Source organism: Myotis nattereri (genome assembly GCF_964212035.1).
Source record: "Myotis nattereri genome assembly, chromosome: 7".
Taxonomy (NCBI): domain Eukaryota; kingdom Metazoa; phylum Chordata; class Mammalia; order Chiroptera; family Vespertilionidae; genus Myotis; species Myotis nattereri.
Window position 1 is genome coordinate 8,461,257 of NC_138082.1, and position 71,727 is coordinate 8,532,983.

Sequence of the window (71,727 nt, forward strand, 5' to 3'; positions counted from 1 at the left end):
TCCTATGACTTACCATAAGTCAACTGATGAATTGAAAGCTGTTAATTTCTCTGAAAGTGGCTCCTGTAGGGTTGCATAAATCCTTGCCAGTGGGCGAAAAACTTGTGCTTACTTCAGTCTGTATCTCCACTCTGCCCTTTAAATCTTTATTTGTATTTCTTAATGACCTCAATATTATTAGAGATACTGAGATAACTTTGTAGTATTTATCTTTACTATGATTAATTTTCTTTTGAAAATTCAAGAACTCCCCATCTGATTCAATAGTGATAGATTCGGTTAAAAGGTCAACCTAAAAACAAGACTACAAAAATCAAAAGCTGCATTTGAAATACTTGTACATATTTGGGCTTTTGGATTACGTTTCAGCAATTCTGTACTAACAAGAGAGAAAGTAACATGTATGGGATGTGCAAAATAGAGTAAAGGCTGGTTGCCTGCATATGGTTATGGATCCATTACCGTATAATTAGCCTCTGCTTCTTTTTAACCAGCCATTTTTAGAAAGCAGATCTACTTTAGTAATATCAATTAAATAATTTCTGTTTGGTTACACTATTATGATGGCAGCTGGAATTCAATAATTTAGACCAGAATAGGATGGCATATTATGCCTCTATGATGTCACTAAGTATATACACTGAGTGGCCAGATTATTATGACCACCTGACGTTTGTAGGCAAATTAGCTATAATTTCACGCTGAAGTTGCTAGAGGGCCAGACCATTATAAATAGGGAAGCAGGTTGTTTACCACGACAGTAGAAGTGATTTTTTTCTGAAGATATGGGTAAACAATGCGATTCAACAGCCTTTGAATGTGGGATATATATATATGTATATATATATATACACACACATATATATATACATGTAAGTATATATCTAAATTTCATTTTATTATTTGTGCTCTTACTTCAAAGCTACTGTTAATATTTGATATGTGGAGCAAAGAAACGGTACGAGTGCTTAAACGCACACATATATAGACTCATTACAGTTAATATATGAAACTAGAGGCCGGATGCACGAAATTTGTGCAAGAGAAGGCCTTCGCAGCCCTGGCTTCACCCGGACGGTTCTGCTGTTCAGCCGTTAGGTCGATTTGCATGTTAAGCTTTTATTATTATAGATGCTTAGTTTGACTCCTGGCCTATAGTAAGGCCTCAATAAGTGTTGGCCACAATTTTTATAATTCTCCCTAATATTCTCTCCCACAAGGTTCTTCACAGTGTCTTGCCTCCCAAGCACTTGAGTTTAGAACAGTGGTTCTCAACCTTGGCTGCACATGAGAATCACCTGGGAATCTTTTTAAAATACTGATTTCTGGGCCTCATCCTCCGGAAATTCTGTCTCTTTGTTACTCATGTTGTGGCCCCACCCCATCACAAAGAAACAGAATTTCCGGAGGATGAGGCCCGGAAATCAGGATTTTAACAAGAGTCCCAGGTGATTCTCATGTGCAGCCAAGGTTGAGAACCACTGGGTTAGAACCTTCCCGCTTCCGTCTGCGGGGAGCCTCGCCCTGCACACCTGGCCTCCGGGCGCTGCAGGGCACCTGATTTTCCCACTGTGCAAACTGGCTTGTGCAAGCCCGAAAACAGCACAGGACAGACAATGTAGAATAAGTAACGTCTTGCCCCCATTGTTCCCGTCCCAATCCATGTGCCCGGCTCCCTGCTGCCAATAAGAGATGCATTAGACTCCACCTCAAACTCTAAATTCTTATGTACTTAGAAATCTTCGTGTATCTACGAACAACACTCCAGGATGCGAGAAGAGGGAGACCCCATTTCCCAGGGCACCAAGAGGCCTTAGCACAGATTTCTCTACAGGGCAGAATTATTCCCCTTACACCTTTGGGGCCGTGTCCCTTTGAAAGCTCAAAGGTCTAGAAACCCTCACCTGACAGGCGAGCCTATGGAACCCGCCCAGCGTGTGCTCAACACCCCGTTCCGGTCACTGGACTGCGGCCGCGCATGCGCCACACCTGCCGCGCTCCTGCGCAGTGTCTGGGGCTCATTCTTTCTTCGCGGTCCCGGCTCTGTCCCAGACTTCCGTTCGAACTTCCCGGCTGTGGCAGAAGCCACCAATCAAAAACGTCCTGCCGCAGGCCACGCCCCTCCACCGTCTCCTCCGGGAACCGGAGTCGGGTTTCACGCACACCCCGCCTTCCGGACGCACGCTGCGCGCAGACGTAAGCTTCGGACGCCGTCATCGCCCCCGCGCCGGCTCTCGCCGGGCGCCCCTGCAGACCGTTGGGCGGCCGGTCGAAGCCCCTCCCGCCAACCGTCCCTGCGGCGGCGACTCATGTGGGGGTTCGGGCTCCTGCGGTCGCCGCCGCCGCTGCTGCTCCTGCTGCCGCAGCTCGGGCTCGGGCTCGCCGCCTCCCGCTCTCAGGCCGGAACCATGGACTTGGGCGGCTGCGGCTCTGCGCGGAGCTGCCCCGCGGCCGAGGGGCGCCCCGGGTGCCTGCGGCTGTCCGCGGTGCCGGGCTCCGACCCGCAGCGCAGCAACGAGCTGCTCCTGCTGGCGGCGGAGGGGCCGGAACGGCGGGATCTCTCGGGGGACCGGGCGCAGGAGGAGCCGCCGCCGCCGCCCCAGCATCACGTCGTCTACTTCCCCGGGGATGTGCAGGTAACCGGGCCCGCTGGCACCTGCCCTTCCCCTGGGCTCCCTCCTCGCGGCCGGTTCCGGCTCCTCCGCCGCCTGAACGCGGGGTGGCTCTGCATTTGCCCCACGAAGTCCCCGACCCCCTCCTCTTGCAGCCCCGGGGGAAGGTGTCCTTGGAGAGCTTCGGCCTCCGGAGAGCCGGCAGTCAGTCCAGGCGTCAAGGGAGCGGAATGTGAAACAGAAGGAATGAGACATAAATTATATATATACACACACACATACACACACACACATACATACACTCATTATTCATTCTATGACTTGGTTTCTCAGCGGAGTGTGTGCGCGTGTGCGTGTGCTGAGCAGGAGACAGGGGTGGCTTTTGCATGAACTGAGCCAGAGGGTGCCGCTGGCCGTTACTAAAAAGCAGACAAGTCAACAGCAAGAATAAACGTCAAGCGTGTGACACTCAGTAACCATGAAAGGGGGGTGGGGGTGGGGGTGGAGGAAAGGGACGGTCCCTGCTAGCGTGTCAGTATTTTGATGCTCACCTACACCCTATGCTTTCCTTTTGTGTGTGATTGTATCTTTATTACTAATTTTATAGCTGCAGGCAGATAACCGTGGATAAGTTGTCCTGGAAAGCTGGCTGTCAAAACCTAGACCGTAATCTAGCACTGTGTTGTCTAATGCGGCAGCCGTTAGCTGTATGTGGCCATTTAAGTTCATTTAAACAGGTGTCAGGCACCCCTTTCCGCGGTCACCCCAGCAGCATTTCAGGTGCTGGGGTGCAGATAAGGTTGTGTGCGCCGCACAGTGAGTAAGGCAAACAGAAGGGCCCCATCATCACAGAGAGTTCTGGATGCTGTCGGGGTGGACAGGTAAAGCTGGAATATGCCTCGGTGTGTTTCTCATACCATGGAAACAGTATTATTGCATTGTTTTTGAAATTGATGCTTTAAAATGATAGAGTAGCAAACTTTATGCCCCCAGTCAGAGGGTGATGAAGGTGTCTGTTGTGTTTTTCTCTTGTCCTCAAAGTAATCAACTGATCTAGTTGACTGCTAATAAACACTATGAAAAAAAACTAATATTTAGATTGAAGAGAAGTTTAACTTTATCAGTCAGTGCTCTATTGCTCAGTTTAGGAACACAGCATGGCATTGCTAACAGACCTCCAGATTGTGGACCAGCGGTAGTGGGCCTCTCTGATGATGATGATGATCATATAACCTTTATTGAACACCTACGAAGTGTTTTTAAAGTGTGCCAGCCAGAGTATAGTACACATCTTCAGGTGAGGTCTAAAAAATGCTAAATAAAGGTGGAGTAAGACCTCCTTTGCTTTGACACCATTTGAGCAGACAGGCGTGTCATGATTTTACTTAACTTTTTTTTTTTTTTTTTTTTTTTTATGTAGCCTGAGATTCCATTAGATTTTTGGACGGGGGTATACTGTTGATTTATTCCGAGTATGAAGTGCTCTGAAAATCCAGGTCTTTTAGAGAAGAAATAGAGGATAAAGCATCAAAAGACTTTAGGCCAGATTTCCTAGATTTGAACCCTGATTCTGCAATCTTTAGCTATTAAATCTCTGACCAATTGCAGCGACCTTAACCATAAAATAGGAATACTAATTTATAGGATATGAATGAGAATTAAATGTGAATACATAGTGAATTACAGTGTCTTCTCATCTTGCTGATGACCTCTGTAATCATGGGGGTACCCTTGTACTCAGTTCTTGGGCTTTTTCTCTGTGTACCTTTATCCCTTGGTGATCTCTTTCGGACCTGTGGCTTTACATACTACCTGTACTTTGACAACCTTCAACATTTGTGTATATAACCTGGACATATACCACAAACTTTAGACTTAACAATTGCATACATAATTTCATTCCGGGTATTAATAGATATTTCAAACCTAAAAATCTCTGGATCTTTGCCCCTAAGCCTGTTCTTCCTACTGTCTTCCTCATCTCAGTTAATGAAAACTTCATTTTTAGTTGCTCAAGTTAGGTATCTTGAAGTTACCCTTTAGTCCCCTTTCACACCTCCTATCTTAATCCATCAACAAAGTGACTTCACGTTCATGTATCTAAAAGTGATCAGAATAATCATTGAAGAATGTAAGCCAAATCATGACACACCTGTCTGCTCAGAACTCCAGTGGTTTCCCATCTCACTCAGCGTAAAGCCAGAGGGCCTCAGGCCCCGCACTGTCTTCACCTTTTCCACCTTGTTGCTTTTCTGCCTAGCTCCTTTTTCTCCTTTACTCTGCTCCAGCCACACCAGCCTTCTTCAAATTGCTCATGGTAGGCAACTTCACCTCAAAAGCTTTGCAGGTACTGCCTTGGAGGAAGTCTTCATGCAGATATCTGTAGGATTTATTACCTCACCTGTTTCAAGTCTTTGCTCAAAAGTTGCCTTTACAATGAAGCCTTTTCTGACCATCTTGTTTAATAATCAAACATATTAGTTATTCATTTTGGTTTTTATCTGTCTTCCACCACTTCAGGTCCTTCTCAACTATCACCTTATTAAATAACTAAAGCAGCCGTGGGCAAACTACGGCCCCTGGCCCGTTTGAAATGAATAAAACTAAAAAAAAAAAAAGACCGTACCCTTTTATGTAATGATGTTTACTTTGAATTTATATTAGTTCACACAAACACTCCATCCGTGCTTTTGTTCCAGCCCTCCGGTCCAGTTTAAGAACCCATTGTGGCCCTCGAGTCAAAAAGTTTGCCCACCCCTGGGCTAGAGGCTCAGTGAACAAAATTCATGCACAAGTAGGGTTCCTAGCCGCTGCCAGTGGGGCCTTACTTCGTTCCGTGCCATGCCGCCCCCCTGGTGGTCAGCACATGACATAGTGAGCGATCGAACTCCCAGTCCATCAAATTCACGAGGGGACACTTTGCACATTAGGCTTTTATATATATGGATAATAATAATCAGCTTTTTAAAAAATAATCTTCCACTCTCTCCAAAACCTTATATTCCTTTTTACCTGCTTCATTTATTATACTCCTTTGCACTTATCACTAATTTTTGTTTTGCTTTTTAAATGTTTTTATTGATTACTTTGAGAGAGAGAAGAAAGGAGAGGGAGAGGTAGAAACATCGATGAGAGAGAAACATCGATCAGCTGCCTCCTGCACACCCCCCACTGCACTGGGGATCCAACCTGCAACCCAGACATATGCCCTGTCTGGGAATTGAACCGGCCACCTCTTGGGGCATGGGACAGTGCTCAATCACTGAGCCACACCTGCTGGGCCCATCTAATGTTTTGTGCTGTCCAGCCAGCCACTAAAAACTTGTATCTGTTGACTGCTTGAAATGTTGTCTAATCAAGGAAAATGATTTTTAATTGCATTTAACTTTAAATCTAAAAACTGATACTCAAGTCAGTTCCTGGAAAATATTTAAGTATATTTGAACAACTGGGTATGTGAATCTACTTTTTCACCTGTAAATTTTATGAAATCTAAATTCAGATTAAGTATTTCCAATGAAAATTTAGCATCCAAATTGAGATGTGCTGTAAGTGTATAAAATACACACTGGACTGCAAAGACTTAGTAAGAAAAATGTAATAATATCAGTAGTTTTTTTATATGAATTACATGTTGAAACTAATATTTTGGCTATATCATGCTGAAAATGTATTATTAAAAATAACTTTCCCCTGTTAACTTTTTAATGTAGTTACCAGAAAATTTTGTGTAGCTCATATTACATTTTTGTTGGGCAATGTTGCTCTACTTACTAATGGAGTTGTGTGTTGTGTATCTCAGTACTTAGAATGGGAGCTCCATGTGGACAGGGGTCTGTTCCGACCCATACCCAATCATTAGCTATCCAATATATTTTATAGAATAAATGAATACATTTGAATGAATTTCCCTTTAAAAACTACGAATGAAAATTATGAGGAAAATAAAATTTACCTGCATGTCCTAGAACCTAAACAAATGGTTATTAATACATATTGAATGCTTATAAAGAAACAAGATCCAATTTTAAAAGGGCAAAAGATACAAACTTGCAGAAGTAGAAATCCAGATGCCTAATAAATATGAACAAAATTTCAACTTTCCAATAAACCCAAACTAGAATGTCATTCTTGTGCCTATGAAATTTAACAAAGATAAAAGGAAAGTTAAGCTCTGGAAAATAGTATTGTAATCTAAACAAACCTTAAATTATGAATATTCTTTAGTTTTTTATAGCTAGGAATTTATTTTTAAGGATGTAATCACAGATCTTTAAAAAGATTTTTCTATAATGTTCATTGCAGCTTTATAAAACAAAAATTAAAATCAAACATATAGCATTCAGGTTGCTAGAGTAATCCAAATAGGAAGGGGTTCAGGATAGTAGCTTTAATAGGAAAATATTTTTAAATTCTGTGGTCAAAAACTGTTTAATAAACCAAATTTTTATTTTCAGTTAATGTGTTACAAATAATAGATTGTATATATATGAAATAAAATTTACTAAAGATATCTATAATCCTTCTGAAGTTTTTTATTAAACTCCTACCCTGCTATTTAGCTATTATGTCTTATAAACTTGTCTTCTCAGGGATTTGAGGCTTAAACTGAAGAAGTAATTTGTTCAAAATTTTATGACCAGAAAGTAATGACAGATTTATAGATTTCATTTATAGTATATTAACCATAGGTCATAACATCTCAACTTCTTCTACAATAAAAATAGGGAACTATTGTGTGGAAATAGTTTTGTATAAATGTGTATTTAATGCTTGTTTCATCTCTCTTACTTTTCAGAATTATCATGAAATTATGACTCACCATCCTGAGAATTATCAGTGGGAAAACTGGAGTCTAGAAAATGTTGCCACCATTTTAGCCCACCGATTCCCCAATAGTTATATTTGGGTGATAAAATGTTCCCGAATGCATTTGCACAAATTCAGCTGCTATGACAATTTTGTGAAAAGTAATATGTTTGGTGCTCCAGAACACAGTACTGACTTTGGAGCTTTTAAGCACCTTTATACATTATTAGTTAATGCTTTTAACTTATGTCGGAACAGTTTGCTATCAAAGAAGAATGTGAAAGACTTGAATAAGGATTCCAAAGCATCTCATTGTAGATCCAGTTCTTCTCATACTAATGGTTGCCAGGGAGAAAAAGAGAAGCCCTGTGAAAACTTTGATGAGTCTGCCCTGAGTTTTTATCCACCATCATTAAATGGTGCTTCTTTTACTTTGATTGGATTCAGCAAAGGTTGCGTTGTTTTGAATCAGTTGCTTTTTGAATTGAAAGAAGCTAAGAAAGACAAGAACATAGAAGCTTTTATCAACAGCATAAGAACAATGTACTGGCTGGATGGTGGACATTCTGGAGGAAGTAATACTTGGATTACTTACCCAGAAGTCTTGAAAGAATTTGCACAAACAGGGATTATTGTTCACACCCATGTAACACCTTACCAAGTACGTGATCCAATGAGATCTTGGATTGGAAAGGAGCACAAGAAATTTGTTCAGATACTTGGAGATTTTGGTATGCAGGTGACTAGCCAAATTCATTTTGTAAAGGAAGCTCCTTCCATAGAGAATCACTTCAGGGTTCATGAAGTATTTTGAGACTACGAGAATATTAATGTAATACGAGCTCAGTGGAAGAGAAAAAGCACTTTGAGTTTTAGAAATTCAGATAATGAGATGTAATTCATAGATAATACATCCATTTTTAGGGAGGGGACATACATTCCTAAAATAGGAGTATAATGTGCAATAGTATTTCTTGCCTCTGAATGTGAAGTTTTTAATTTGGACTGGATCAGAATTAGTTTGAAATTTAAAAGATGGTTTGTGATAATCCTAAGAGGAGATATATAAAACCCTTAATGATGAAAGTTACAATACAGTCCTTATAAAAGGTAATTAAAATTGTTGTTGGAAATAGTTTGTTTTCTGGGTAATGTTTAAAACTGATTTTGGTGGCATTTTAACAGTAGCTGGCGATTTTGGCATTGAGCACTTTTGAGTAGAAACACTCCATTTCTCTTCAAACAAAGCCAAAGTACATGGATATTTTCCATCATTTTGGAGTAACTACCCTGCCTTTTTGTTTTGTCAATTCATGGAATCATTCTTCAGTGTGCCACCAAGTGTTCTTTCTCGACTCAAAATATATTTGTTTCCAAATAACCAAGAATGTGCAGTAGTATAAAGTTTGGTTTTTAAAAACATTACACTTAAGCATTGTGGCTAAATTTTTAATTGACAACTTTTGGCTAAAACATTTTGCAGTTTTTTAAATCTTGGCTGCAAACTAGTTCTTCGGGGAAAATTGTTTTAAAATGAACATAATTCTGTATATTGGGTAAAAATATGTTACAGATTGAAATTTTTTTCACATCAGTCTTTTGAGAGAGATCAACTTAGGTAAAATAAATATATAACACTATTTGTTAGTGTTCGGTTGACAAGGGGATGGATTCTGTGGATCTAAGTCAGTGTTTTCTCCAGAAGCATGATTTTGCCTGCCAAAAGAAAGCAGCTCTCTTTGGCCAGAATGCAAAAATTATATTGCTATAAGAAAAGTTACAAGGGAAAGTTTGAAGACACAATTTAATTTTGGCTCAAAAAGTGAATTTGCTTAACACTGCTACATAATTTGGTGAGGTTTCCTTCTTCCTGTTTCTCTTGACCTAGATAAATACATTTTGAGAAACCAAGATCTAATTAATATCAACCAACATTAAAACATAGCTGTGTGATTAAAATAAAAGGTGAGTGGTCACTTTATTTATAATTAGCATTTCAGGGAATGAAATAAAGCAGGGAAGTAACACTGCTTTTAGACTGGAAAAAAAAGACTGAAGCTTAATATCTTAATTTATAAAACAATATAGTGAAAATGTTAATATTTTGTGTTTTCCCCCCAGAATTGTATTTTAATGATTATAAACACATTCCAAATATTCAGGGACTTATTTATGAGAAAGGGTTCTTAACCAAATGTGTAAAAATAACATCCTTTAATTCTATAAATTACAAAATGGTATCAAGGTGGTTTTTTGTTTTTTAAGGACAAAATAGTTTTATATTGCTTCAATTTCTTTAAATACCTGCTGTTTCTTTTGAGACCAAAAATTTATAACAAGGAAATGAGTCAGCCTGATTCCAGCATTGTATTACCTTAAAGCACCATAATTGGCTTCTTTTAATGTGTCCTAATCCTTGGTTAAGTTAATGTGTATCTGATGTAAACTAGCTAAGTTACTGAATGCTCTAATGAGGGGAAAGAAAGGAATTTCTATGATTAAAGTGGAAAAAGTAGGACTTTCAGCAGGATTCATTACAAAAAGCTGAGATATTTAAAAATATGGGTTCTTTAGCTATCCAGTCATGTGAATGTTTAGTTGTTACATGTTCAATGGACATTAAAAATAAGTCACTGGACACCTGGAACTACCATCACATCAAAATGAAAGTGTTGAAAAGTAGAGTATTTTTTGAATTAAAATATATTCAAGTTGATCCATATTCAAGTATTTTAATACTTCAAATTTGTTCTTTCCACATCTGTTTAAAACTATTGTTAAATGTTAGTATATTCTTTTGGATTGTGCCTTTGTGTTTGTGTCATGAGTCAACTGAGAAAAGTAGTCATACAAATAATGTGAAAGTTACTGCCACAGCATGAATGTACAATTATATTAAATTTAATCCACAGAAGTCTGTTTCGATGTGCTTTATGTTATTAGATTTGTTCAAACTTCAGATCATTATTTCTCTCCACTTTGCCAGTTTGGGTTTGTACATATTTTCATTAACCCCCATGGTTTTTTGAATATTTCCTATAAAAGTATTTCTTCTTTATATTGCTCTATAAAAAGTTGCATAATTTCCATTTCTTCTGTTGGATTTCCTAGAGAACAAAATCTCTCAAAAATAAGTTCTTCCTTTTCTGTACTAATTGTCTCAGATATCTGTATTCCTTTTACTGTCAAGAGACTTGATTAGAATATTGTATTTTTTTTCATTTAATTCATGTATTATCCAAGCACCCACACGAAGACAAGGAAAGTCTAAGCACTAAGGATACAGTACAGACAAAACAGTCCTAGCATGTGAGTACAGCAATGTATAAGGTCTAAGAGGTAAAATATGAAGCAAAAGGTAGTATTCTTAAAATAACCATTGTGTTACATTATACTTTAAGAGCCTTTAAGAGAAACATACTGTAGACAGGTTAAGATACACATGTAGATTGACCTCATATGTAAATTTAGATTGCTTTTTAAAAAGGCAAGAGATCTAGTAGCTTTAATAGAGTCAGGCATAATTTAGGTGGTCATTTTAGTATCACTGAATGGAACTTTAAAAAATAGAATACAACTTAGGTGCATTTAAGACATCCAAACACTTCATGGCCTGTATGCTTAAAATAAGACTTGAAGGTAACACCATATCTGGGGCTGACTGCCAATCTATGTTAGTTCCTCCTGACTACATCTGTTTTCAGCAGAGGAGTCAGAACAGTACAGTTCCAATTCCATCCAGACCTGCATTCCAGCTTCCTGCTTTTTATTTTATTTTTTTTGTCAAATTCAGCTCAGATATCTCTTGGCAACTTTAGATAGGTGAGAGAGAAGCCTTGTTAGTAAAGTTCTTTCCAAACGTTCGCGTAACTGCTATTCAAAAGAACAGAAAGGTACAAAATAAGCCTGGTTGATTTTGTTTCCCTTGTTTTGTCCATGGAAGTGACCAAGTTTGAAACCAATTATTGAATACATAGAATTCCAGTGTAATTACGTACCAAGACAAATACAGTTAATATTCATGAAAAGCTAATAATTACAATCTAAATAACTTCATCTCAAAGATGCCTAGGAAGTTCCGGTAATTCTTTATATACTTTTTCCTATTATAATTTGCTTTTTATACCTGAAATGAATCCAACTCTAAACACAGGATAGGAGTAGATGAATTATTTTTCAATAGTGAAAATTATTTTCTCCATAATTAAGATGCACCAAATTTATATACTCAGATTGCTTTAGATGCGCACATTTGTGTTCAGTAAGTATATTGTCAATGACAGTGCAAATAATTACTAGGTCCAAAACAAAGACTGGCACAGATCTACATACAATGGCTCATTGTCTCTAATGGGACATTATTGGGATTTCTCATGTATTCTTAAAAATTCTTTTTTAAAATAAGGATAGGTGGAAAAGCATTTAGTGGGGAAAATTTTAGGTGAAACTTTAGCCTAAATTAAAACTCATTTATGACATTTAAAAACTGAGAAAAGGGGCAGGCCTGACTTATACTGGGTGCTAAGAAAAACCAGGATCAGATTAAACATTTGTTTGGGGTGAATCACAAAACTATTCATCCAAATTATTATTTAATATCTTGTTCCCAATCCTGATTATGCATCAAACCTCAAACACACTGATTCCAAGTCTATAAAGTTGGGATCTGGGCTTCTGTTTTTAAAAGCTCAAAAGATTAATGTAGTAGACATTGTTGGCTGCCCACCTTTTTCTCTTTCTTACCAGAATCCTGATTTAAACAATTATCCATTCTGCCCACATGTGCCTCAGAGGACGAGAATTCTACTTCCAGCACCAGAAAACTAGGCTGGCTTATGGGTCCTTTCAGGATAGGTCTAAGCTATTTTAGATCAATAAGACCCAAGGATTTGGTGGCAAATTTGGGGAAAGCTTTTTTATATTAAGAAAGGGCTGCTGGAATACAGCCTGACTTCTCTACTGCATGTAAATGAAGGTGTCATACACGGCCTGAGCTGCTATTGGCAACCCTTCCATGAAGGTAGCCAGCCTTAGGAGGATGCCAATGCTGCAGCTGAAAACAGGAGGAAAAACCCAAGAGGTTCCTAATGACACTACTGAATCACTGGATCAAAAATACTGAAGCCCGCCCTAGCTGGTTTGGCTCAGTAGACAGAGCACTGGCCTGTGGACTGAAGGATCCTGGGTTCAATTCCAGTCAAGAGCATATACCGTATTTTTCCGTGTATAAGACGCCCCTCACTTTTCTAACCCAAAATTAAGAAAATATTTTAAACATTTTGCTGGTTTTCCTCTAAAGGCCTTCTTTTTTGGATCTGAAGGAGTTGTTCCTGTTTTCTCCACTGTCTGATCACATACTCAGTGGGAGGAGGTCCAAATTGTGTCTCTGCAGCTCTATTTCCATGCTCTCTTGCATAGCTGATTACATCCAGTTTGAATTTTGCAGAGTAAGACAATCGCTTACTGGTATTTATCTTATTTTTTGACACCTTTATGGGCTCAGAAAGCTCCAGTTCTTGTTGCACCTGTGCACTCTCCACTTCCACCTCCAATTAGGGCATCAGTTGATGTAACAATAAGCTTGATTGGAGGAAGCCTGTTTGACAGGTACGGGCAGCTACGCACCCGCACAGCTCCCTCCTCAGTTGACTTCCGTGTATAAGATGCCCCTCGTTTTTCAGTCTAATGATTTTAGGGAAAAACAGCATCTTATGGACGGAAAAATACGGTACCTAGGTTGCAGGCTGGGTCCCTGGCCCTGGTCAGGGAGCATGCAAGAGGCAACCAATCCCTGTGTCTCTCACATTGGTAGTTTTTTCTCTCTCTGCCTCTCCCCCTCCCTTCTCTCTCTAAAAATCAATGGTTAGCAGAGGCCGGTTTGGTTCAGTGGATGGAGCGTCGGCCTGCGGACTGAAGGGTCCCAGGTTCGATTCCGGCCAAGGGCATGCATGTACCTGGGTTGCGGGCGCATCCCCAGTGGGAGATGTGCAGGAGGCAGCTGATTGATGTTTCTCTCTTATCGATGTTTCTACTCTCTATCTCTCTCCCTTCCTCTCTGTGGAAAATCAATAAAATATATTTTAAAAAAAAAAAGAATAAATAAAATAAAATAAAAATCAATGGTTAATTTCCTCGGGTGAGGATTAACAACAAAAAATACCGAAGCCCAATGTATCAATACCAATACATTTTGTCATTTTAAGTTAAAATTTTAGTTATTTGAATCTGAAAGCAAGAGGGATTCCAGAATAACATTCTTTGAACCATAATAATCTGTATAAAAACCACACAAACACTCCTTTGTACTTATTTAATATGCAAATCTGAAATTGATTTACCTTTCCTCTTTTAACAAAAAATCTAAATATAATTTGTTATATTTTTCTAATATTTGAGCTGAACCGTATTTGAAAGTTTATATTCATTGCATTCACTTCATTATTTACTCAAAGTTTTTGCTATAGGCTTTGTCTTGAATGTGTAAGACCATTCGCCGTGCATAGAAGTCCCTGTATTCCTCTGGTAATTCAGCCAGTGTTTTTAAGGCTCTGTCCAAAATTTGTGCAGCTCTTGATGCTGCTGTGAGATCTTTGTTTCCATAGGTATCTGTTTTATCATAGCATTCAGATGGAAGGTGTTTCCAAAAGACATTCACTCCCACTCCAAACTCTTCAGAAATTACATTATGGAACCATAAAGCTGAAGAAAAATTTTTAAAAAGTTAAAAATAAAACCTACAGTTAAAAAAAAAAACACCCACCAAAATGTCAGTGAAATATCACAAATTGCATATAACCAATGTAAGAAATAATTCTTGTAACTAGACCCCTTCGTTAGCACGCTCCCAGCTTTTAACAGAATCATTTTAACTTTTATGAATTGCCAACCAATTTAAAGTGTCAATAGCACAAACCTACATTTAAAACCTTTTCAATAGCAATTTTTCCTTTTTAACTTGAAAGACATAATAAAGTTATATTTGTTTTACAGATATGTAATTTGAAGCTGTATTTTGTGTTACTTGTTTACACTTCCTGAGTCACACAACCACATCAAAAGTATGTTTTGTACACAGAACATTTCAATTACTTGAGGAGTATACAGTAGGGCCTTGACTATGAGTGTCCCGACTAACGAGTTTTTTGAGATAGCAGCTGTCTCTCAGCTGATTTTTTGCATTGAGTTGATAGAGTAATTTAAGTTAACGAGCTCCTTAACGAGCTCGGTCTCGAAACAAATTAAACTCGTAAGTCAAGGCCCCACTGTATTTGACCTTTTCTGACTTAGCACAATACCTTTGTTCTCAAAGACTTCTTGTTCAAGCTGCATTTGCTAACTTGCTTAAATTTGCATTCAACTTCAGTTTTATATTTCTAATGCAATCATAATCATATTTTTAAGTTCCTTTACAATCCATTATATATATATATATATATATATATATACACACATATATGCGCCTAAGTGATTGTTATGACCAGTCAACCGAACAACCAGTTGCTATGACCTGCACTGACCACCAGAGGTTGGCTGTGCATATATTTCAAAATATATGCAAATGTTTAGTATTTCTGGGCATTTTTTTCCTTTTTAAAAAGGTTGTACACAGAATAAGGGAAAACTACACAGCCCTTAATCATGCTCTAAAGATAAAAAAAAATTAAAGGCAATAGACTTATAGACTACTGTGCTGGTTGTTCAATAAATACAAGAATCAGAAGTCAATGTATCAAACTTTATAGACAATCAATTATGTGAAGGACATTGTATCAAGCCACTTGGGGAATACAAAGATTAACAAAACATGGTTCCCTCTCTTCAAGGAATTTATAATCTATCTGCAAATGAGATCAGCATATTTTTAGTAATACTTTACTTAATTCTATCATTAGAGAGGTATTAATGATTTTAAAAATATTAACTTAAAAATGGGAAAATTATATAGAGAATTTATTAATACAACCATTTAATCTGAATTATGATTTTTATAAATTTCAGGTATTTACTTCAGAATAATCCTATATAATAAAAGGCTAATATGCAAATTGTCCCCTCAGGTGTTCTACCAACTGGGAGTTTAACTGCTCGCTATGACATGTGCTGACCACTGGGGGAGAGGTGCAGAACAAAGGAAGGCGCTGGCTGGCAGCTAGGGGAAAGAAGGCCCCGGCTGGCGGCTGGCAGCTGGGGGAATGAAGGCCCCGATAGGCCCTGATCGCCAGCCAGACCTAGGGACCCTAACCGTGCATGAATTTCATGCACAGGGCCTCTAATAATTATAGATGTTAATTATATCACTGGTTAGCAGCAACAACTAATGCCTATTTACAAAGAAATTAAGTAATACATTAAAACTGTAGAAAATAATGAACACAAGATATCACAGGTGTTAAAGATTATAACATTTTGATATTTAATAAAATCTCTAATCTATATTGGCTATGAAATACATTTAACATTTCTTGGTAAATACTGAAATGACAGTTCTAAAATACATAAATATTTTAAAAATAAAATGATTAAAAAGAACCAGATAGAATCTTTTCCCAGATATAAATCATCTTCCTTGATGTCATTTAATAGAATAAAGTGTAATAATATATTTATAGGTTGCCTTCAAAAAATAAGATTTAATTTTATAAGAATTTGTCAAAGCATACTTTAAAATACATACACACAATTGTATATAAAAATCATTTTTTATAGGCCAGCATACATATAACAAATATATTTTGGACTAAAAAATCATATAATGGGTAAGCGATAGAGTACAGCTTTTATAAATAGCAAATTACAGAGGTCCAGAAATCTTACCAGGAATGAATAATACATCTCCGGCATTAAGGGAACATTCATACCTTCTAGCCTTGGAAAACAGTGGATATTTAGCTAAGTCTGGGTCATCTATATTCAGTACTTCTGATTTAGTACCTGAAATGTCCCAAAAAAGAATAATACATATTGAGCAAAGTTAGCCTTTTTATAAAAGTAATTACAAATATAAATTTGAAAATTTATTCTTTTCTGTATGACTTTCTATACCCACACTGTGAAAACAATTACCATTCTCCTGAAACCTAATACATTTTCCAATGACTCATCCTTTATGTATGACCACTGCCATTCATGTAATACAATTAAGAAAATCTATAAATCTCATTCTTCATTTAGCCTAACATTACATGTGTACACATACACAATGGAACACAATACATTTTAATTAGGAAGAAGCCCTAACATGTTTTTCTATGAGAACAGAGAGATGTCTCAAAAAAGAGTACTAAATAAATCAACCTTTAAAAACAAAAACTTAAAAAAAGAAGAAAATACCTGATAAATATAAATACTGGGCATCTCGAGGACTGAACAGTACAACACGCTTTTTTCCTGTCACTTGTATTAGGAAATTATCCATTACCTGGAAAGCAGTAAGAACTTATGAATAAACAGTATCTAAAATTCACATAAACAAAACCAAAGGTATTCCAAATAGTGAACTGTAAATCCTATCCTTTAATAAGACTTGGCTCACATTATGTAAAATCTTAAGAGTAATGTTCTAATGCAGGGGTGGGCAAACTTTTTGACTTGAGGGCCACAATGGGTTCTTAAACTGGACCGGAGGGCCAGAACAAAAGCATGGATGGAGTGTTTGTGTGAACTAATATAAATTCAAAGTAAACATCATTACATAAAAGGGTACGGTCTTTTTTTTTTTTTTAGTTTTATTCATTTCAAACGGGCCTGATCCGGCCTGCGGGCCGTAGTTTGCCCACGGCTGTTCTAATGTAACAATGAAAATATTTGTATTAAAAACACCACTGTTCATTTATGGAAGATATTTCTGTAGCACTACCTTAACATGGAAAGGGTGGGCAAGCCATTAGGAAATCTGTAGTTGCCTCACCATTATGACAGGGAGGGTAGTGACACTTATTTGAGGCTCCCCGCTTTGGTTTTATTACTTATCTGTCCAGGAATGCTAGAAGGCCAGTACTCAACAACAAATTAAAAGCACCTAGAAATATTAGATGTTGGAAAAATACAAGGTCCTGTGGCAACCACTGCTCTTTCAATGACTTAATATATGGCCATAATTTGTTTATAGCAGCGGTCGCCAACCGGTGGTCCGCAGACCACTGATGGTCCATGAGGTCTGAAAGGTTGGCAACCACTGGTTTAAGGAAACCTTTGAAGCAGCGGTCACCAACCGGTGGTCCGTGAGGTCCAAAAGGTTGGCAACTGCTGGTTTATAGGCATCTTAATTTTAAATTATTTCTATAGGACTATAACCTTGCAAATTTTCTTGACATTACTGGAGCAATCATGACTCTTCCTGTGTATGCAAGGGTGCACTTTGTTGGTAGACTGTGAATAACGTTAAAAGCCAGAGTGACATAATTCTCAACGAAACAATTAAAATAATACAAACAAGATATATTCATGATTATTTACACACTAGAGGCCCAGTGCACGAATTCGTGCACAGGTGGGGTTTCTCAGTCTGGCTGGCAATTGGGACCCATTGGCTGGCTCAGGGGAGGGAGGGAGCACGGGAGGTTGGCTGTGGGAGCGCACTGACCACCAGGGGGCAGTTCCTGCGTTGAGCGTCTGCCCCCTGGTGGTCAGTGTGCATCATAGTGACCGGCTTTTATATATATAAATAGATCATTTCTACCTAAGCATTTTTCCTTTTACCCACCTTATAAACTTTAACTATATAATAACCAAAGGGCATTCCAAAAATTGTATACACACTTTAACAGTTGATAATTTTCAAAATTAACTGTATGTTAATAAATATTGACTTTATAATCATTCAAAGCCTGTATACCAGTTAAGTAGCTCACTTAATTTTGAAAATAATCTGTATGTTAATAAACACTGACTTTATAACCATTCAAAGTGTGTATAATTTTGGGGGGGACACCCTGTATACTACTACTATTCCTTTGACTTATTTTTAATTTAAGAAAAGCTTTATGATATTCCATAACTCAATATAAAAAGGATACTACTTAAAATTAAAAATATAACCTGAGAATTCAGTTAAAATGTATTTGAGTTATCACATCATTTTCTCACCATATCATTTACATGAGACCTTTAAAAAACAATATGCTAGGATTTTGTCTATCTCACTTAATTATAAAGTTACTATGTTAAAATCCTCTCAAGAGATCGTCAGCTGAATTATAAAACATACTTATAAAAATTAATATAGTTGGACTCAGAACTTTTTAAAAAAAGAATTCCTTTATCTTTATAAACATATTAGGTATTAGCTTTAGCTTCCTAAATTTCTCCACCCAACACCAAACCATACACAATACTAGATTTTTAAAGTTTGTAAAACATTTCTATCCATTAAGCAAATAAAATTATAACACCATAGAATATATTATCAAGATCAATAATCTACACATCTTGCTACTCAACACATAGATATCTGACACTCTCAGGGTATATATACCTAAGACTTTCTGATGAGTGAAAATGGCTGTCCACAAGCTTCTGACTCATACCACAACCTTATCACTTTTTCTACTTCCACCATTTTCCTCCTCATCTGGTGGCCATTTCTGACATGTTAACAAAACAAAAACACCTAATAAAACGTTATATATGACTAGAGGCCCGGTGCATGGATTTGTGAACATTGAAAGGACATTAACTAGAAGGTGGCTGGTGGGGAGGGACGGGGCGAGATGGGCGGGACACGCCCTGGAGCCAACCTCCCACGGTCTCTCCCTGGCCAGCTGCACCTGGGGCAGTGCTGGGGCTCGAAGGGCATCTAGTGAGTGGGGTCCCTCTGGCAAGTGGGGTCCCTCGGCCTGGACTGTGGGGATTGGGCTGAAACTGGCTGTCTGACATCCCCCAAGGAGTCCCGGAGTGCGAGGGCACTCTGCAAAGTTGCTGTCACTCCACAGCTCCTGCATTGTCTGCCCCCTGGTGGTCAGTATGCATCATAGCCACTGTCCGGCCATTTGACTAGTCACTTAGCCTTTTATATATATAGTTGATGAATCAAGAACAAGACCACTGAGAATGCAAATGTGATAAACTAGGCCTTGGTGTTAGCTAACAATTCATTTCCATATCACCGCCTTGCAGAGCATCTGTTTTCAACCTCATGTTTTAGTAAATTACATGTTGAAGATATTTAAGGTAGCCCACAGAGCTGAAACTGTGACTGTTAAATCTATCAATGCTAAACATCTACAGTAGCTTAGGTTTCTCATCTGTGTAGCATACATCATAGTGGGTCCAAAGTTGTAATCCCGGTGAGCTAATTCGAAAAACACTGGAAAAGAACTGCTCCTCTTTGAAGAATTTTGGAAACTTAATATCTTCTTCCAATAAAGGAAACTGCTTTCTGATATCTGCAACATCCTGCATTGAGAGGAACACAATAAGAATTTTAACAAAACAACACTGGCACAATGCTTATTTTACCTAAGACTGCCATCAGAATCCATGATACAAAAGAGAAATGGAGTGAAACTCTGTTCACTGCTTTAAAATACTAGGACATGACCACAGCCACCAATGAAGTAATACACACTGTGTAACAAGACTGCAGATTTAACACTGGTTAGCTTAATATGCTTCATTTATAGAAAGGTTCTTCCTACTTTAAGCAAGATTCATACAGTTGTTATCTAATATTAAGTATCTTAAATTTAAGAGTCATCAACTTGAATGTTATCAACTATGTAAACCTATGGTCTGAGGAAGGAGAATGAAGGCAAAGAACTAATGTAATCTTACTTAATTATATTAGGGATACTCTTTAGCACTACAGCCATATAAATTAGACTCTGGATGCATGCCAAAGCTTATATAATGAGTTATTCAGAATTTTTATAATTATTTAAATTTATATGTTATTAGGTGAATTGCAATCTGTAAAACGTAAAGAATTTCTTAATTACATACAGATTACCAGTAGATAACTTTAAACACTAAGATTCTATGGCCCTACTTGAAAAACTAAGTTATCAACTTTTAATAATCATACTTATTCGAATCATTAAGGAAAGAATGAAAAATGATAAAACGGATCATATGACAGGCAGCAAGTATAAAAATTATAGTGCCAGTTTATATATATATATAGACATCCATTTAAGCTTGAAGCCATTGTTTCATATTCAGAATTCTTACCTTTCTAGGGTCTTCCCCAAGTGACCGTAAGTAGTACTTTTCATCCTTAAATGTCCCAGAGAAAAATAACATCAATACTCACTTAGAAATATTAGAAAGTAAAGATGAAAGGAAGTAAGTATTAAAATCTAACCCAGTGAAGTCGTTTTCCAAAAAGTTACATCTTCTTACCCTTTCTACTCATGCTTTCTGGTGGCCGTATGAAGAAAAGTCTTTACATGCTGCTTGTAATAATGACTGAATCCATAAAATATAAGTAAAATAAGTTCTAAAAGCAATACACACATACCACATCTAAAGCCACATTGTTCAATTTAGACTTTATACTCCAAATTATTTAGACTCAACAATGTCTTAAGACTTCAAAGAATTCCCATATGTACAACACACATGATCTCAAAGTATTGTGAATGCCAACAAAAAAGTTCTTATTTAATGTAATACAAATGTACAATAGGGGATAAATAAAATATACTTTTAATTATTTTTTAAAATTCTGAATTGTATTTTATCAAGCTAAGCCTATCCCTGATTATATAAATTCTCAAGCCAAATTCTTAAGAGTCAGCTCATGTATGTGAATTAGAAATGTCGTTTTATAGCAGTAAGTTTGCTACAATACAAAAAATCACCAATTGTACTGCACTGAGTAGCTATAATAAGGAATTGTTTGAATTAGAAAACATTTCTGTTGCCTGCATTTCCTATGAGAATTAGACAACTGAGATATACTGGGTCAAGCACAGGGGCATTCTCCCGTTTTTATACCTACATTGACTGTTAACACGAACTTCATTTACGTTATTAAACTTTATTTGCTTTTATAAATCTGCTAGAGGCCTGATGCACAAAATTCATGCAAGGGGCTCGGCCCTCGCAGCCCCAGCCTCATCCAGAAGGACATCTGTCTAATTAGCATATTATGCTTTTATTATTATAGATGATCAGAAATGTAAACTTTCAGATTAATTGTTTTTATATTATTAGATAGTACCATATCAAGTAAATTCTATGAATTTATTACTGGCTAGACAGGTTTCAAAATATGTTCTCAAAATTCTAAGAGTTTTTTACCAGTTCTATTTCAAGATTTAAATAAATTCATGTGGCAGATACAGAGACTCACTTCTCAGACCCCCTTCAAGAGTGTGATTGACTTCCAGCTGCCAGCTGTTAGCTCCCTCAGGTCCATCTCACTTTTTGAACCAATGTCCTGCTCTTTTTGGAGTTCCCCCAACTAATAACTGAGCAAAACGGTAAAAGCCTAGACACTGCTACCCCACAAGGACTCCTCTACAGGCAGGGTTGCTCAGGAGTTCCATGATATTTAAAGTGAATTAAAGGTGGATTATAATGTAAATAAGTAGACTTCTTCTGAATAAATGTTAAAGCAAATTAAAAAAGTAATCACACTGATAGTAACTAATAATAAAATAAAGAAATAGTTCTCCATTAGCATTTGACCTTGGTATATCAAACCAAAGCATTTTCAATGGAAGTAATACTAATAGCTAACATTTAGTGAGTAGTTTCTAGTCAGGCACTGTGCTAATAATTACTCTACAGATTAGATTTAGTGAATTGTACTGTTATGATTCATATTTTATAGCTGAGTACACTGAGGCACAGAGAAATAATCTGGCCAAGATTTACAACCTAATAAATAGTAGAATTAATATCTATGGTATATACAACCAAGCCGTAAGAGTGGCTATTAGAGAAGGATACAGCTCTTGTATATAAAATATTCTCTTATAAGAAATCCATTTAGTATATAGATATTAATGTTTTCTAAAAAAAATGTTAGAACCAATTACCTCTGAAATAAAGAATTCTTTATGCTTTTCTTCAGCTGCCCTCTGAACCAACTTGTCAAAAGGTAAAGTTCTGAAATAAACACAAGAGAATCCTCGGACTTAATAATAAATCAATTAATAATACTCTAATCATTATATATTATAGGGGTTTGTTTAAGTTGGATATGACCTCTTTTACAATAACCATAATTTCTATTATAACCTATTATGTGGAATTCTAAATTTTCAAAATTCATTTAGCACTGTCCTTACTTGACCTAGGTTGTCTGATATTCCTATTTCAAAAATTAAAGATTTTTAAATCTATGGTACAGATGGATCCTTCTCATATGCCAATATCCTCTTATTCCACGTTTTTGTTAGAAAAACGTTCCTATGATGTTTGGTTACCTTTGGAAATACACACTTTCAAGCACTTGTGATGATGGGGCAACTACTAATAATGCTCCTTTGGAAGAGACAGTAAGCAAAGGGTCAATGAAGGTCAAGTCCCCCCACCCCCAACTGGTCTTCCTGCCTTTTGGCGTCAGCAGAGAACACAAGCTTGTAACACTACTCTCATCCTCCTGAACCACGCTCTGTCATTTTAAGGCTTCTGAGGAATATCTCGAGAATTCCAGTGAAGTGACAATGTTTTATTCTTCAATATTTCTACCCAAATGCCTGACTCCTTCCACCTGGTTGAAAAGGCTGAACATTGTAAAAGCAAACTGTGTTTCCTTCACCTCACATTCCTGAGCCTTGAAAGTTATTTTTTCTCCTGGTCCCATCCTATCCCTTCAAGAATCAAAAGTACTGCCCCTACATAAAGACAATCCCTTATCAGTAACAGTAAGACAATCAAGTCCTCAAAAGCATCAAGGTCAAAAGCCTTTCCCCTCCTCCAGCAATGAACTGCAGCCTCCAAACCTCTGATTAAAAGTTATCATCTTTTCACTTTTACTTCCCCCTGAAATCTGTACTGGGAAGATGGGGAGAAAGGGTTGGCCCTACTTTCTCCTAGCAATGTTTTCCTACAAACATATTGGTTAAGATAAATGTGGAATTCAACTGTGACATCAGGTAATACTGTTTATTGGTGAACTATGGCTGGCTAGAGAGCTGGTGGTGGACTATAAATATTGTTAGGAAGCAGGGGATTTGGCATCCTTATGGGTAGCGTAACTCTTGCAACTGAGTATGCCCTTAGAGAAACCTGCGTCAGTTCATGGGTTGTTTGTGCTACTGGTGTCTAAGCTAGGGTTCACTTTTATAGTCTTGTTCCCTTACAACAAAGCTGTTATACTTGGTGAGCCAAAGATGGCTCCCGGATTGGCATAAGAACTCCTACTGATACTATCCTGCTAGAATGCTTTTTTCAGCAAATCCAAGTGAATCTGATGCCAGATTATAGACTAGTGGATCCTGTGAGCATGAATGTCAACTGAACTCGAGGACACTGCTGGTACTGTAGAATGAGCACTGTGAGGGGAAAGGAGCCTGACATCTACTCAGACCAATCTTCTACTATAGTTTCTGCCTAATAATATAAACAAATTTACTTACTATCCCCCTATTCAGTTTTTCCATCTCTGACCTCACCATATACCCTTCATTCCTACCAAAGCATCTTTGAAGAGTCTGGGAGCAATGGGGAAGCCTCTCTGTCCCAGAGCCACCTCTGTAATTAGTGCAGCTGCCCAGGCTTAGATTGTTACTAAAGAGAACCCAGAAGTGTTTCGAGGCCTTTATAAGAACAGGGCAGACAGAGTGGTTCAGTCCAGAGAAGTAGAACAGGGCTGCCCCAGCACCTTTCTCCCTTAGGTACTGGTACCTGTCAGAGGTTCTGCAGAAGCAAAGCTGAGAGAGGGGGATATGAAGTATATGAACTGGCAAGTTCCTTGGCCTTGAGATCTTATCTACCTCATGCAAGTTTCAAAACAAACAAAAAAACCCCACAAAACACCTGCTACTAAAGTTCCATTTGTCTGGACTAACATATAGACTAGTAAGGGAGGTAGTATCAAAAAGGGGGTAGGATCAGGGCTCTGTGGAGTCAAGCACATCTGGTATAAGTCCTGGTTCCATCATTTCAAGCTACATGATCTTGGGTAAGTTACTTAACATTTTTAAACCTCCATTAGCTCATCTGTATTATTATTATTAAATTGAAGTGATAATACTGATAAATGGATGAGAATTTCTTCCTCTCTAGTCTGTCTGTGGCTGAGATGCCTTCCTTCTTTCCTACTCCCAATTAACTGCCAAAAATAATCTATTTTTTTCCTGCACTAAGAAAATATTCTTGTAGCTTTTTAGTAGCCCTAGTGAAAGGTTTGGAGGAAGCTGGGATAATAACTATTACATAATGTATGTGCTTCAAAAACAAGTTTTGAAAAGCTTAGAGGACATGACAAAACATCAAGGCAATTCAAGAAGTTTCAATAACCACTTGCTATGGCATTGGACTCTCTGGAAAATAAACATTAACTGCAGGCTGAAAAATGCTTATCATTCCAGCACTTTCTTCCACTTTCTTTATTTAATAAAAAATGAAAGTTCTTAACTTGGGAAAACTCATGGCAATTAAATTCAATTCATGGTCTACTAAAAACCAAAACTATAATAGTGAATATTCAAAGGATAAAAAAACTGAGAAATGCTTTGGCAAGCTGTAATATGAGCTTGGAAAACTGAGAAAGGGATGGCCCTGGACATTAGAAGCTGTTTAACTCATCTCTACTCTGGAAGAAACAGCTAACTCCCTTTAAAAGTCAGGCTATTGTGAACTACACATGTTTTTAATAGACTGAATTTGTTGGGAACTGGACATGCTCAGAATGTGAAAGTTGTTTGTTTTTTAATGTAACATTTTTAACAAAACTCGTGGGAATAAACAGTATATTAAAACTATGAGATTACAGTAAAGCTTTCAAATTTAGAAACCCAGCAGCTTTTAACGATCTCTTATTTGCTTTTAAGAGATCGTAAAACATAAAATTACAACCGTGAGGGGGAAAAAAAGTATTAAGGTTATTTTTTAAAAAGAGAAAATTAAGTATGATTTTTTTAGTTACCTGAGTTGATGGAAGTTTATGCCAAACATAGCAACTACTTGCCCTACATTTCTGGAGAGGGCAGAAAAACAATGGACTTATACTTACCAAAAAAAAAAATCTGATTTAGAAAAATTTCCAAAACTAGGGCATTAAAAATCAAAATAGATCATGAAAGGAAACTTAAGAATTTATTACTCTGGATAATAATTGCTAATGTGGTAGGATCAGTTAATTAACGAAGCATTCAGACGTAACCCCTCTAGTTATGACAATTCTCTGTTCCTTCCGTGATTCCAGAAGGCATCAGGTATACACCCTATGTAAAAAATGGTGTTTGGAAATGTCCTTGTATAATTATGTAAACTCAGAATTCTTGTCTTTTAAAAGCCATTCTTTAAAAATTAGTAAGCTATTCCATGATTATAGCAAACTCGCCAAAAGATGATGTGCCATATGGATTTTGTATAAATATCTTAAAGGTTTAAAACAAGTTATTTGTATCCCAAGAGTAAACCTGAGAAGAAAATACCTATATACAAAGTTCTTACTAATGAAGTCCATCTGGGGAACTGCAGCAACATGAATCTTCACTTCTTTCCTCCCTCCAACTTGACTTAGGTACTCCACCGTCCATTTGCTTGTGCATGTCCCCAAATCAATTCCTTCCAACACTACAGGTTTCCTCTACAAAAGGGAATAGTACAAAAACAGGACCCAACAATATATCAGCTGTTGTATTTGACAATAGAGGGATAAAAAGAAATTTATTCCAAGATGCTCAAACTCAAACCTTTTGACAATTCATACTGTAACTAAAATAGGAAAAGGACCCATCCAATATACTTAGAACAAAATCTTAACATTAGGAAAACAAAACCAAACAGAATAGTGACATCATGAATAGCTAAGAGATAAAAAAAAAAAAACCCACCTAATTAATCTAATTATTTAAAGCATTTTCAGGAATGTTACTTATGACTAAATGTGTATTTATAGTCAAATATGTTTGTAACTTTTTATTTTGATACCATTTCAAACTTATGGAAAAGTTGAAAGAACATCACAAAGAACTGCCATTTACCATCTACTCTGATTCCTCAATTGCTTCCTGTACCATTTGCTCTCACTCTAATTGTGTATAGAGAACAAGATAATTATTCTCTCAACTATTCAGGGTAAGCTGCTGATACCATGCACCTTTATCTCTAAAAGCTTGAGTGTGTTTCCTGAGAACAAAGCCATTATTTTTTTCTCTGAGTTTTCTTTTAAAGAACTAAGGTTGGAATTACACACATAAGGGATTCCAGTGTTTGCACTAGAACCCGGATTAGTTAGCATCCAAGACCAAAAGCAGTGGCGGTTGCCTGAGGGAATTCCCACTGATTCCCTTCGGCTCCGTAGAGTGAAAAATTGCTCTTTGAAATCCAGTAAAGTGGACTGACAGGCGCCATTCACGCCAACAGGGGAGCCTGGAAACCTACAAAATGTAAGAAACCCAAAGGAAGACAGCAAGGCGGGCGGGGTGGTGATGAAAGCTAAAGCGCCCTTCGTTGCCAAGGTAACGGCAGAAGGCTTCCGGTCGGGGATCCAACAAGGCCGCTCCTTGCAGCGAGCGCAGCTCTCATTAGTGGTTCTCAACCTGTGCGTCGCGACCCCTTTGGCGGTGGAACGACCCTTTCACAGGGGTCGCCATCCTGCATATCAGATATTTACATGACGATTCATAACAGTAGCAACATTACAGGTATGAAGTAGCAACGAAAATAATTTTATGGTTGGGGCACAACATGAGGAACTGTATTAAAGGGCCAGAAGGTTGAGAACCATTCCATGTCTCCCGTCACGCTGTTCTCTCCGCAATGGATGAGCCGGGGACATCCCTGAGCGCCCACTCCCCGGGGCGCAGAGCCCACCGCCCTTTGTGACGCCCGCCGCCTTCTCCCCACTCCCCGGGTCGCGAGGAACAGGTTGGGAGCCAGCTGAGAGGCAGGGACTGGACCCCCGGCTCCCGCGGTCCGGCCCAGCGCGGGGCCTCACCTGTGGGTAGAGGTGCTGCATGAAGTGCTCCTGCGAAACACCCTCGAGCCGGGGCACCGGGAGGTGCTGCCCGGCCATCGCCGCTCGGCCCGTCCACTTCCGCGTCTCGGGAGCTAGGCCTACGACACGTTCCTCCACAACCGACCCGCCCGGAAACCCGACCCCGCGAGAAAAGGCCCGCGAGGCGGCTGAACTCGCGAGAGCAGCGGGTTTCGGCGGGGCTGCGGCCCCTGTGCGTTGTCTGCTGCAGGGAGAGCGGGGAGGCGGCGGGCTCCCCCGCGGTGGCAGCCACGGGCCAGCTCCCCTCGCCAGTGCCGCTCGCGAGCCCAGCTGAACGGGTGGTTTCCCGCCGGCGTCCTTTCGCTGCAGCACCGGCCGGCGCCGGGGTGAAAGGTCGCAAGATGGCGCTGGCGGCTCGCCTTTTCCCCCGCTGGCTTTTGTCCGGGCCTCTGCCCGGAGGAGCCGCCAGACCCCGGTCCCCCGGCCGAGCCGAGGGGAGGCCGCCCTTGGCTGGACTCTGCTGCCTCTGCCGCCGCCACCTGGGCTGGACAACGGCCCCATGTCCTCCAGCTTCTTGGGCCTCGGCGGCCTCGGCGCTGCCTGCCCGGGACCCCCGGCGTCCCCTGCTCCGCCCCGCGGGGCTCCCCGCCGCCCCGCCCGCGCTCCCCGCCGGCCCCCGGCGCAGCTACAGCTCCGAGGAGCAGCCCCCGCAGCGCCAGAAAACCAAGATGCTCATCCTGGGCCTCTCCAACCCCGTCAACTGGGTCCGGACGCGGATCCTCGCCTTCCTCATCTGGGCCTATTTCGACAAGGAGTTCAGCATCAAGGAGTTCTCCGAGGGGGCGAAGCAGGTTTGTTCACGCCCCGGGGGGACCCGGGCACGCCCGGGTGTTGAGCGGAGACGTGTCCCCACGGGCCCCGGGTCGCCGGGGGGAGCGGCCCCGCGCGCAGCCCTCCGGCCGCTTCTCGCCGGCGAACCGAGCTTCCGCTTCTGCGCGGCGGCCGCGAGGTCCCCGGTTCCGTGGAGACACCGGCGCGAAGCCCCGGCCGCCTCTTCACTCTCCGCGGGCTGTGAGTCAGAAATGGACGCAGAGCCCATTTCTGCCGCTTGAAGGTCACATTGCTCGCTTTTCTGCGCGCGGTTTTCCGCGAAATGAGCAAGACGAGGTCTGTCCGTTGATAGGTCTCTGTGACAGGCGATCGTCCCTAGTGCCGCGGCCATCAGCCACATTCACCGTGTACCGTGCTTTTCCCGGTATCGTGCTTGCCCGTTTTAGCCTTCTCTCTGAGAAGAGGGCTGTGTCCGCGGAGACTCTTCCTTCAGGTGAGATCTTCCTTATCAGACCCCTCGCGGCGGCCCTGGCACGAGCTCCCGGCCCCGCGGGTTGCATGCCGAGAACACAGGTGAGGGCCTGTTCCCGCAAGACTGCCTCCGCCGCACACACCCACCCACACTTCTGACCCACCGACTGCGAATCGGGGTTCCCGCATCTCTCAGTAATTGGCCAAGTGGCTCACAGAACGCAGGGAAGCACATCACTCGCTCTTTCCAGTTCATTCGAAAGGAGCGGCCTAATGAAGGAGATGCACATGGCAGAGTGTGTGGGCAGGTGGGGGGGTGTCCAGGCACCACATCTCCTGCATCTCCGAGGGTCACCGCCTGGAAGCTTCTAATCCTCCCTGTAGGGTATTTATTGAGCTTCCATGGCATCGGTGTGATGGATTAAGACGTTGCCCTTGATGATTAACTCAGTCCCCAGCACTTGTATCCTCCTTGAAAGTCTAGAGGTGGAGCTGAAAGTTCCAAACCTCTGATCCCAGAGGTGATTCCTCTGACAGCCCACCCCCTAATCATTAGGGAACGTCCTCTCTCCCACATGCCTGTGCATCCTCTCTCTCTCCTCCAGTTCTTCAGATTTCACCCCGGACGGTACCTGCTGCAGGAAGCCCCCGGGCCTCCCCGAGTGGCTTGGGCGGCTCTTCTGTTTGCTCCCCAGCATCCGGTCCTTCCCCGTCACAGGCTTGCACTTGGCAGTTTCCCTGCCTCCCTCCTCACTTGAAGACAGGTGGAGAGTTCTGCACAGCCTCGCTTCTCACTGCTAGGATGTGGAGGGTCGCAGTTCGCTCTCCCCGCTTTAAAATGGGACCTCATACTTCAGCGTGGAAATCCACTGTCGTGGACTGCAAACGCGTTCTCTTTCCTGCCACTTTCCCAAACCTGCCTACCTAGCCTCGTGGCTCAGACTACAACCCAGATCTTTGGACTCTCAGATGCCATTTAGATTTTACTGCGTCTCAGCTGCTGTGTATGTTTGGTGAAGCGGGAGGTGGGGGGAGGCGTGTAACACTCAGAATGGATGGTTACTCCGCCATTATTGTAAAAGGAAATATGCAGGAGGGTTTTTATGCAGGTCCCAGTGTGTCCACCACGCACTGTCTTTTCCGGTAGGTAGCAGTCTGCCTACCCACTGCTGTATATGCGGGAAGGCCTATGAGAAAAGAAAAGCCAGCCAGCTAGAAGGCGCTGTGCCTGACGTTGGTATATTAGTGCTTGATGCTGTTTATCACCTTTATCATAAAACAGTCTGTCGCACTGGCCATTTAAATTTGAGCATTGAAATAATCACCACCCTCCCTCCACTATTTTTTTTTTTTTAAGGCTTTTGCTCATGTGTCCAGATTGCTGTCACAGTGTAAATTTGATCTGCTGGAAGAACTTGTGACCAAAGAGGTAAAGTATACTTTTAATTTTCCTATAAAAATAAATGTATTATTTTCTTGCAACCAAATAATATATATAGTACATTATCCTTATATATGCTTAAAAATAGTGTGTGCCATCAGCCAAAGCAGAGTCCCTGTATCATTCCTTTTGGATAAAAGCATTGAATGACTTGCTACTAAGGCATAAGTAAGTAAATGTGACATCCCTTGATTGTTCTTATATAAAATGTTCTGTTATAAATTACCTAGTTCAGTGGTCGGCAAACTCATTAGTCAACAGAGCCAAATATCAACAGTACAATGATTGAAATTTCTTTTGAGAGCCAAATTTTTAAACTTAAACTATATAGGTAGGTACATTGTTATTAACTTAAGTAGGGTACTCTTAAGGCTTAGGAAGAGCCACAGTCAACGGGCCAAAAAGCCGCATGTGGCTCTCGAGCCGCATTTTGCCGACCATGGACCTAGCAGAATGATTAGATGCTTTTTAGCCTTGCTTTTTTTTTTTTTTTTTAAATATATTTTATTGATTTTTTACAGAGAGGAAGGAAGAGAGATAGAGAATTAGAAACATCATCGATCAGCTGCCTCCTGCACATCTCCTACTGGGGATGTGCCCACAACCCAGGTACATGCCCTTGACCGGAATTGAACCCGGGACCTTTCAGTCCGCAGGCCGATGCTCTACCTACTGAGCCAAACCGGTTTCGGCTAGCCTTGCTTTTGAAACTGAGTAAATATGGTAGTAAATTTAAAAATAGGAATAGAAAAATTCATTCCATGAACAGTTTATTGAGTTTCTTGAAAAGCTTTTGAAAACTTGAGAGGTGAATTACAGTTTGCTTTTTCCAAACTTAGCTGCTGCTTGTGTTGAAAGAAAAGGTTACTTCACTACCTGACAGCCACAGAGATGCCCTTGCTGCTGACATGGATGAGATTGTGTACACCTCCACAGGAGACATCTCCATTTACTACGACGACAAAGGTAATGCTGGCGCGTAGGCGGCTGTAAGGGACCCACGGTTGTCCAGGTAAACTAAACTACTGGATGAAAGATCATGACATAGTGGGAGTTTGTTGGTACAAATGGATACTCATGGGACTTCAGATAAAATAGTATGTTCATTCTTTAAGACCTAGCTCTGGAAGAGCTGCAATATGGTAGTAGTTTCTTAGGCCTTTTATCTGGAACTTTGCCTACCACTATTTAATTCACAGGCGAGAGCATCGTCACGTTGATGAAAATAGTCTGTCTAGGACAGTGATGGCGAACCTATGACCTCTGACACGCGAACTCATTTTTTTGGTTGATTTTTCTTTGTTAAATGGCATTGAAATATATAAAATAAATATCAAAAATATAAGTCTTTGTTTTACTATAGTTGCAAATATCAAAAAATTTCTATATGTGACACGGCACCAGAGTTAAGTTAGGGTTTTTCAAAATGCTGACACGCTGAGCTCAAAAGGTTCGCCATCACTGGTCTAGGACAAGCTGCTCCCATATCGCAATTAAAAATATTTGTATGTCAGATTTCCTAACTCGAAGGAAACAATTGAGCATTTTAAATGTCCAGCTGTATGTTACGTAGAAGGAGTAAGGAGTAAAAGAAAAAGTAAATAATATCAACTAAAGACTTTTGAAAGTAAGATCAACTGTAGAACTCCCAAATTGGAGACAATGAAAAACATTGAAAGGAACATTGGTGATTATCTGGCTCATCATCTTGCCCAATGCATACTTTTTCCTTACAGCATTTCTGAAAATATATTGACTTATTTATTCCTGCTACAAATCTTTGCATATGTATTATATGCCAGGCACGTAGGAGATCTAGCCTTTCTTACACACTTCCCAAGGCAGTTCTGATTTGGACTCTTAATAGTTAAGATTTTTTTCATTTTCATACACATGTTAATTTGAAACATTTGTAACGGTACTTTTACATGTTTTTCATAAATATTTTTTCTTCCCTAATATTTCAGATTGCATCTCAGCACAGTAGTCACTACCTGACTTTTACACAAGTCATTGTCGTAATCACTAGGCACAGCAGAGTGAATTAGGGTGGAATAGAAGTCTTTCTTCTTTCTGGCATTTGGGGTTAATTACTTAGTAGCAAGAAGTGTTTTCCCCCATCATTTTTTGGTTTGACAACAAATATCTGTTACAGTTTTAGATGATGCCACAAATTGAAAACAATCTACATAGTATACTTAGAAAATAGTACATGCTCAGTAAATAGTAACTATTATTATTACAATGCAAGAAGAGGGCAAAACCGACACTACTCTAAGAAAATAAAAAGGTAGCAATATAGGTATGTTACGTTAGACTAGAAGAAGCGCAAAATTTGATCTGTAACAACTGTGTAACTACTGCCAATTTCTATTTCATTTTGGATATATGGATGATAGACTATTGTGATTTGTATTTGTGTGTGTATGTGTATGTTTTTCCCCTAAGGAAGGAAGTTTGTTAACATCCTGATGTGCTTTTGGTATCTAACCAGTGCCAACATCCCCAGTGAAACTTTAAGCGGAGCGGGTGTGTTCCAGGTTAAGTTGGGGAATCAGAACGTGGAAACTAAACAACTTCTTAGTGCAAGCTATGAGTAAGTCTGTCACATGCCATACTACGATCAGAAAACTAACAGAGCTTTAGGGAGAAAGGGTTGAAATTTGACAAGTTATTTATAAAGAGAAAAAGACATAATGACTACTGGCCATGACACGGCAATGTTCGGAAGGGGGAAAGGCAGTAATATTTCTGAACGTAATTGCTCAGTGTTTCAGCTTCCATGGCTGCATTGCAAACCACTCCAAAACTCAGTAGCTTCCAGCAGCCCTTTGCTGTTGCCTGCTGTTTCACTGTCAGGATTTTGGACAGGCTGAGCTATGGGGATTCTCTGCTTTGCCTGGGCCTGGTCTCAGCTGGGTGACGGGGGCTGGAGGACTCATTTACGCAGTGGCTTCTTCACTGACGGCCGTCACCTTGGTGCTCCTTGGCCTCTTCAATAATGTCGAGTTCTCCCAGGCCTTTCTGCGTGGCTTGGGCTTGTGGTGGTCTCAGGCTAGTCACCTGTTTTATGGTGGTTGGGATTCAAGAGGCAGAAGTCAAAAGATCTAAACCAGTAGAGGGCTATGCCCAGGATTGGGACCACATCATTTCCACCCTAGTCCACTTGTCAAAGCAGTCACAGGACCTGCACAGGTAAAAGCACCTGGGGAGACCACCTCCTTATGGAGCACCCGCAAGGCCACCCTGCAGAAGGGCCTGTTGGGTGGGAGATAAGGTTATGGCCCTTGTTGGAAAATAAAATCTGCTGTAATTGGCACATGGACTGTCCACTCACTAGACGTTTATTGACCATCTCCCATTTGCAAGTACTCTGGTAGGGGTTCAAATGCAAAGTTAAAGGGTTCTTGCCCTTAAGGAGCACTGTCTAGTAGGTTAGCAAATTACTTAAAAGAGACACTATTGTGCATTTTCTTGCTAATAAAATTGGGAGCAGTGAACAAGTCAAGCAAGTCAATGGAGACATAATTATATATTTAAGTACTTATTTAATTGAAATCTGAATTTTTCTCTTTTAAGATATCATTTATAATTAAAGAACGCTATAATCAATACTGATCTTTGGTTCTTCTGATCTTCCCTGCTAAGACCCTGGGCAGCTCATTAAACACTGTTATTTTAAAGATTGATCTAATGTATACAAGCCAGATAACACTAAAGTGCTGTGTTCAGCAAAATAGTCTAATTTATTTCCCCTCATATTAGGCATATGTTATAGCTAGTGTTTAATGACAATAATACCCCAGTTTCTCCAGGATTGGCAGATGTTGGAGTGTAGATCCTTCCATTAAAAATATTCATTTTAGTTGAGAATGTACTTCTGATTTTGTGGGGATATTTTTGTGATTGAATTAGTAAAGTTCTTTTATTTTGATTTTTATTTACCATTGACCATTAGCTTATTGCTAAATACTGCCTCTTACACTTGCAAATGAGTTATCTGAGAAGATTTGGACTGGTGTTTGCACTTCTTCCCTAGGTTTCAGAGGGAGTTTACACAGGGAGTGAAGCCCAGCTGGATCATTGCACGGATTGATCATGCCAAGTTACTAGAATAATCTTTCTTGGGAAAATCAGCTTATTTGAACTTTCAGCAAATGCTGTGAAAAACTAAGGAAGAATTTGGATCAGTTGATCTTCACTTAGTCAAGTCTGTGGATGACTTCTGCATTATTCTGAAATACCCCTTGCAGTATACTGACATGACATAATAAAGCATTTCCACAGATCATTGTCATAAGAGAAGTCAACAGCCCATTGTTGGTCTCACATCCACTATCATCTCTAACGTTACACGTATGTGTATATATTCACAAACTAATTTTATAGACAATAAAGAAGTATTGAAAAAACTATACATTTCTAACTTAATTCTTAAGTATTTTGTGGTTAATACATTTAAACCAATAATTCAGGAATGTATAAGGTTTATTTTTAAAGATCAGTGCTGCTATTTGATTACCTCTGGTCACTAGCTAGATGAGGAATGGATGGAATTATGGCTTGGTCACTGCACAGTGAACTTGAAGCTTTCTGAAACACAAAGAGAAGCCCTGATCTGTTTGGCTCAGTGGATAGAGCGTCGGCCTGCGGACTGGGGGGTCCCAGATTCAATTCCAGTCAAGAGCATGTACCTTGGTTACGGGCACAGCCCCAGTAGGAGGTGTGCAGGAGGCAGCTGATTGATGTTTCTCATCGATGTTTCTAACTCTCTATCCCTCTCCCTTCCTTTCCGTAAAAAATCAATAAAATATATCTTTAATAAATAAATAGATAAAATAAAACACAAAGAGAAGAAACCCCACATAGAACAGTCTGTCAGCCACCTGTGAGGTTATATCAAGTGTTTTAACATACCTGTACTTGGAGTCCTAGAAGTTGGGGTAGGGAAGATAAATAAATATATACATAAGAAATAATGTCAAAATTTTCTTAATTGATGAGAACTATAAATCTACATATCCAAGAAATTCAGCAAGCAGGATAACAAAGCCTCACTGAGTACATCATAAAGTGTTGAAAACCAGAAAGAATTGTAAGAGCAGCTGGAAAAATGAAAAACATATTCTATACAGAGAATGACTGCATTTTTCTTCTCTCAAACTGCAAGTTAGAGACCTTGGCATGATACCTTTAAAATGCTGAAAGAAAATAACCTATTGACCTACAGTTCTATGTTCAGCAAAAATATCCTTGAGAAAAGATGTGAGAAAAGAATTTTTCAGACAGGGGAAAGATGAATTTGTTGCCAGTAGACCTGTTTTATAAGAAATGTTAAGGACCAGTGGGCAGAATTGTTTTTGAAAAAGACCCATACATATTGGACAATTGGTTATTTACTTTAAGGAATTGGCTCACAAGATGGTGGAGGCTGGTATGTCCAAAATCTACAGAAGAGCCAGCAGGCTGGAGACCCAGGGAAGAGTTGACATGCAGTTCAAGTCTGAAGCAAGTCTAGCAGAATTCCTTCTGGGGAAATTAGTCTTTTTCTATTAAGACCATCAACTGATTAATGAGGCCCACCCACAAGATGGAGGGTAATTTGCTTTACTCAAAGTTGGCTGACTCAAATGTTAATCTGCTGAAAAGTATCTTCACAGAAACAGCTAACATTAACGTTTGACCAAATATCTCAGTACTGTGACCTAGTCAAGTTGACAGATAAAATTAACTGCCATAGCTATGATACATGACTATATACTCTCCCCTTAGATTCAACAAAGGTTAATGTTCTGCCATATTGTTTCATCTCTATATACACACACAGACTAATCTGGTAATAGATTCTAGAGCAGTGTTTCTCAACCTTCTGGCCCTTTAAATACAGTTCCTCATGTTGTGACCCAACCATAAAATTATTTTCGTTGCTACTTCATAACTGTAATGTTGCCACTGTTATGAATCGTAATGTAAATATCTGATATGCAGGATCGTCTTAGGTGACCCCTGTGAAAGGGTCGTTTGACCACCAAAGGGGTCGCGACCCATAGGTTGAGAACCGCTGTTCTAGAGTGTATGTTGGGGAGGGGTTCCCCCCAAATGTCAAGCAATTCTAGGACAACACCTGAGTGCCCTACAATTCAACTCAATTCTGGCACTATCGGAGATGGCATCAGATTCACTGGTTACGGGCTCAGTCCTACAAGATTCTCCCCTCCCTTCAGATGCCAATCACAAGTCCAACCTATCACCTGGCCTTCTGACAACTGGCTATAGACTAGAGGTTGCAATGACCCCTTCCTGGGGTTTCATTAATTTGCTAGAGCAGCTCATAGAACTCAGAGAAACATTTTACTTATAGATTACCCATTTATATAAAAAGATATAACTCAGGAACAGCCAGATGGAATGGATGCATCAGGCAAAGTATGTGGGAAGGGATGTGGGGCTTCCATGCCCTCTCTGAGCAGGCCACACCCCCCATCTGCAAGTGTTCACCCTGGGAGCTCTGAACCTCATCCTTCTGGGGTTTTATGGGGGAGTCATTACATAGGTGAGTGATTTCATCATTGGCTGTTGGCTGTTGATTTAACCACCAGCCCCACTCTGCCCCCCAAGAGGTCAGGGAGAGGTTAGAGAATCCCAACTCTAATCACGTGGTTAGTTCTGGGAGCTAGCTGCCCATCCTTAGGTGCTTTTGAAAAGTCACCTCATGACTATAAGCTGAGGTCTGGTTGAAAGGGGTTTGTTATGAATAGCAAGACACCTTTATTGCTCTTACCATTAGGATGTTCCAAGGGTTTTAGGAGTTCTGTGCTGGAAACTGGGATAAGGAGCAGATATGTAAAGTCACATATGCACCCAGTTTTTAAGCCATTTGAAAATAAGTTTCAGATGTATGTGGCTGTTTTAAGCCACTAAGTTTGTAGTAATTTCTTACATCAGCAACAGGAAATTAATATACAACATGATCCTTGCATAATAGTTGGAAAAAATGATGATCCTCTATAATTCTATATCTTCTACTGGCATCCTTCTATAAAACTGATATTTAAAAATATTACTGCAACTGCATGGCTTTTAAGCATGCAATGTGGTATTAACAATATTCTTTTTGATGCGTAAATAGCCCCCTTTTTGGCAGTGGGAGCCCTTTGACAGGTTAAAGATGAACAAGACCTCATTGTTAGTCTTTGAGTTTTTTTGCACTTTCTGGCATAACAATATTTTCTAGGATCTTTTGTCCATTTTTCTGTCTCAGCTGAAAACTCAGTGTTTTCTCCAAGGAGTCATGATTTTTTTACTCAGGGCAATGGCTATACACTGAATGTTTGTGCCCACCTTCTCCCTTCTCTCCCTCCCCACTCCCCCCCCGCCCCCGCCCCCAATTCATTTGTTGAAATCCTACCTTGTAATGTGATGAGAGGTGGGGCCTTTGGGAGGAATTAAGTGATGAGGGTGGAGCCCTCGTGAGTGGGATTAGTGCCCTATTAAAAAACAAACAAAACAGCTCCCTCACTTCTTCTACCAAGTGATGACCCAGTGAGAAGATGGCTAACAAGACCTAGTATCTGAGCCCTCACCAGACACTGAATCTGCTGGCACCTTGATCATGGACTTCCCAGCCTCTAGAACTATGAGAAATAAATGTTTGTTGTTTAAGCTTCCCAGTCTGTAATATTTTGTTATATAGCAGCCTGTATGGACTAAATGAGGATGATGTTTAGAAACCCAAGATTTGGGCATGTTGAAGTGTTTTGATACTATGTCCGCAAAGGAATGTTCATATTTATACATATTTGAGATTTTGGATCATTTATCTAAAGGAACATTGGGAGAACTAAATGTGGACTGCTTGCCTTTATTTCTGCCAACCTTATTTAAAACATCCTTCCCCCATCACTCTCTATGCCCTGACCCAGATCTGTTTTGGTTTATAGCCCTTATCACATCTGACATTGTAAGATGTATTACTATGTTGATTTCTCCTGTTACCTGGCTTTCCAACTAAGGCAGGAACTTCTTCTGTCTTAGTCCTGGAACAATATCTAGTGTATAGTATAGCTCAGTAAACAGTTGAATGAATAAATAAAAGGGTGACCCTCACTCCTGGGTGTCCTGACTCACATTTCAGGGTCATTTTCCTTCTCGCTTGTGATTTGATGCCCTAGCAAAGCTAAATGTGCTTGCTTTCGTCAGGTACAGTCCCCCTCTCAAGAGGGTGCAGCATTGTTGGATACATGGCCTGCTTTCCTGGTCCTACAGTAGATGTCATTTACCTAAACACCACACGGTGGAGCTGATTGTGTACGGATCTAAATACGGGAATCAGCAGTGAGTTTGCTAAGGTCTGAAGTCGCTGAGCAATGGGAGGGTTGCTTTGCTTACTGACTGATTTTTGTAGATAGAGGAAAATGCTAAAAAAAAAAAAAAAAAATTAGAAACAAAAGTTATTGATATTAAAAGGGTTAAGGCATGGGTCAAATCAGAGGGAACTTGTTCCTACATCTTTTCTCTGATTGTTGGAACCCTAGGTTACATCATTCAGTTCCTCTGATTTCTCCCACCCTCAGAAGGCTGTTTTTTGGATGGTGTGTGTACTACTCGGGATAATGTAGATTATGCTGCAGTAACAATAAAAATCTCCAAATCTCAATGGATCTAGGCTAAATACAGTGGGGCCTTGACTTACCAGTGTCCCAACTAACGAGTTTTTTGAGATACCAGCTGTCTCTCAGCCGATTTTTTGCTTTTAGTTGATAGAGTAATTTGAGTTAACGAGCTCAGTCTCGGAACAAATTAAACTCATAAGTCAAGGCCCCGCTGTAGTATGTTTTCTGTTCATGTTGCATGCCCAATAAGAGGCACCTGGGGACTCAGCGGGTGGGGTCATCACCTCCCTCCTGGACACAGCTGATGGGCAGCCACTCCCTGATCTTGTGGCAAATGAAAAACAGCTCTGAAGGGTCTCACATGAGCGAGTACACGCTAAACTTGGAAGTGATAGAACTCACTGGCCAGAACATGGGCCTACTCAACCAGAGACCCAGGGGCACAGTTCTATCGTGTGGCCGGAAGGCGGAGAGGGAGGAGCACTCGGTGAGCGGCAGAGATGATGGCCACGTGCAGCCAGGAGCGATTTCTCTAGTTCTAACCCGAGGAATGGCTGTCTTAGAGCTACTCGGTGCTCACCACGGCGTCCGCGTAGGGTGCTCGGGGAAAGAGGGTCCCTAGGTCTCTTGGTGATGTTGTCTTAGCTGAGAACGATGGGCTCCTCTGCCACGGGCGCCTGGAGATGAGGGTCTCTGCCTGGAAACCAGTGACTGCAGCTGTCGTAAACCTTTTTAAGTGAAAAAGGCCACGGAACACCTGAATCCCATTCTCTCCATTTAATGAGAGCTGCCGAGGTGCATTAAACACCCGGGACTAATGAGGGCGCCATATGAAACATACTGTTAATTTTATTATAAGTTATTTATTGCTTCAAAATAGTAATGTTAAGAAAGATAAGACTTTATGAGAGTACTTAATCTTAAGTCATTTAATCTCACAATGTGGATAGATTATGTGAATGGTTAGGTGTCATTGAGGATTAGTTCCGAATGCATGAAGCAGAAACTTTTAAAATCTGGACTTAAATAATATAAAAGTAATTGACTTCTCTTACACATAGAAATCCAGAGACAGGATGCTCTGGGCTCGTGTGACAATTCCATGATGTCTTTAGGGCTCCAGGCTCTTTCTCGTCACCACTGCCTTTCTTAGGACATGACCCTTGTCCTCCTGGTACAAAATGGCTGGGAGAGCTCCAGCCACCACACCCGTATTCCAGGCAGCAGAACAGAGGAAAAGAACAAAATGGACAACGAGTAATACATCAGCTGTCTTTTTTAAAAATATATATTTTTATTGATTTCAGAGAGGAAGGGAGAGGGAGAAAGATAGAAACATCAATAATAAGAGAGAATCATTGATTGGCTGCTCTTGCACACCCCCTACTGGGGATCGAGCCCGCAACCCGGGCATGTGCCCTCAACTGGAATCGAACCTGGGACCCTTCAGTCTGCAGGCTGACGCTCTATCCACTGAGCCAAACAAGCCAGGCCATCAACTGTCTTTTAAGATGACTTCCCAGAGGTCATACAAAACCCTTCCACTAAATTTCATTGGATAGGGATTAGTCAAATGGACACAAATAATATTGGTGGGGCAGGACAATATAAATATAGTCTTTTAGCTGGATACATAGTCCCAACTATAACTAGGAGCCCTAAGACTCAGCAGAGGAGGAGGCAACTAGCAATTTGCCCTAATTGGGTTGAGTCACGAACCAGCGCAGACTCTGGTAAACAGCTGGCAGCTGGCTTTGCCAGCTTCATTAGCCGAGAGCTGAGCTCTTAGAGAGCCTGGGTTCGGGTAGTCATCCTAAGCATTGCCCAGCCACGTTTAAACCGAAATGCAATAGAGCGCCTAGAAGAGGCCTTCTGATTTCAGAGCTGTTTAAACAAGCTCCGAGTAGTATGTCTAGACCTCAGAGGCTCACTGGCTGCTGTGACACCACACACAGTTCTGCTGGAGCGCCTGCTGCAGTTTATCCCAGCCCCAACAATAGAAACCTGCCCCCTCACCCCCTCATAAACCAGCCAGGCAGTCTACTGGACTTTCTGTCAAAATGTGCGTCACTTACTTGCTTAATAAAGTACAACTCTGGCTCCGTTTCGTGAAAGTGGGCCAAGTATCCTGTGATAATCTTCGCCTTCGTGTAAAGAACCCCACCAGGACCAGGGGAGGAATTAGATGGTCAGTTCTTTCTATGAGCCCTTCCTTCGCCTCTGATGCCTGAGTGCAGAGTCGCTACGGGCAGAGCCCAGTGAGCTTAGCAGGGCCCCCTGCCTGCCTTCCCCCTGCCCCCTGCCCCTGCCCTGCTTTATGGATCCTCAGGACGTGCACTGCCACACTCCATCCCACTCAGGGCCGCTGAAAAGCTCCCAAGGAGTGAAGGGGGACCTGGTCTGGTCTCCTGCCTTGTGACTTCCTTCTTACGGTGCTGCAGGGAACAGAAGACATAATGTGGCTATGAAACCGGAAGTAGCCAAACCCAATAACTGACTTCACTGAATGCAGTAATTCATTGCTAGAAAAGAGACTTTCTAATATTGCTTCCTAAAGGGGGGAAAAAACCCCACAAACTTTTACAACCAACTTAAAATCCATAGCACATAACTGTGCAAAGTGGCTACAGTGTTTGGACAGGTTCAAGCCTTGGACTAATGAGAGGGCACAGTTCTCTCATGGCCATGTGCAAGGCCCAGCTTGGAGGGCAGAGCCTTCCCAGCACAGTTATAGCCAACAGCTATGGCTGTGAGCTTGAACCTATGGTCCGAACACGTGGCCCCACGTGCCTGAGTGATGTGGGCTTGACAGAGTTCAGGTGCATGTAATTGAGTAGGATCGAAACCCACGAGAATGTTGTAAACATCTTGACCACGTCCTTACTCTGCCTCGTGGAATCGGGCTATGAAATAAAGACACAGCTTGTAGCCCCTGGTGCTGTCTCTCTCCATCAGAGAGGGCAGCACCCACTCAGACCCAGCTTTTATTCTCTTGTCTGTCTTTTCTAATTCTTCACCGCCCCCTCTCAGGGTCACTGAACCTGGCTGAGCTGGCTCGGCACATAAGGCGCCCTGGGGCTGAGTATGCCATGGCCATGCCGGCTCGCCACACGTAACAAATTGTCTATTTTAGTCATCAAGCACTTTGAGGCAATACTTTTTTCTAGGGAGTAAAGGAAGAAGTAGCGTCGCCCAAAGGGGGCCCATTCTGTGGGGCCTTATTTGACTCCCCATCTCCAGTCCCACCATGAGGCGCGAAGCTCTCATTCTTCCCGCTCCTCGGTCGCATCAAGATTGCCCTGGCCATGGCACTTGGGCAGGAGCTGTCTCTCTGCCAGCAATGCTTTTTGCTCTGACCTGCAGTGGCTAGTCCCTTATCATTCCAGCTCCACTTTCAATGCCAACTCCTCTAAGGACACTTCCTAGCCATCCAATCTGAGGCAGCTTAACCCCATCACTCCCAATCCACCACCATGTTTCATTTATTTATATTATTATTATTATTATTATTACTTTAAATATATTTTATTTTTAATATATTTTATTGATTTTTTACAGAGAGGAAGGGAGAGGGATAGAGAATTAGAAACATCTATGGGAGAGAAACATCGATCAGCTGCCTCCTGCACACCCCTACTGGGGATGTGCCCACAACCAAGGTACATGCCCTTGACCGGAATTGAACCTGGGACCCTTGAGTCCGCAGGCTGACGCTCTATCCACTGAGCCAAGCCGGTTAGGGCTTTAAACATGTTTTTATTGGTTTCAAAGAGGTAGGGAGAGGAGAGAGAGGGGAGGAGAGAGAGAGAGAGAGAGAGAGAGAGAGAGAGAGAGAGAGAGAGGAGAGAGAAACATCAATGATGAGAGAGGATCATTGATCGGCTGCCTCCTGCACGCTCCCCCCCCCCCACCACACACACACACACACACACACACACACACACACACACAGGGGATCAAGCCTGCAACCTGGGCATGTGCCCTGACTGGGAATCAAACCATGACTTCCTGGTTCATAGATCCACCCTCAACCACTGAGCTACACCAGCTGGGCCACCATGTTTTATTTTTATCACAGCATTTATTGTCATCGAATAGTTTCTTATTGCTTGCTTATCTGGCTTCCCTCTATTAGGATGGGGACTTGCAGTTTCAAAATAGCAACTCATCATATCTGGCGAGATATTCTCCCCCTCACTGGTGTTCAGTTCAGGCTAGAATTTCTCAACTTGGGCACGACTGACATGTGGGGCCACACAATCCTTTGTGGCGGGGAGCTGTCCTGTGCACTGCAGGCTGTCTGACAATATCTCTGGCCTCTACCCATCGGGTGCCCCCTAGTTGTGACCATCAAAAATGTCTTCAGATATTGACAGAGGCCCCCGGGGAGGAAACCCCCAGCAGCACTGGCTGAGGGGATTGGCTGCCTTGTGGCAGCTTTGGCACTTAGGAGGCAATGGCATCTGGGAGTAATAGTAGCTACATTTATGGAGTGCCCAGGTATTGGGTGTTTCATTCAACCTTTACAACAACCTTACAGTAGGTACTAGTTATTCTCATTTTACAGGTAGGGAAACTGAGGACACAGAATGCTTGACCAACTCGTCCAACGTTACACGGCTAGTAAGTGGTGAGGTCAGGGTTCAAACCGGACAACAGGCTCCAGTCTGCTGTGGGAACCCCACTGAGGCCTCTGTGGGCAGAGGCTGCGCATCCGGTGGGCTCCTCGCCCCCAGCCCCAGTCATTCATTCAGAGTGACCACGGGCCAGTGACAACCCCTCCAGCCCTCTGCCACCTCTGTCAGTAACGACGACAACCATCCTAGCAATCGTAATAACTTCCGGCAGAGTTGCTGTAGGAATTGATTGCAATAGTGAGTGTGGAAATACTTAGCCAGCTTCTGGCACATAGTCAGTCCTGAATTCGTTTTCCTCTCCTTCCTCTTCCATAGCTCCGAGCTCCCAGCTCCCAAAGCAGCTCCTAAGACACCGTGGGCAGGGGAGCCCCTGGGAGAATCTAACCTTGAAGTCATCTGCAGGGTGTTTGTTTCGTTGGCCAGGAGGAGGAAGAGGGGCAGGGGGCCTGTAGAAACAGCCTGCCGCTGGCATCGTCCTGCTAATGCCCCACAGCCCAAGCCTTCAGCACTTCCCCATTACGCCAATCAGGGCTTTGAAATCTGGGCTCATTGGATATCCCGGGGCCTGGCTGACAGCCTTCCACTTCATTTCTTGATGTGAGCTGCAGCTTTAATTGCCTGGCCTGTGGTTTTCTAAGGCGGCCCATTAAAGGAGGCTTTGGTTGAAGAGCATGAGCCTTTTGGCCAGCAGGGGGCCTCCTTTGCTAGCAAAACTGACTTGGTGCTCAAGCTGGCCCTCAGAGCCCCACAAAAAACAGGGCACTTTCTGAAAAGTTTGCTTGGACAGGGGTTCTAAATTTGCGGGCGACCGCGCTCCGGGGAATAAACTGCTTATTTTCAGTAGCCTCCAACTGAAATGTTGCATTTTCTTCCATTATGAATGCAGGCAGGAAATCACAGGTGTTTGTGGATCCCACGATGGCTGCTGCAGAGATCTTGAAATATTGTTTATATGGTTCATAGCTTCAAAATTACAGTAGCTAGAGGACCTGCTGCTGGATCTTGTTATGTAAGAAGCGCGTATGGACCATATCGCAAATTTGTTATTTAATGATTGGCAGTTTTAAAAGATCTTTTATTGATTTTTAGAGAGAGAGGCAGGGAGAGGGAGAGAGATTGGGGGGTGGGGGGAGGGAGGGAGAGAGAGAGAGAGAGAGAGAGAGAGAGAGAGAGAGAGAGAGAGAGAAACATCCATGTGAGAGAGAAACATCAATCAGCTGCCTCCTACATGTGCCCCCACCAGGGATCGAGCCCAAAACCTGGGCATGTGCCCTGACCTGGAATTGAACCAGCAACCCCTGGGTGCACCGGACCACACCCAACCACCTGAGCACACTGGCCAGGGCCTAACTATTGGAATTTTAGTAACTGTCATATGATCACCAGCATACTTTGTAATCTTACGTATTTCATTTAGTTTAAAACATAATTCTGAGAAGGGGCCCGCGGACTTCACCAGGCTGTCAGTGTTCATGGTGCAAAAAAAGGGTTAAGAAAGCCGGGCTGAGCAGCTGCGAGGGTGGTCTCCAGAGAAAAGAAGCTACATCATCAAGGGAATCTTATGCTCAATAACTTTTGAGTCATCACTCACCTTTTGCCCTGCCATCTCCTCTGGTGACATAAAGATGTGTCACACTCACATCCGAACCGTTAGCCGCAGGCTTGGTAGTGTACAGCGACGTCAGAGTGAGACTTCTGTGCACGCAGAATTGTGTGGGCTACATTTTAGATAGAGCATCGATGACGCCTGTCATCCTGGCCCGCGGGGAAAGGCCCAGCTTTCCCAGCGGCCTCTGACCTCACATGGCTGTCATGCGGGTTAATGTCCAGGGCTCGGGAACCTTCTGCAGGGACTTCTCTCCAGTCGGCACCGGGCAGCATGATCAGTTACTTTCCAGGGAGAGGCCGGCGCCGGTGGGAGTGTTGTTCCCTGAATCGATTCTTCTCTCACTCCCACAAGGAAAATCTGACACACCTGCCCCTGCAGAGGAGGGTGTAGGCACGTAAGGGGGTTTCCCTCCCAGATTCTTCTGTGCCCTCTGCCCCCGCAGGAAAGTCCGGCCCCGCTGGGCGATGGCCCAGCAGGCCAAGCTCAGGTGCCCGGTTTCCTGGCCGATGCTGGTAGCTTATCCCTGGTGTGTGACTGCAGAAGCTTCATTTCTTTAACACGACCTTTCCTCCCCTCGTTCCTTTTGACGCAAGCTGGCTAATCCAGCCCCTGCCTCGCCGCCTCCTCCGCCCTTGCACGTCTACGCTCTTAATCGCGACAGCCCTCAGGACGAGGAGGTTCTGGTCAGCATTACACAATCTCAGGAACGAAGCCTCAGGTCTGTTGACCACAGAGACAGAATGTCTTTCGAACTAGAGATAACATCTAGGCCCCAGTTGTGTTTCAGCTCCAGGCCCAGGAAAGCGGCAAACCCCGATGAAAGGGGGCCATGGCCGACAGCAGGACCAGGTGCACCGACCACTCAGAGAGCCCACAACCCTGACCAGGTGCTACCTCCCTCTGTCACCACGATTAAGGATTCTCCTATACCAGCCGTGGGCAAACTACGGCCCGCGGGCCGGATCCGGCCCCTTTGAAATGAATAAAACTAAAAAAAAAGAAAAGACTGTACCCTTTTATGTAATGATGTTTACTTTGAATTTATATTAGTTCACACAAACACTCCATCCATGCTTTTGTTCCGGCCCTCTGGTCCAGTTTAAGAACCCATTGTGGCCCTCGAGTCAAAAAGTTTGCCCATCCCTGTCCTATACCATCCCCAGGTAGCCAAGAGGGAGCCCAGTCATTCAGCAAGAGCGCACCTGTGACTCCAGGCATCACGTCACTTCTTCAACAAATAAGCCCTGACTGTGTTGCCCTGGCCCATGTTGTCCAGTGGTTAGAGTGCTGGCCTGTGTGCCAGAATGTCGAGGGTTTGATTCCCGGTCAGGGGCATATACCAGGGTTTCATGTTCAATCCCCAGCCCTGGTCGGGGTGTGTGCGGTAGGCAACCAATGGATGTATCTCTTTCACATTGATGTTTCTCTCTCTCTCTCTCTCTCTCTCTCTCTCTCTCTCTCTCTCTCTCCCTCTCTCTCCTTCCCCCCACTTTCTACCCTCCCTAAAAATCAATGAAAAAAAATATCCTCCAGTGAGGATCAACATAAATAAAGAAACATTTACTTTCTTTGCTGCAAGCTGTTGTGTGTGTCTTCTTGGGCTTTGATGCACGTAGGAAAACAAACCCCTTTAGTCTGAGAGCACAGGCACCAAGCAAGCCCAGAAGATGGCTGTCCCCTAACACTCTCTCCTCCCCTTTATGACCCCCTACTTTTGCAGCACTGCCCCTTCCCCTGCTCTCCTCAGGCCTGCCCTTTCATCCCCAAACCAAACCTTTTTCTTCATTCCCTAGGAAAATGACAATGACCCCTGCACAAGCAATAACAACAACAAAATCACCCCCTCTTTATTAAAGACCATAACATGGAACTATTGCATGAGGCACTGCCCGTCTGAGCCTCTCACCAGCTCTCATGGGTTGACAGTGCCGCTCCCCCAAATCCATGCCCATCAGAACCTTAGACATGTATGTTATTTAGAAATAGGGTCTTCGCAGAGGTAATTAGTGGAGAAGTGAGATTGGATAATCCTGGGTCAGGGTTGACTCTAAATCTAATGCCTGAGGTCCCTATAAGAAAGGGAGAGAACACGGAGACGGAGAGAAGGTGGACATGTGGAGACGAGGCACAGATTGGAGCGAGGCTGCCATAAACCGAAGCACATCGGGGCCCACAGAAGCTGGGCGAGGTAAGGAAGGCTCGATTCTTCCCTGGAGCCATAGAGGGAATATTGCCCTGCTCGTACCTGGACTCCAGTCTTCCAGCCTCCAGAACTAGAAGAGAAAAGTTCCTGTCATTGTAAACCATCTAGTTTCTGGTGCTTTGTTACTAGGAAATGAGTGCACCAGCCAATGACACAGGGATTATTACCCCATCTGTCAAATTAGGAAACCCCGTGTTACTGGGACCCCAAGGTTTGAGTCCGTCTGCCTGTGCACAATGGCCCAAAGAAGTGCCCGCGCAGGAGTTTGCAGTAGAGAAAGGAAAATAGTCTAATATAAAATTGGCCAGTTCAGAGAATGGAGAGCAAACACTCTAAAGACCCAACGTCCTGATGGTGTGTAGGTCACAGATCACAGAGGGCAAATCACAAGACACTGTGGATGAGGGGGCTTGGGGTCACGCTGGGAGGTGATCGGTCAGAAGTGAGTGAAGTGTAATAAACCAGCCCGGCTGTCATGGCTCAGTGGGGTTGCGCGTCAACCTATGAACCAGGAGGTCGGGGTTCGATTCCTGGTCAGGGCACATGCCCGGGTTTTGGGCTTGATCCCCAGTGTGGGGGTGTGCAGTAGGCAGCCGATCAATTCAATGATTCTCATTATTAATGTTTCTATCTCTCTCCCTCTCCCTTCCTATCGGAAATCAATAAAAATATATTTTTTAAAATAGCAATAAACCATTTCTCAGGCCTTGAGGTCAGTTCCAAGATCATCCCTCTGTATGTCTCATGGGAGAGGAACCAGGGGGTCACCCCCCCCCCCAATAGGGCTCAGGAGCTGAAACATAACTTAGGTCACGATGTTATCTGTACCTCAGTGGCCCCCACTGGTGAAAGCTGTGGCCATCAGAGGTCTCTCCCTGCCCCTACCTAGGTGGGGCCTCATGGTTTCTGCTCTGAGCCCCACGAGCGGGCATCAGGGGGCACGTGGGAAGGGGCGGACCCCAGGGGAAAGCAAAGGGCTTCTCAGGGAACCCCCACACTCTCTCACTGAAGTATCCCACCAGGATGTCCCATGGCCAGAACCCCTTGGCAGCCCCTCACCCTTGAGCCCCCTTCAAAAGAAAGAGGCTTGGGGTCTGACTTCGTGAACAGCTGGTGGCCTGGGTGGTATGTCAGGGCTGAGGCCCACCCTTTGCCCCTCTGTGTCCCTCTCTCCCCCAGGTCTGAGGCTGGAGACCCAAACTCCCTTCCCTACCACAGTCCACACCCCCCCCACACCCCCACCCCCCCCATCAAAACCCCCTTTGAAGAGTTAATTGTTTGTGTGAGGTGCTTAACCTATTAGCCCCAAGAACACAAACAATAATCTTTGTTACTGAGATGCACGGCTGTTGAGTTGTTGTTTTGTTGTTGTTGTGTTTAATGTTTCCTAATAAAAGAAAAGCTGCAATCAGTATATACTAATATACATATTTATGTTATCTTTAGTCTGCCAGAGGCCAGACCTTGTGACCACCGGTCAGGTCTGGTCTGTTGTGGTCAGCTGCCTCAGGGGTTGCTGATTATCTAAGGGAAAGGCTAGGTCTCTGAGGGGTGTATACATAGAGAGAGATGGTTTCTAGAGCTAGGATTTAAAACTAAAATCAATCAAAGTCATATAGACCTGTTTTCACCAGGCTCAAAGAGGATGAGTACTTGCACGGATTTGCACAGCCAATGGAGGACCTGGGATTAGAACCCAGACCTTAGAAACCTCCACTGCCTTCCAACTTTTATTCAGTGATATTGAGTTTAATTGGTTGTTGACTTGGATAGTTTTAAAGTACAGTCATGTGCCACTTCTCGACAGAGATACATTATAAGAAATGTGTCATTAGGCTATTTCATCACTGTGAGAACATCAGAGTGCATTTACACAAACCTAGATGGTGTAGCCCATGACTCACCTAGGCTATACGACATAGTCTACCATTCCGTAGGGGAAGAAAAATAACTTCCCCTTTGCCCTTCTGGGTTCTTTGCTGAGACATCCCTGTAATAAAAGACAGATTAGCAGGAGAAAAACAAACAAAAGTTTAATAACATGTCTACCTTCTGTATACATGGGAGAGACCCAGGGAAATAAGGCTTTGAAATGACCCAAGTTATCACTTCTCCAACTAAAGACAAAAGAATATATTGGGGGGAAGGGAGGAGCCAGTTATGAGAGGCGATCAGGAAACGCACAGTAAACAAGGGTAAGGTTGTTATGCAGATTTAAGTCTTTGTCTTAGGCATTGATAAGAGTTTCCAGAGATAATGTCACTTCCCTTTCCTGGTACAAGGAGGGAGACAAATGGAGAATTCCCTTACAAATGTAAATGTTTTTGACAAAGGGTAACTTCTACTTGGTTTTCAGAGCTATCCCATGCCTGCTGTTTCTTAAAATTAGCCAGCCTAACATAATCCTTTTGCAATGAGACATATTTTGGGTGACAAATTCTGTTCCCCTACAACTCACAGGTATGCTACATACCTGTGATCCATTGTAATAACCCAGTTATTAATGAACTGGAAAGGAGCAAAGGAAAGGTCAAATTTTACAGGCATGTCACTTGTCCAGCTTTGCCAGGAAACTGCAAAGCCGCTGGTCTGTCCCCCCACTGGGGGACGGGACTGGACCGGGGAAGAATGGACGCATGCCCAGTACAGTCTGCATGACGTTCTGAAGGTACTTGTCTGTCCGTTACACCTGGAACAGGTCATTGGCCAGAATAGACATGACCACAGCAAGTGTGGGAAGACTTTATATTTAAACTCCAGAACAAAGGAGTCCCCTCTCGTCTGACTCCTGGCTTTCGGCGCGCTCGCGCTCTGCATTTGTCCTCACGACCACAGCCGTGTGGACCACCCACACAGTGGCCTGGTGGACTGGAACTAGTCTGAGGCTGTGCCAGACCCAGCTCTCCATGGGGGGGAAACTCTGGGCACTGGCTTTGCTTCTAGCTCTGCTGAATCCCCGGCTGCACATCTTCCTGGGTGGTTTGAGGGAAATGGGACTTTAGAAACCCAGGGACATAATTCCACACAAATAAAGCTTCCACCACCTCTCACCCTCCCACGGGGCCTCTAGAAGTGCTTATTCCAGCGGCACCCCGGGAACCCTGCTCTCATCAGCGAAGGAGAAGGGCAATCCATGCAACTCTCTGATAACACCTGTCTGTCAGGGTCTCTGAAGGAGAGACACACGAGGCTAAAAGGGGTGAAGAATTATGCATTTATTAGGTCATGTGGATACCCAATGGACTGAGCCCCAAAATGGCGCCAGCACCCAGAGACGGGGAGTCCGAGGTCTTTAAAGGACTCTAGGTGGGTTTTTTTCGGGGTGCAGGAAGCTGCCCATTGTCTTTACTAGCAGAGAGGTGCAAACAAGGATCCGGGAATGCTGGTGAACCTTGAACCCATGGCAAGGGCCGGAGTTATGCACCGATTGTCTAGTCCAGGCAATGGGGGCTCAAGCTATTTCCTGATCAAATAGTCTCAGAGTAAATCCTTCTAATATTTACTGACCTTTAAGATAGTCTGTTACCGCAATTACCTGCCTGACTAAGAACTCGATGTGTATCCAAAGTTGAATAAAAGGTTGGTGAGGCCTGAGCACCAGTGGAAGTTCTTCCCCTTGAGTTGGGCTTGCCCGCCTGGCCCCCAATATTTCCAAATTATCTCTTGTCTCGTCTCTTTCATTTGTGTGCGGCCCCTCTTCCAGATCCTGAACCCTGAGCCACGCAGGACGTGAGGGACCATTCACATCTGGGGGCTGAGAAAAAAGTTCCATTTGATGTGTGCTATGGAGTGGCCTCGAGGAGGAAATGTCTCTTTCCCGGTACAGGCTGAGGTGGTTCTCTATCATTATGTGCAACGTGCCATCAAATTCACTTTCCACAGTTCCGACAATTAGTCCATGTCCAACACTGCTCAGGGCCCTCTCCCACCTCAAACCCCCCAAACTCTTCACGCGCGCGCACACACACACACACACACACACACACAAACACACTAGAAAATTTTACTTTTTTATTCACCTGAACTTGCAGACCCCGGCCTTACATTCAAAGGCAGGCAGCCCTATTGCATTATCCTTTGCATCCCCTTCAGATTTTTCCTTAATATCTCAATGAAATTCTCTCATAAATCCCTTCTTTGCTGACCAAGAGCTGTGCGGCTGCTGATTTTGCAAGATACGGGCTAATGTAAAGTATGTCTCCTTTGAGTCTCTTTATCACCTGGCTGCTCTCAGCTCCGCCTCCTCCATATTTATGTCCTTATCAGAGCTGCACACAGTCTTTCCGAGGAGCCTCAGTATCCCCGGAGCCAGGCCAGAACATGGACTGTAATCCGATCGCCTATCTCCAAATTGGCTTGGGGGCTTCTTTTTTCCACCTCGGTTAAACCGGCTCGCCTTGTAAAGGCCGGAAGACATTTTTTTGCAGATTAGGGTTTTTACAAAGAATGGAGTCGGATGCTTTCCGGAAAGGTGTGAGAAGATTTGGAGAGGCTGCATCAGCCATGCACATGTTCCGTTGCCCGTTACCCTCGCGGGTGTGCAGGCCAGCCTCCCCCTGGAAAGCATGTGCCGGTTCCTTTGTGATTAAACAGGACGTGCTGAGCGAATCTTGCCCTCACGCTGCGGTTTCCATGCTCAGAGCACGTTCCCCCTGCTGCTGGATTCATGAAGCCCATGCGCCCCCAGATGCTCGCTGAAGGCCTCTCCTGGCAGAGGGGCAGCCTTCACGGCGCCTGTCCTCTTCCGCTGTGGTCACCGATCGCTTCAAAGACCTTCCCAGACTTGGCTCGGCACCGGCAGCTGAGTGTTTGGGGGTGCCTTCGTGACCCCGCGTCTCCTTTCGAGTTGCCACTGGCGTGGAGGGGGCCTGTGGAGGAGGCCTGTGCTCTCCCAGGGCGGCTGCCTGTGTTCCTCGGGAAGCTGTGCACTGGGGTTGCTTTTCCATCCCCAGCTCCTGCCAGGCTGCTGCTCTCTGCTGTTCAGATGCCTCTCTGGGCCGCGTTTGCATTTCTGCAGCACAGTTCTGGCGCCCATGTCACACGGGTGATGGCTAGAGCACATTTCACTGCTGTCTCAGCCCCATCGTTTCTCGCTCCTCAGTTTATCTGCGCACATGCTGCATGCATCCTGCCAGCCCCAAGACCTGGGACCTCGCTGTTGCTTTTCTAGAGCTGGGACGGGTGTCAAGATGATTTATAAAGCACTCTCGTGCCATTGCCACGGGCGAATGATAGCATCAGTGTTGCGGCTTCGCAGAGGCTTTCCTGGGCTTGCCTGTTGATGAAGGGCACTTCCAGCCGTAGCTCATCCCACCTGTTCTGCCCAGCAGGCCCCGGCGCGCCAGCCAGTCATTGATGAGGAGCATCATTTCAGTCATCGTTGCACGACGCGCCTTTGGCACTTTTTTGATTCACATTCATAGGCCGAAGTCACCCGTAATTAAATCCTGTCACTGTTGCATGAATTATTGTATCTAGTCATATTTAATTCACCCCCTTCTTCTTTTGGAAATCTCCAGGGAGCTTTAGGCCTCATCCTGGGGATCTTTTGTCTATTTCTGAAGCCAGAGCTAGATTGATTACACATTCTGGCCTTCGAATACTTGGTGCTGGTCCTCATGCCAGAAATAAAAAGTGACCTGTTACCAATCTAGTTTTCTTTCTTTAAACAAAAAGTTTTTATTGAAGGGAGAAGGAGAGAGAGATAGAAACATCAATGATGAGAGAGATTGGCTGCCTCCTGCATGCCCCCTACGGGGGATCGAGCCTGCAACCCAGGAATCAAACCATGACCTCCTGGTTCATAGGTTGACGCTCCAACACTGAGCCACACCAGGCAGGCCAGTTTTCCCCTCTCTTTCGTGGGGTCCAAGGTTTTGCAGGTCACTGCAATCCACTGGAAGGTGGTAAGTGTCCCTCTAGGTCAGTGGTTCTCAACTGAAATGACTTTTTCCCTGGGCACATTGGGCAATTTCTGGAGACACTTTTGCAGGAGTGGGGTGGAGGGAGTCCATGGGGGGGACTGGAAAGTGGGACATCTCTAATACTTTCAACAATAAAGATACATTTTAAAAAAATAAAATAAATAAAAAAGACTGGGGCAGGGGGAAGGGAACCTACCTTAATCACAGAGCTGAGCTCCGGGGAGTCAGCTGTTATGTCCCTTTGGTAATCTAGACATGACATTTCCAAATGTTTTCATCTAGAGAAAATGGTTTCAATCTCTTTCTCCAGAGGAACCTAGTTCTTTTATTATCTCCTTTATTGTTTCTGAGATGTGTAAGGTTTCCTATGTGCTCAAAGTGGTTCCTTGGAAATCAAGCCAGACCCCTCCCACTGTTGTTCCACACTTTACCCTCACAGGAGGATTCTTCTTTCTTGGCTCCAGTGTTCGCTGGAATGTGTAAATGTCTTTAGACCCGTTCTGCAGCTCACGCTCTCAGGCTCGGTCACCTGGTCTACCTGAGCCCAGGTGTAATAGGTATCTGTGTGAAGGGGTGGGGGTGGGGAGGCTGCAGACTCAATCAAGAGGAAACTTTGCTTAGATTTCAAAGGCATGACTCCTTGAGAACCAACTCCACTGGATACCCGCTTATCCACAGGAGTTCTTTGGAAAACAACCAAAACAATTTCCCCAAATAACTCTATCTCCATCTTTCTATATATCACTAATAATGGAGGCACATATGGCAATATGCTTTTCTTAATTGGTACACAGAACATGTAGGAAATGTGGAGTAAAAAAAAAAAAGTGCTTTTTAAAACTGCAACACCCAGAAGCTGCTCTGCTTCTAGGGCAGTGGTTCTCAAACCTCCTAATGCCGCAACCCTTTAATACAGTTCCTCATGTTGTGGTGACCCCCAATGTCATTGTTACAAATTGAACATAATTAAAGCATAGGGATTAATCACAAAAACAATATGTAACTATATATGTGTTTTCCGATGGTCCTAGGCGACCCCCTGTGAAAGGGTCCTTCGACCCCCAGAGGGGTCGCGACCCACAGGTTGAGAACCGCTGTTCTAGGATTCAACTCTTGGGAGTAGATTCTCTCTGCTTCTTTGAAAGCTAAGTGCTCCTCTTCTCCTCCCATGCTGTCCCCTCCCACCACCCCTCTGCTTCGAAAGAACAGGAAGAGAGCACGACGCTGCTCTCCAAAGGAAGTGAGGGGAAAGCAAGGGGAAGGAGACAGGGGCCGAGAGACGTCACAAGAGGAAAACCACCACGGCAGGGTGGTGGTGGTGGTGGCAGCTGAAGGACTTTTAAGGACAAGGATGGTTCACGTTGAAATGAAAGCTGTTGGTGTCTTAGTGCTGTAGTGTCAACACTCTGTTGCTTCCCTGGCCGCCCCTTCTCCATCCCAGCCAAGGCTCCAGCCCTTCAAGAAAGTCTGCTCCATCCGCAAATGCCTGTGAGGGTGGTGCTCGAGGCAAATGAGAAGGAGGAAGCCCAGATTCTCAGCTGGGCCATGTTGGAGCAGAAAGCTAAGAACAGATGCATGAGAAGAGAGAGGAGTGAGATGAAGCCTTTAAAGGAGCAGCACATTAAAACCAGAAGTGCTCTTGAGAACATAAGACACCAGGAATTCACAAATTACCCCGAGGAAGGCACTGGACTTTTGCAAGAAAGGGAGTTCCTCTCACCTCTATGGAAAGGAGAAAGAATGGGTACCTCGGCTGATATCTGACTTAGCATGCAAACGGTTTTGAAGGTAGGACCAGATATTTTCAATGGGACAGATGAAGCCCATCTGAGAAATTCACTCATTATTCCATCAATAGAGAGAAGTGCTTCACGAGGCCCATATAAAGGTAAGGACAGACATGGCCCGTGACTCTATGGAGTTTACAGTAGTGTGGGAGGAGTGGGGGGCAAGGTGGGCAGAGGTGATAAACACTTAAACAAACACATGGTCAAAATAATGACAGCTTCTACTCAATGTTAACAATGGGAGTGCTGTGACAGAAAATACCAAGGTGGGCTACTTTAGGTAGTCAACGAGGTCCCTTGAGAAAGTAACATTTATGCTGAAACCTAAGGGTTAAGAAAAACCCTCCATGCACAGGGCGAAGGGAAGGACACGCTAGACAAAAGGAGCAGTGAGTGCAAAGCCCTGAGGTGGAAAGATTCCCCTGTGCTGTCCTCGTGGAGATCATCGGAGGTCCTGGGAGCAGAGAGAAGGGACAGGAAGCCAGACAGGATTGCGCTGTGGAGGGGACGGGAGTGAGGGAGTGGTGGCAGAGTGCTGACAACCCTTCCAAGAGGTTCTGAGGAGTGGGGCTGTGGTTGGAGGGTGACACAGGGCGAGAAGAGGCCTCTCTTTTGTTTTGTGTGTTTGTTACAGGGAAGATGATTAAACATGTTTGTGTGGTGCTGGGATGATCCGGGCTGGAAGGAAGCTCTGATCATGAAAAGGGAAGAGGGGATAGGGGAAGGAAACAGAACCAGACCTGGGATCTGAGCCCAAGCTGGCTGTACGGCACTCCTGACGCTGTGACAGGAGAAGGAAGCAGATATGATGGATGCAATGCCCACCGAGTCCGTCTTATCGAGGAAACGATCCAGGATCAGGAGCACGTTCTTTTATTTCTACTCTGAGGCCTCAATTGTTAACTGCACCCCGTGTGGCCAGGATCCTCCAGCCACTGCTAATGTTTACTGGCCAAGAAGCAGATGGGGAGAGAATAAGGGGGTGGGTTGAACTACAACCAGATGCAGCAGCCAAGTAGGAAAGTCCTGGGGTCCAGTCTCTCCACGTAGCCCCACGTTCTGCACTGATCCAAGGGAAGAGTTTAGTCACTGTTGCTGAGGGCCCTGGGAATCAAGGGCTAGTCAGCCGCGAGGACGGCCTGTTTTCACAGCTGTGCGTTTTCACACCCGGGACGGGCCAGCCCCAGGTCATCTGGGCTGCGGCAGCGCTTAGCCAACCAGCCGTTTTCCGTGGCAGGAGAACTGGAAAGCTTCCGCCGTCAGTCTCTCCGGGGCAGGGAGAACTCGCTGGGGGCCAGGCAGCTGTTGAGAAAGGACATTGTGTGACTGGTGAGAAAAGAGTTGGATGAGGCTAGGGTTCCCCCTGAGAGTCCAGAATAGCAGCAGGAGGGGATTCGTCTTGGGGAGCCCTGGGGGTTGGGCAAGGAATATTAGCCACAGCAGGTTGTCCTGGGACGGTCTTCCATGTGCCTCCACGTTCCCTGTAGGGAGAAAGGAAGATGGAAGGACATTATAGCTCATGTGCCTGAATGGGCCGGAGCTGACCTAGGGTTTCATGCCTGCTATCTCACTGAAGCCTCACCGCAATCCTGTGAGGTGTCTCCCCTTCCCCTCATTTTACAGGTAGGTCCATCGAGGCTCAGGGAGTTGCTGTGTTTAAACTCCTTACCTAGCAAACAGCAGCTCTGGGATTTTACGCTGGAAACACGTGGCTCCAAACCCCACACCCATGCCAGAATGGTGCTCTGTGGTCCTGAGTCTCCAGGGAGTAGCAGCTGGTGGGAAGGACGGATGAATGAGAGAGCCGCTCTGGTGAAGAGTTACCGAGTGAGTCAAGCCAATGCGAGGAGTCAGCCTCCAAGGAACCTGCATCACCACCTTCTCTTCCTGACGCTGCTGGGTGACGCCATCCAGAAGTCGTTCCTCAGTGGGCTCCCAGGAAGTTGTTGACTTTGAGGAATCAGGAAGGTATGAAAAATAAACCCTGTGCTCCTGGCTTTTTTCCTCTTTCTGCATTTTAAAAAAATCCTCACCTGAGGATATTTTTCCATTGATTTTTAGAGAGTGTGGAAGAGAGAGGGAAAGACAGAGAGAAATATCAATGTGAGAGAAACACATTAATTGGTTGCCTCCTGCAGGAGCCCTGCCCAGAGCCCCGGCCAGGGGGGAGCCTGCAACTGACATACGTACCTTTGACCGGAATCGAACCTGGAACCCTTCAGTCTGCAGGCTGATGCTCTATCCACTGATCCAAACCGGCCAGGCCCCTCTTTCCGCATTTCAACACCCTCTCCCTCCCCAACTCTGCGATGTTGGGCTGATAGGATTCAGAACTGCGCCTCCCCAACAGGCTGGGTTAAAGCCCTCCGGGACCCATTAAGCCAACCGCACTCCCTGCGCGTTGCCCATGCCGAGCACATCCGCAGTGTTTACTTGTTGAATAGTTTATGATTTGCTCTACATCCGATCAGGCAGAGTCAACTCCCAAAACTGCTGATGCGTGGAAACTTTCCGGGCATGATAATGGCTCCAGCTCCAGCTCATTCAAAGGGCGAAATAGCCTTTGATGAGCAGTGCAAGGACGAATTAAGATGTGACTCTCACCCAGTATCAAGACAGTTGCCTGCTGCTGCCGGTTTTACTTGAAAAGAAATGGGGCTGGGGGTTTGGGGAGGCTGCCCCCCCCCAAACAGCAGCAGGAATGCCAGGACGGAAAAGTGGGTACAACGCGAGGGCTTGTCAGTCTATCAGATGCGGAGAGTGGCTGTTGCGAAGGCAACTCTTTCTGTTACCTCTTCTCTTTCGACCTGTGGCAGAGTCTGCTCACGGTTCCTAAATTTCCATCACCTACTTCCTTTAGTGACAGGGTCCCAAACTTTTAGGGTGCAGGGGGTCCTATTTGATGGGAATACATTTTACATTCCTAGCCTTTTGCACGATGGATTTGGCTGTGTGTCTATGTTCTGGACAACGAGAGGAAAGAACTTCCCTGTATAACTTCTAAGACACATCCTTAAAGCAAGAGGTATATAGTTTATTTGCCTTCTTTCCTGCTGACTGGAACATGGTTGTGATGATTGCAGTTTGAGCAACCACCTGGAACTATGAGGTGCAAACCATTATTCGGAATGGCAGATAGAAGGGGCCTGGGACCCTAAAGACTGTGGCATCAAGATTGCAGCCTGGCCTGGCAGGTGTGGCTCAGTGGTTGACCATCAACCCATGAACCAGAAGGTCACCGGTTCAATACCTGGGGTTGCGGGCTCCATTCCCAGTAGGAGGGGTGCAGGAAGCAAATGACCAATGATTCTCTCTCATCATTGATGTTTCTCTCTCTTTGTCCCTTCCTCTCTCTGAACAACAACAACAAAAAGTTTGCAGCCTGGACTGCCACTCTATAAACCACTGATCTTTTTGACACTTGTAGTCAAACCTAATCTATTTCAGGTCACCTTTTAGTGGCCCTAATGGCCCCTGGAAAGCAACAGCGTCGCCTTCCCGGAGGGGCGGTGCAGCCACCTTGCCTCGTCAGGAGCAGTGGTTTCCGGGGCACCGTGAAGCCGCTCGAACAACCTTCTCTGATCTGTCAGCCATTGAGGGAAACCCCACGTAGTTTCCTTTCCTTAGTGATGTTCAAATTTCTGCTTGAATTTCTTTGATCAAACTTTACATCCACATTTTTAAAGTCCTGCAGGACGTGGGGTTTTTACCAGCTCCTCCTACGAGACACATCCAAAACCAAACTTCTTCATTCTCTCTCCGAACAGCCCTCAGTCGTGGGAGAGAGAAGCTCCCACCCTGGACCTCAGGCTGCAGGGAGCCGCCTCCCTTCCCTTCCCAGCTCACCTACTCGTAAAGCCCATGTCCCCCTTATTTAGACTACATCCACCTGGGTATCCAGGACCCCGGAACCCCCTGTCCAGGTGGCCCGGGCCTGCTTCCGGAGCCTGTGCAGGCAGCTTTGCCAGGTTGGCCATTCCACCTGGTGAAGGGACCATGTTCTCAGGGAGTGTGGGTGGAATTTGGGCGTGAGCCTGAGATGTCTACACATGTCCTTGCGAGATGCCCTCCCCCATGTGGAGCAAAGCCAGGTAAGAAAGCAGAAAGGGTTGTGTGGCAGGTTGGGGCCAGGGATTGGGGAGGGGACTAAGTCTCATCTGCCTTCGCGTTTTAGGATAAAACTGTGAGAAGGCCAATAAATTAAATTTTCAATCTGGACTTCAAGGACATGATGAAAGTGTATTTGCCAAGGTTGGAGAATAGAATATGTTTAATTTAGCAGTTGGTTGGCTTAATGTATAACCTTAAAATATTTAGACATACTGTAAATGGACCTCCATTGGTACTTTCAGCTAGGGCTCAGGTACCCCAGGTGACACTGCCTGGTACATAAGGGCTTGTTGCCCCAGGGAGGGCATCAGGATTCCCAATTGCTCTAGCGGTGGGCGATGACTGGTCAGATGTTCCAACTGGGTAAGCAAGAAGGAGTTCTCGTGCTCAGGGCAACATGGGGCCAGGAACAGCTGCTTCTGGAAGCGAGGAGCAGAAAGAGCGAACCAGGTGAGATGACCAGGGGTGGGAAGAAAGGAGAGGAGATGCGGGATCCAGAAATTCAAGGTTGGAGGGTGGGATGAAAAGGAGCTCCTGGTCACAAAGGCTGAAGCCAGGGACTATCAAGGCTGGACACAGGGAGGGCAGAGGGCAGAAGCACAGGACGCTGCTTGAACCGAAGTCTTGCTCCTCTTGACTTGTGTTTGCATCTTGTCTGTCTCAATAGAGCTGGCTCCACAGCTGCCCAGTGCCCCAAACATGAAGGAGAAGAATAACTCCTGAGGAGCTCAGGGGCACCCAGGCTAGCGGGTGGATGCAGGCAGCAGTTCTGACCACAGTCAGATGGGAAGGTAGCTTTACTTCCTGAGGCAGCCAGCACCTGGCGGAAGGAGCAGGGACACACTTGGCAGGGTGTCAAGGACACTGGGGGTCAGGGAAGGATTCCTGTCCAACAAGGTGATTGAGGCAGATGCAATGGCATGGACTTTGCCAGTGTCACAGAGGAGGGGAAACGCCAAGGATAACGATCAGAGAGAGAACAATGCTAGTTCCAGGCAGGACCACAGCCAGAGCAATTGCTCATTGTCGGGGTCTTTTGATACTAGTAGAATGGTCGGATGATCGGATGGTATCCATGCCGTGTTCATTTTACAACATCTTTTAACGTCGTCCCTGGTTGCCAATAGCTTGTTTTTGGAAGATGGAAGGAGGGAGGTGTCGCATGTGAGAGCGAAAGGCCTCAGAGAGTCCAATAACTAAAGGCGGAGGAGTCTGCAGGACCAAGGGGACATGGAGTCCACGCCTCCCCTTCCTGACCACATGCCAGGTGTCCAGACCCCGGAAGTCCCGCCCAAGTGGCCGGTGCAAAGCGCTGCCTGCGCCTGTTTATGTGCATGTGGCTCGCTCTCTCCCAGCGCACTCCTCAGCTTGACCAGGGGCCACAAAGGCCATCATCTTTGGGGAGTGTGGATGGAGCTCGGCCGTGAGGACCAAGGCGTCCACATGGGATCCTGAGGCCCTTCCCAGTGCAGGATGGAAGAGGAAGGGTGGGCCTGGAGGCCCCATGTCCGAGGAAGGAACTCTGAGGAGTCTGCGGTATCCTGGATTTGCAACTAGCCTTCAAGGTCAGTGTCCTTTTTTAAAATATATATATATATATATATATACTTATTGATTTCAGAGAGGAAGGGAGAGGGAGAGAGAGAGAAACATCAATGATGAGAGAGAATCATTGAACGGCTGCCTCCTGCATGCCCCACACTGGGGATTAAGCCCGCAACCCAGGCATGTGCCCTGACTGGGAACCAAACCTGGGACCCCTCAGTCCTCAGGCCGACGCTCTATCTACTGAGTCAAACCAGGTAGGGCAAGGTCGATGTTCTTAAAAATAGATAAAGGGAACCTCGTTTAAAATGGAATCGGGAACCCTGAAGGCGAGCTCTCTCACAATGCCACCCAGACCCTAAGCAGGAGGACATGCCGCAGCAGGACGAAGGATTCTCTCCTGGCCCAGCAAAACACCCGGATCCGGATCCGCACCTGAGCCTCCTCTGGGGGTTGCCTACAGGTTTGGGCTCCTGGTTACAGCCCAGCCAGTGAGAAACTGCCACACTCAGCCAATGAGAAGCTATCACCATGCTGAATTTTTGAAGCAGCCTTTTCCAATTCCTTCTTCCCTGCAAGAGCAAGCTCCTCTCTGTTCTTCGGACATGCTTGTGGTTCTCCGCAGGTTGCTTGTCCCAGATTGCAATTCCTCTGCTATTCCTGAATAAGCCCATTTTGCTGGTAAATAACCTGCTCTTATTAGCTTCACTGGTCCTTTAAACATGTTTACACGCAAGGTGTGTGGATTTTCATTTGTCGGCTTGCCTCTGGTCCCACAAGTGTTAGTGGGCATTTATAAAAGGAGCGTGGAAACCTTTTTTGGTAGAAGTGCATCCTGCAGGCAGAGAAGTGGTCTTATGATCCAGTCTAATGAATCAATGCCGTACCTGCTGGAAGGATTCGCACAGCGAGGCGAGAGGGAAGTTCCAGACAAAGGAGGAGGAGACGCCCCAGCGAGGCCGGCCCACCTTCCCAGCAGCCAGTGCAGCAGGCGGCTCTGACGGTGAGTTTCTGATCGCTTCCTCTTCTCTCTGTACGCCCTGCAGTAGGACCTCGCTGACATGTTACTGTGTGCAGATGAAGCTGTATCATCAGAGGAAACATGTAAAAGCACGGCCTCCCTGACAACACCTGACAACAGGTATGTGTGTAGACCATCTTACAATTTTCAAAACCCCTCCCAAAGCATCGCCTTGTTTATTCCTCGCACCTGCCCTGTGAGGGTAGGCCGGGCAGGTGTCAGCATTCCCATTAGCAGATGGCAAAACTGAGGTTTGGTGAGGTTAATTACTAGTAACTCCAAGATCTCACAGCCAGTAGAAGAAAGGCCTGGACAGGAAGCTAAGCCTTTAGCTCCGAATCTAGCACCCTTTGACCCCACACAGTCCCAGTATAACTGAGAAACAGAAACGCCAAAAGGAAGCCAGCATTTTTTTTCTGAAAGAGTCTGTGAACTGTATTTGGTCAAAAGTTGTCATGTCTATTTATGAGACTCCGTTAGTTCTGTTTGGTTAATGATATTTAATCACATGTACCTTTCAGCAAGCCAGGATAATTGAGAGAAATTCATAGGGATGAACTAACAACAGGAAGTCTGATAAAACCCCAAAGCTTTTAGGGAGCACAACTGCTCCATTAGATACTCCTATATAATAAAAGCCTAATATGCTAAGTGTCCGACTTGTTTGACCATTCAACCAGTTGCTCTGATGCACACTGACCACCAGGGGGCAGACATTCCAATAGGTAGGTTAGCTTGCTACTGGGGTCCAGCCGATCAGGACTGGGTGAGATGGGCCTGGAGCCCTCCTGTGGTTTCATTCAGCTCATGGATGGGCTGGATGGCCATGGCCTTTTTTCACATCTTCTCCCCCTTAGGGAGTGAGTTCAAGCTTACTTACATGGTTTCCAAGCAACAATTCTGAACCCCAATGTGCAAGCACTTTGCAAGCTTCTCCTTGCATCACGTTTGCTAATATCCCATTGGCAAAAGCAGGTCCCAGGACCAAGTGTTAATGGGAGGAAGTTCAAAGAAACTATGACTCTTTTATGCAAATCTACTATAGACTTCACAGGCCCCTTACTTCTCGTGCCATCAGACTTGAAGTCCAGGGTATCATTACTGAAATCAGGTCCAACTGCAGATGAGGTGCTTCGTATATACTCCTCCAATGCAGCTCCTCTTGATCTGGAGACTTAGGAACTAAAAATGGAGTTATCTACCCAGCCGGATGGCTCAGTGGTTGACATTGACCTATGAACCAGGCGGTTTGATTCTTAATCAGGGCATGTGCCCAGGTTGAGGGCTTGATCCTCAGTGGGGGGCATGCAGGAGGCAGCCGGTCAATGATTCTCCATCATTGATGTATCTATCTCCCTCTCCTTTCCTCTCTGAAACCAATTAAAAAAAATTTTTTTAAAATAAAAGTGCAGTTATCTCCACCCCCTTTTTCTACACACACACACACACTCTACATCAGTGGTGAGATAGGGAAAGGACACACCAAACACTAGTTTATAAAAGGGGAAGAATGGGAGGAACAGCAGTCACTGGTCATGGCAATTCCAAAGTCCAGTTGGGCATATGCTGCCCGGTCTCCTTCTCTGGAGACAGCAAATGTTCCTGTTGAGACCCACGTCCTGCTCCTGGGAGTGGTTCTTCCCACCCATTTTCCTCCCCTGCTCCCTAGAAATACTCACCAATCTGTCGTCTTATACCCGTTTCTGTGAGGAAACCAGATGCATTATGAAAGATCCGTGCCCTCAAAGGCATAACACTCAGATTACACAAGTCACAGATGGTTAATAGTGAAGGTTTAACCTGCCGGTGCAAGGTGGTGTAGTAGGGTAGCAGCACTGATTAGGGTCTGGTGCCAAGTGAGTGATCTCTCAGGTAGATGAAGCAACCTAAATAAGTGGGCATTCTCTACCCTGGCCTTTTGTTAAGACCGGGCAGGTTCGGCCTGCATAGAGTGGTGCTCTGGCCCTGAACCTGGCTTGCCTCCAATCCTGGCCGACTTCTCGTTTCCTGGGTCTGACTCGCATTTTGGTCATATCAACTGGACTGATGTGAACCTTCCCCAAGTTACAGTCTCCTCCTGGGCCTTTTGGGGCTCCCTACTCCCAAAACAGAAACTTGAATAAACCCTCCAAGGAGACTGATGGTCTGTGTATCTGTAATTTAGACAAAAAGTAGAAATTTGTTTATTTCTTATTCCCAGAATCACTGTTTTTTTTCCTTCTCAATTTGTGCACATGAACCTCAAGCAACCTGGATTCCCAGACACCTCCCCTGGACGGACCAGATTCGATCATGATGAATGGTGATCCCCATCCCCCCAAATAGAAAGACGTTGGTCAATCTGCTTAGCCAGCCCGTTTTCTTCACTGCAGATCCAACAGGAACATTTCATTCTGTTCTGCTTCAAGACTTGCCGGGGTCTAGCAAAGCTGTTAATCTTTTGTAGACAGTAAATCAGCTATTTTACTTTTTTTTGACACCTTCCTTTTCCATCTCCGCAGCACTGATAGAAGCCATAAACTAACTGGCTGGCATTTAAAAACAGCCCTTCTTTCTTCTCCCCTAAATTACATCTTCTGGAAGGTGGATGTATCTTACTTGGCCATGGAAGTTTTCTTTTTCAAAATGTGGTCTGTCGCACTCACTAGGTACACTGTAATCTGCTGCTAGCTTTGCTACTCTCTATACCATGTCAAGGTGACCCAACAATGGTTTTCAAGCCATGGAAACATTTGGGCCTAAAGAATGTGCCATGGTGGTGAGAGCTGTTGGGAGGGGTTAGGAGAGGGGTTGGGAGATCACACTCCCAGCCTCTGTTGTAAGCATCATGGCCAAGTTTTGGAGAAATGCTTGCCAGGAGTGGTTCTATTCAAAGTAATAGACAAAGAGGGGTTCCTGAGCTTCAAATGCCTCTTGGTTTCCCCCTTGGAGTTCACGGCCACTTTCCCTTTTCTGGAGGGGAACTACTCCAGATAGACAGGGCGGGGTTAGCCAATGTGACACCAAGTAGCCTTCCCCTCTGGCTAGAGCTGACCAACACAGCAGTGGGCGCCAGGCCTCTGCGCGGCAAATCAGATTCATTCTAGAATCTCCAACTTAGGATTCAGAGATGGGGACTGGGAGCTGACTCAGGTCAATGACTGTTTCTCTCACTTGCAGCCAGGAGAATGTTAACTATCCTTCAGACTATGGCAGAGAAGGCCAGTGCAGCAAATGTCAGCCACACTGGATGGCAGAGGAATAGAGATGGACGCCCTGTCCAAAACAAGGCGGTATTCTCACTGTGGGCATACTGGTCACCGTGGTTTCCAAATTAAAAAGGAGGAAGCATGACCTGACTGGTGTGAGTGTGCTTATGGAGAAAACAGAACAACGTATTTGCAGGCAGAAGTGTCTAGAAATATGTAGAATGTTTGATTCGTACTGAGTATCTAAATGTATATACAGGACAAAGGAAAACGTCAGGGCACAGGGAGGAGGGGAATAGGAGAGGATTGACAAGCCACTCTGACATTAAATTTTAAAAATCCACGTTGCTTCCCCCGCGGATGGCCCTGCTTTCTCCTGCTAACCCCAAATTCAAGTTTCTCTCAGGAGGAACACAGGAGCAGCATATTAATGAGAGCTCAACTTCACATTCTTACGATGGGCGAGAACAGCCCAATAGTCTCTCGATCACAGGGGGTCACCTTCCTACCCGGTGTGTTTGTTTTAAATGCAGCAGACGGGCTGCGTTGCCCACAGCTCTGGAGGTCACCAGCGCCAGGGGAGGAAGGACAGGGACCCTGAAGACAACCCTGTGTCGTGTGTCATTTGGAAGAGTGCTTTTTCGGATGTGGCGTGCAGTGTGGCTTCCTAAATCTGAAGAGATGGAGCTGGCTCTAAGAGAACACAGCTGCCTCACTCCTGGTCCCCTGAAAGAGTTAATGTTTCTCCCAAGCCCTGACTCAAAACAACAGAGCGCTGATGCCACAGCAGTATTTATGATGTGCCAGGTGATCCATTTGGCTTTGTAAGTTTAATGTTTCCAGTTCGATAGGTGATAACTCTGATTGGATTTATGCATCCAATAATCAACTGGGAAATATTTCTGATTCAATAAGATACATTACACGGCTGCAGCCATTTCAGTAAATAATGCCTCTGGATTACAGTACACTCCCAGAGAACGCATCACATTTTTTTCCAAGAGGGCTAGATCAGATTTTTAGGACAGAATATTTATCTCAGGACAAAGACAAACCATTGCCAGTGACATAAGCTAGCGAAGTTAATCTAGTTTGCAGTAATGCAGTTATGTTGAGGGCTAATTCATGGATACCGGTGGTAAAATTGGAAGCGAAATGAAGATGTTCATAGTCTTTGATCAAATGAAGGATGAGCCAATAAGAGCAAAGGCACTATGCAATATTCTACGCGTAGTCCACCTAGTGCAAGTTCACGTAATTTGGAGACAAGCAGACACAGTAACAGCCCCTCTTAATGGGAGGTTTGACTTACAATTGGTGTGAGAAGAAAAGTTTTCAACCTCAGTAGCTCTTTACCACCCAACATAGTAAAACCTTAACTAGAATTCACAGCCTTTGGTTCCCTGCCAACAGCCACATCAAGTTCAGAACTGTGTCTTCTCTGAATGGAAACCATCACGACCCGATTCCCACAAAAGAGTCCATGACATTTTCAGAGAAGTACCTGGGCAGATTCAGGTTTTCAAAGGTCTATGTATCATTTTTCTACTTGGATATGTTAAAATTTGCACAATAATGAGTCTATGCAGGAGGATTCACTTTAGCATTCTCTTTTGCTTTTCTAAAAAAGAACCATAAGATTCGAACATTATCAAGCACTTCTCTTAGGCCAAGCACTTTTTTAGGAGGGTTGCATGTGTTAAGTCATTGAATCCTGACAGTGGTCCCATAAGTGAGTGCTGGTGTCACCTTCACCATCTGCAGCTGAGAGGTGAACCAGCGTGCCTAGGGTCTCATCCATAGGGGCAGAGCTGGGGCCTGAACCTCCAGGTGAGATGAGGACTGAACTCCCAAGCGCAGCACTAGGCTTCCTTGCAGGCTTTGTCCTCAAACTGTTCCTGTCAATAAGCACGAAAAGGTGTGGACTTTTCATGCCTGAATTTCATGGTGAGTATCTATTACCCGGCTCTTCAGGCAAAGCAGATGTGTCAGGACCCTTGAAAATGAACAACAAGCTAGCACATACATACATGTTTCCTCTGACTGTCCCTCACCTTTGCTCTCCTGTTTTACTGACTCTGTCTTATTACTATTGTTTGCATGGAGATATATACATATATATTCAAATATTTTCACTTTCTCCTCACAGTAAAGTATACAAATATCAACTGTACAGTTTGATGAATTTTGACAAATGAATGCACGGACTTGTAAACCAATGTCCCAATCAAGTTATAAAACATTGCCATCACTCTAGAAAATTCTCTTCACTGTCTACAATCCCTCCTCTCAGACAACCACTGCTCTAATTTCTAACTCCATATATTAATTTTGACTGTGACTGAGCACACAGCGTGTAGTTTAAGGGCCTAGCTTCTTTCACAACAGAGTCTTTTAGAGAATCATTCACATCGCTACATGTGTCTGCTGTAGTTTCTCCCTTTTCTTTGCTAAGTACCATTCCATTGACTATTATGCCATAACTTGTTTATTCATTTTTTTGTTGATGGGCAATTTAGTTATTTCTAACTTCATGCTATAATAATGATGCTGTCATGAATATCCATGTTTAAATCTTTTTGTGGACATGTGTTGTTTTTTTTTCCTTTGGAGTAAATATCTAAGTGGATTTACTAGATCATAAGGTTAGATATGTTGTGAACTTTATAAAAACCTGTCAAATAATTTTTCAATTAGCCACGTTTGGAAGATCAAGTTGCTCCACATAATCTCCACACTCAATAAAGGAAAATCATTTAAAATACCTTGACCGCTTCTGTCTCCCTATTGTGGTCATACGTTAGGGTAGGCTAGATCGATTCTAGGCCGTGTAAAAGTGGCATCCACCCACTGCTTCCCTAAAGTGATTTGAGATACAAACCAATAGCAAGGTAACTGCATTTCTGATGTCAGCTTTGCTTGCTTCTCTCTAAACTCCTGGCAGGAAAATGTAAGTTATTACCATCTTTAGAAGTCATGAATATTAACACAGTGGTTGAACAATCTCTTATGCATAGTTGCAAGAAGAAACTCACTTAAGCTGGGCCCATTAAAGAGAATTTTATTGTCAGGATACAGAAGCATCTCAAGGTGCCCAATTTTAGAACGTATAGACAAATATTATAGAACCAGAAAGTTACCAGTATTTTCTGACTCTTCCCCCCCTCCCCACTCTTCCTCTCCCTGTCCCTCTGGCCCCATGTCCCCAGTCTCTGCCGTACCCGTTTCATGCTTTATGTCCTTAAAATAGCAGTTCCCATCTCTGATTGCAAATAGCATTCTTGTCTGCACATCTGAAACCAGGAGAGAGGATGTGGTGGCCTCAGGTTTGGTAGAACTCAACCTTACTCCAATCAGTTCACACCGTCCGAGGATCAGGACTCATGGCTCTCGTGTTTCTTCCCGTCATGGCCAGACATCCTCTCTAGGAAGAGGGAGTGAGCAGCAGGAAAGTGATAGGTGGGTGGAATGACAGTCATCTCCAATATAAGGCTTTGACAAGCTGGCATTTATTTAATTTCTTCATTGCTATTACCAAGCATCAATAGCTATCTTATCTTTAGCCTTGTAGATTGGAACAGATTCACCAAAGAATTAACTACTCACCTATGCCTACCTGTCAATGAAATGTTATTGTATAGTATACACATTGTTTATACTTCCTTCTAAATTGTTATATTTTATAAATGTTATAGGAAAATATATAAATAGCTCATATCCTTTAATTATAATTATATCCATCTTTTAAAATATATATCTTTTTATTGATTTCAGAGAGGAAGGGAGAGAGAGAAAGATAGAAACATCAATGATGAAAGAGAATCATTCATCGGCTGCCTCCTGCACACCCCACACTGGGGATCAAGCCCTAACTGGGAGTTGAACTGTGACCTCCTGGATCATAGGTCAACACTCAACCACTGAGCCACGCCAGCCAGGCATTATCTTTATCTTAATAAGGTTTTCTCAGTGCCTAACAATGGTGCTTGATGAAACCAGAAAGATAATTATCTCTCTCTTTTTTTTTTTTTTTTTTTTTGCCATTGCTAATGTGTGAGGCTTTGATAAAAATTCTAATTCTTAATAAAACCAAGTTGAAAAGTGAAGCCTCATTTTTAATATGTATGTTCTCTTCCTGGTATGCAACATTAAAATCATTTACTTAAAGATCATTGAACTTTTTTTCTTTAAGAATAAAAATCTCACATTTTCAAAATTAGAAAACGACTAAAGAGTTACTTTAATTCCTAAAAGCAAGACCTTAGTAATTCCCTTTCAGTGCTAGAGGATTACCATACAATTCTTCTCAATTGCTCCCTGCTCCCTCCCCCTGCCCTGCCCACACACAATCACAGATATCATAGAAATTTCACAGTTGGCTCCTAACAAAAAATTATGGATTTAAGAATTCTCAATTATCTAGCTGTGAATTAACCATTTGTAATTATCTGTGGCAAATGGCTAATCCCAGGCTGATGCCCCATTGCCAACCAGCAGACCTGGGCTGTTCCTCCCTTTATAAATCAGTGTGTGGTCAGGGATGGCAAATGACTTTGAACATTAACCTAGGGAATATGCAATTAGAAAGACTCGGCTGCAAGGAAAGAAAGTAATGGATTGTGCTCCCAAACCAAGGAGCAAGGTGTTTTGGAACTATCTTCTGTTGGGATTATCTCCACTGAGACAGATGATTGGTGGGAGTGCAATTCTGACAACATTTCCTAAAACCAGGGAACCCGTTCTCTAGGGCCTGCTCTGTGCATATACTAACCATGCTAGAGTCCAGTATTATATTTCCTTAAAAATGTAGGTATCAAAAAATGTCTTAAATTTATAAAACTGATTTAGTATGCTAAAAAGAAAGCTTTTCCCACAGGAGAAAATGTCCTTCTAACCTTTCCAAAGTTATCTTAGCTTAACTCTCCTGAATGTAGAGTGGGTACCAGGCAAAGAAAGGGGAGGAAAAGCAGATATGCTTGGATAGCCTCCGTAATTGCTTATATTCTGGCTTTTCTTGGATTCTTGGTGAAAGCATTCACTTTGATCAAATTCTTCAGAGCTCCCAATTACCTACCAGATAAGGATTATGGATACCAATTTAGATTGATCATAATTTAGAGACTTTAAGTATTTAAAGATAACACTATAAAATAAATGAGAATAATTGATATTAATATTACATATTTATAGCACTTCAATTTTCAGAGTGATTTTATATACATTATTAAATGCAATTTTCAAACACCTCATTGTGATAGTGTGAAACCATATGGATAATAGGAAAATGTACTACTGATTTACCAATATAAGTATGTACTGTTTTTGCCAATACTCCTAATGATTCACGATGGTAAGCATTTTTATGTGCTTACATAATTATTTATTTTATTAATTCCTCTTGGTTTTCTCCCCTTCTAGAACTCCAATTAGATGAACGTTGGATCTCCTATAACTGTCTTCCTGTCTCTTAATTTTGTACCTCTTTTCACCCCATTATTTTTACTACATTGCAGGAGAGTTCCTTGGCCAGCTATTTTAATTTACTAAGTTTACCTTCTGCTATGTAAATTCTGTTATTTGGGCCATCTGCTGTTTATTTTGGTGATCATATTTTTAATTTCCAAGGATTCTGATAGATGATTTTTTCAGAACCATCTGTTCTTCTTTTTGATGTGACATGCTCTTGACTCTTTTGTTTCTTCTATTAACTCTGTTTCTTCAGGAATTAGTTCTTCCACTGCTTGAGTTAGGTTCCTGTCTTTCATGCTATTCTCTCTCTCTCTCTCTCTCTCTCTCTCTCTCTCATGATTGGTGATTGTTTACTGTATATTTCCATTTAGTAATGGTTTATATTGACCTGGATTGGTAGCTGGAGAGCATTTCCTCAGCCCAAGTGAAAAATCCCTGCTTCTCTGGCAGGAACAAGTTCTGAATATACCAACCTTTCTTTTGGCAATTGATGAGGGAAGCGATGGGAAGGATGTGCACATTGTTTGTTTGTTTTCACTGGGGATCGCAGAGTGATTATATATTACCTAGGGAGCTCCCTGCTCTTCTGGTTCCAACAACCACTCTGGGAATGCTCTGTATCAGATTATTTTACTTATTTGGCTAATGGAAAACTGTATCCTGGGGCAAATAACAGAACCAGCCATTCTGAAAGCATGGGGCGGGGGCAGCTCTTCCATGGGCCTTTAATCACTCACCCAGCCTACCAGCCCACAGCCAGTTCCTTCTTTTAATTCCCACTGTCCTTGACTTTAGGATTCCAGGATTCTTCTGGAAAATTAACATATGTCTTTCCCTCCTTTCTTTCTTTTCTTTTTAAAATTTATTTCTCTCTATTTCCTATTTTTCTTTCTTCTGAGGAAGGGTACTCCTCTCACCCACAACGGGATTCCAGGTTCTTCAGCTTTGGGGGAGATTTCCATTTGCTTTATATTTTCTAGGAATTCTTTACTTGCCTGAAGGCACCTCTCTCCATGTTTCAGTACTACAGTGGGTTTGTTCTTCTTTTGATGTTACTTATGACATTTTGATGGGATTTAAGAAAGAGAAAAATACATGTAATCAGTTAGGAAAATTTAGTCTAAACTTTTCAGTTTAAACTTCATCCCTAATATTTTAAAATCACAGTAATGAGATCAAGTCATAGACTTTCTCCAAAAACCCTTTCTTCTCACTTGGGCCCACAATCTTCCCTCCCTTATGGGCCAGCACAGAGCAGTTATAACAGAAAGAAAAATGTTATTTAAAATTCAAACTAAGTATAATCATTTCTGCTCACATTCTTAGCACTCAAGGTTGGGTGTCAAGATTAATATTCCTGGAAAAAAATATCTATACTGGCCCAGTTCTCTAGTGGAGA

At 43.4% G+C, this 71,727-nt stretch overlaps 3 protein-coding genes across 4 annotated transcripts; 2 read left to right on the forward strand and 1 right to left on the reverse strand.

The window, feature by feature from the left end:
* Positions 1 to 2,309: 2,309 nt before the first annotated feature.
* On the forward strand, positions 2,310 to 10,327 carry LOC308522649 (mitochondrial protein C2orf69; the record flags this gene model as incomplete). Its single annotated transcript, XM_081096130.1, has 2 exons — positions 2,310 to 2,636; positions 7,411 to 10,327. The coding sequence occupies 2 exons, from the start codon at positions 2,310 to 2,312 to the stop codon at positions 8,233 to 8,235; spliced, it is 1,152 nt and encodes a 383-aa protein (XP_080952256.1). The 3' UTR covers positions 8,236 to 10,327.
* Positions 10,328 to 13,717: 3,390 nt separating this feature from the next.
* Positions 13,718 to 28,141, reverse strand: TYW5 (tRNA-yW synthesizing protein 5). 2 transcript variants are annotated; one of them, XM_081096129.1, is made up of 8 exons: positions 27,481 to 28,141; positions 25,973 to 26,127; positions 22,406 to 22,475; positions 20,589 to 20,633; positions 19,677 to 19,814; positions 16,752 to 16,839; positions 16,280 to 16,352; positions 13,718 to 14,120 (listed from the first exon to the last, which is right to left on the reverse strand). In XM_081096129.1, exons 1-8 carry the CDS (start codon positions 28,039 to 28,041, stop codon positions 14,105 to 14,107), a joined length of 1,146 nt encoding a protein of 381 aa, XP_080952255.1. In that variant the 5' UTR covers positions 28,042 to 28,141; the 3' UTR covers positions 13,718 to 14,104. The 2 variants fall into 2 exon arrangements, with proteins under 2 accessions (XP_080952255.1, XP_080952254.1); XM_081096128.1 differs by having other exon boundaries at positions 16,236 to 16,352; positions 27,481 to 28,121.
* A 232-nt stretch (positions 28,142 to 28,373) lies between these two features.
* Positions 28,374 to 34,629, forward strand: MAIP1 (matrix AAA peptidase interacting protein 1). The gene is made up of 5 exons (XM_081096131.1): positions 28,374 to 28,804; positions 30,140 to 30,211; positions 31,063 to 31,189; positions 32,672 to 32,819; positions 34,263 to 34,629. The coding sequence occupies exons 3-5, from the start codon at positions 31,132 to 31,134 to the stop codon at positions 34,339 to 34,341; spliced, it is 285 nt and encodes a 94-aa protein (XP_080952257.1). The 5' UTR covers positions 28,374 to 28,804; positions 30,140 to 30,211; positions 31,063 to 31,131; the 3' UTR covers positions 34,342 to 34,629.
* Positions 34,630 to 71,727: the final 37,098 nt, after the last annotated feature.

Coding starts and splice junctions, on each gene's coding strand:
- MAIP1 (XM_081096131.1), top strand. CDS start 31,132: ATGGATGAGATTGTGTACACCTCCACAGGAGACATCTCCATTTACTAC. Junction 31,190..32,671: donor CATTTACTACGACGACAAAG/GTAATGCTGGCG, acceptor TTTTCCCCTAAG/GAAGGAAGTTTGTTAACATC. Junction 32,820..34,262: donor CTTCTTAGTGCAAGCTATGA/GTAAGTCTGTCA, acceptor CTTCTTCCCTAG/GTTTCAGAGGGAGTTTACAC.
- TYW5 (XM_081096128.1), bottom strand. CDS start 28,041: ATGGGGCCGTTGTCCAGCCCAGGTGGCGGCGGCAGAGGCAGCAGAGTC. Junction 22,476..25,972: donor AGTAAGAACTTTGTATATAG/GTATTTTCTTCT, acceptor TGTTTATTTCAG/AACTTTACCTTTTGACAAGT. Junction 19,815..20,588: donor TTGGGGAAGACCCTAGAAAG/GTAAGAATTCTG, acceptor CTCTCAATGCAG/GATGTTGCAGATATCAGAAA.